Source organism: Xenopus laevis, chromosome 9_10S, assembly GCF_017654675.1.
Source record: "Xenopus laevis strain J_2021 chromosome 9_10S, Xenopus_laevis_v10.1, whole genome shotgun sequence".
Taxonomy (NCBI): domain Eukaryota; kingdom Metazoa; phylum Chordata; class Amphibia; order Anura; family Pipidae; genus Xenopus; species Xenopus laevis.
In genome coordinates this window covers 17,249,865-17,308,311 of record NC_054388.1, presented here as the reverse complement: position 1 = coordinate 17,308,311, position 58,447 = coordinate 17,249,865, and the positions used below count along the sequence as shown (strand labels likewise).

The window sequence follows — 58,447 nt, the reverse complement described above, 5'->3', positions numbered from 1 at the left end:
ACCATGGCACTCAGCACAATGCGACTTCACTCAGCAGCACAGAGGACCCCCCAGCAAAAAAGCCACTCAGCCTCTGCTCTGAGACAAAGGGACAGGACCAACTGGCCCGGGGCTGGTAATGTGGGACACAGCACATTTTATGGGGGGGAGCTATATTTCTGCCACATCTGCTGAACACAAAGACCCATGCAATTAGTGTGACAGTAATATACTGACAGAAACTGCTGTTATTCTATGAGAAACCTCTCATAAGAGAGACTGCTGTTCTATTAAAGATCTCCAGTATGAGAGACTGCTGCCCTGTGAAAAAATCTCAGGTAGGAAATGACTGTTGAACTATTAGAGACCTCCAGTAGGAGAGACTATCATTTTATGAGATATCTCAAGTAGGAGAGACTGCTGCCCCATGAAATACCTGAGGTAGGAGAGACTGTTGTTCTATGAGAGACCTCAGGTAGGAAAGATTGCTGTTCTATGAGAGGCCTCAAGTAGGAAACATTTCAGGTAGATACCTCAGGTAAGAGAGACTACTGTTCTATCAAAGACCTTAGGTAAAGACAGAATTCAGGTAGAAGAGATTGCTGTAAATGAGAGGCCTTTATAGGAAAGACTTCAGGTAGAGACCTCAGGTAAGAGAGACTACTGTTCTATCAAAGACCTTAGGTAAGAGAAACTGCTGTTCTATCAAAGACCTTAGGTAAGAGAGACTTCTGTTGTATGAGAGACCACGGGTAGGAAAGACTGCTGTTCTAAAAACTTCAGGTAGGAAAAACTACTATTCCATGAAATACCTCAGGCAGGAAAGCCTGCTGTGCTGTCCTGTGAGAGACCTCAGGTAAGAGAGACTGCTTTTCTATGAGAAACCTGCCATTCACATTGAATTGGTCAAAAACAGAAAAAGTTACAGAAATAGCTACTGTCAGTTGCATCAGCTTAAGCCCCTCAGCAAGAGGAGCAGAATACTGTATATAGCAGAGATACAGTGGGCACTCAAAAATAGATCAAGTTAGTCACTGATTAATATATTATAAACAAAAATCTGTATTGACACAACATCTCAGTTGCCTTATGTGTCTCATGTTCCAAGAGTACTAAGTGAGCCTATGTAAAAGTTGTAGCATGAAACAAGCAAGGTGACAATACTTTTTTCTGTGACTTACTTGATCTCTTTTGAGTGCCGACTAATTTATGGTATGGTATGTAAGGAGAGACTGCTACACTGTGAGAGACCTCAGGTATGAGACTGCTTTTCTATTGGCAAAAATTTTTTATTACATATATACAGTATAAAAAAAAACCAAGACTTGGACTTGGAGAGTGTATTACTATAATAAGTCTATACAGAAAAGGGGGAGTGGATGGGGGAGAGGTGAGTAAAGAAAGGGTAGGGGAAACCACAAGTCTGAAGCTCTATTTTAAGAGACAATGAGGGGAGGATGGGAGATGAAGAGGGGTGTCAGTCGTTTTCTACATCAAGGCTGTCTCTGATGTTGTCATCCCGAAGCAGACAGTCTTGGGTGGTCATCCTCTCTCTCTCCTTAGAATAAGGTGATTCAGCAGGAAGCCCTGGAACAGACTCCATGACATCCTTTGCTCTGATCAACTTGTCTTTGGTTTCCACATGTTAGGCATGGCTCCCTACAGTTGGTCCTCCCTCAGAAACATTCAGGTAAAACCTATGTTCCAGTTGTAAGATAAGAGCTGTCCCACCCCAGCGTGCACCAGAACAGTAAAAAGAAAAGCAGGACATGGATCTGCAAGAAGAGTCCTTGTCTTTTTCAGTCATTGCCTGGCAGATGCAGTTGAACATGTAGAAACTCCTCCGTTTTAAGGAATCGGGACACCTTTTCCACCATTGCAGGGCACCTTGCATACTACACACTAAAACAACTGATCTGGGGGGCTGTTGTTCTTTGAAAGACCTCAGCTAGGAGACACAGCCATCCCATAAACTGGTGAATCAGTAGCTTGGGGTGACTGTTTATAGACAGAGACCAGTAATTAGAGCCCTGGGGTGTGACAGAGCTGGTGCATACATTGGCAGGTACAGGTGGAATGGTAGTCGCCCGAGTCCCGGAAGCACAGGGATCTACACAATGTCCTGCAAGTCTGACACTCTGTGCTCCACCCCAATAGGAAGCCTAGAAACCTATATTTGTCTGTCCTGTCATTTACCTCCCAGAAACACGCAAACAGGTTCCTGCCACTGGCTACATCACAGTGGTGCACAAAACTTGGAAGTCTATCAAGTCCATTACAAAAACTGTTGTTTTATTGACAGATACAGTAATATGGTCCCTCCCACAGAAATTATTGGCTAGGGTGCGATTGCTTGGTAAGGCTGGGCAGATATTGTGCCGCTGCCATGCCAACATGGGCTCTGGTACACCCTTCATGGCAGCACCTGGCTACATGAAAAAACACAGGCAGGAGGTGTTGCATATCAATTAAATACATATGGCAACTTCAGGGCCACCATGCTGTCCCTGTCAGACACTGACCGTGACTCCTGGAGGGGTTCATCTAAGACTGGCTTACCTCACCTAGCAGGTATCTGGCAGAGAGAAGGTTAATGTTCTCTGAGCCCCACATTAACATTGTATGCACATGGCTCTGTACAGAAATCTATTGATGCAAAACGCAGCAGCCAATCAGAGGAGAGAAATGTTCTGCTGGGTGTCACTCCACCAATGAGTTATTTGTATCCATTACATTATTCCAACTAATCAGCTTGGGTGAATCTGTCCTCAGCCAAAGTGTCATTCAGCCCAAGATCCACAAGGAAGCAATGGGGTAATGGGGCCCTCTCCTCGGCAAATGGTAAATAGGGTCATGCAGTTCTTACACAGTGAGCCAAGGTCAGGGATAACCAACGAGATCCCAATATGGAATTAGTTCTTGGAAGAACCTCCCCCATCCCAGTCTTAGGATTACATTGGGGTAGGAAATACCACTCATTCTAGGGTACCTCTAGCAGAGAGCTATTCGTCATTACAGAACTACAACTCCCAGAATCCCATACTTCCAATGTGGTCGTGGTAATACCCTCCCATACCTCCCAACATCTTTGATATAGAAAGAGGGACAAAAATTGAATGGTTTTGACCACGCCCATTTAGTGAAGGTTAATTGCTCTTTAAGCTGCAAGTCACAGTTTCTCCAAGAGACCTGCTTATCTTAAAGGGGTTGTTCACTTTCCAAACACTTTTTTCAGTTCAGTTTTTTTTTCAGGTTGTTCCCCAGAAATAAAGACTTTTTTCAGTTACTTTCCATAATTAATTTTTTTTACGTTTTTTCCAAAATCTAAGTTTAACGTTGAATGTCCCTGTCTCTGGTGTTTGAGTCTGGCAGCTCAGTAATTCAGGTGCAGACTCTGAACTGTTACAATTTTGCATCATTTAGTTGATACTTTTCTCAGCAGCATTTCTGGAGTATCAGCAACTATTGTATCAATTCTAACAGCTGCCTGTAATGAAACTCAGGGATTCTGCTCAGCAGGGACAAAGATAAGAAATGTACCAACTAAACGTATCAATTTAGAACAGTTTACAGGGTCGGCTACCCCCCGTCTCAGAGCTGCTTTAGAAGGCGAAAAATGACACTTTACACTTCAATATAAGAAAAATGCTGACACATAGAAAATAGAAAGTAATTGGAAAAAGTCTTAATTTCTGGTGATCTATCTGAAAACAACTAGTTGTTAGAAGGCAAACCACCCCTTTAAATTGTTACAATTACTTCTTTGCTTATCTTAAATTGTTACAAAAATATCTAAGTGCACCTGGTGGCTGTTCTGGGCTCTCTGCCAAAAGCCAACTAAGTTAGAATTTATTAGAAGTTGTATTTTTTTTAGGAATGCATCCAGGATTTGGTTCGAGATTCTGCCTTTTTCCGGATTTGGAATCGGCCTAATCCTTCTGCCCGGCCAAACTGAATCCTAATTTGGACGGGGAGGGAAATCGCGTGGAAGGAAGGAAGTCAAAAAAATTTAGATTCGGCCAAATCTTTCGCGAAGGATTCAGGGGTTCGGCCGAATCCAAAATAGTGGATTCGGTGCAGTAGATCAAAGAGAAGGTCGGGGCATTTCAGTAAAAATCCAGGTCTGCGGGTTAAACTGTCAAGATCGTGACTGTACAGGTGAATACCTATGCTGATCTAGTTGTATGGAACCTCACTGTACAAGCAATGATCAAGCTTTAGAGGGCTGTTCCTGCTGAATTGTGCTTACTACAGGAGAATACCTATGCTCCATAGTATTATGGTCTAGGCAATAGCAAGCTTAGGGGACTGTTCAAGTTGAATTTTGCTTAGTACAGGAGGTGGATACCTATGCTGTGATAGTTTAATGGTACTGTACCTATTCCACTGCCCACCAATGCTAACGCTATTCATTTCTGCTTCACTGCCCACCAATATCATGGCCACTAAAAGATTTCCCCATTTCCAGCAGTCGCATACAATAACGCTGACTAGTAATGCGATCATTGTGCGCCGGAAGTTTATAGTTCGCGGTGCATGCTGGAAGACGCTTAGGAACACAGACTTGGAAGATGGCGGCCTCCACATCTGCAGGAAGCGGCGCGGGGCCCTCGGGCTCTGGAAACCCAGCCGGTGCCTCGGGACTGACCGCAGCTATCACCGGCACTATGAATAAGAAGAAGAAACCGTTCCTTGGGATGGCGGCACCGCTCGGATATGTACCGGGCCTGGGTCGAGGGTGAGAACTGAGGGTAGGGAGGGCATAGGGCTGACACTTGTATTTGGGGATAGGATGGGGCTGTGAGCGGAATCTGGGTGAGTCCAGGGTTTAAAGGAGAATTAAAACTTCTAAAGAAGTAGGTAGAGATGTTGTACATTATGTTTTGAGCTTCTGTACCAGCTTAAGGCAACCACAGCCCTTCAGCAGTAAAGATCTGTGTCTCCAAAGATGCCCCAGTAGCTCCCCATCTTCTTTTCTGCTGATTCACTGCACATGCTCTGTGCTGCTGTCACTTACTGAGCTTAGGGACCCACTCACAATAAACAGTACACATAGAATAGAGATGTCACAATATAAGTCTGATTAATGCATAATTTAGCTTACTGGCACATAGCTGCTAAGAAACCAGCACAATTGGCATCAAAATTCATATTTAATTATTAATAATCAATATATATAACCGCTCAAAGCACACTGTGCAGACGCTTCTAACAATAACCAAGATGGGAAATTCCTGTGACAACTTTAAATGGCTGGACCACTACTACTATAGAGATGTTGAACCTTTAGGTTGGTTCAATAAGTTCAGTATATAAAATGTAATTTCCAGCCATTAGGGTTTAGTTCTTCTTTAAAGGTGGGGGAAGGTTTAGAATGGGGTTTAAGTGTTGCTAGGATGGAGTCAGAATTTCTGAGAGGTTGAGGGATAGTGCCGGGTGCCTGAGTCTGATATTGGGGAAGCTGGAAGGCTAAAGATGGGGGTAAGATTTGAGGCATGGGGCAGACCTGGGAATAGATGAGGAGATGAGATTCAGACAGGGCTGGGGGTTTGAGGGGGTAGGAGAACGCTGGAGACTAAGATTAGAGGGATGGGGCAGGCCTGGGAATAAAGAAAGAAATGAGATTTAGGAGAAAGCTGGGGAGTGTGAAGCTGGAAGTAGGGGACTAAGATTTGAGGAATGGGGCAGGTGGGTTAAGGAGTTGAAACAAAGATAGAAACCTCATGGAAAGGGCACAGGTGCTGGTTTGTTTCTGATTTTCCCGGTTAAAAATAATGGCAGTGCTGATAGTGTCTGTTAGGTTTGCAGTTACGATTTGCTATAATTTAATGGAGCCCTGTCCCCTCTCAGTGCCACTGGCTTCACAACCCGTTCAGATATTGGTCCTGCTCGTGATGCCAATGACCCGGTGGATGACCGCCATGCCCCTCCGGGAAAGAGAACTGTGGGGGACCAGATGAAGAAGAACCAAGCAGATGATGATGATGAAGACTTGAATGATACAAATTATGATGAGGTGACTAGGAAGCACTGGGGGCTTTGTACTATGTTGAATACAATGTAACAGATTACCAATTTAGGAGTAACTTTTACTTCTCCTGTTAGTTCAATGGCTACGCTGGGAGCTTGTTTTCTAGCGGCCCCTATGAGAAGGACGATGAGGAAGCAGATGCCATATACGCAGCCCTGGATAAGCGTATGGACGAGAGGCGAAAGGAGAGAAGGTAAGTAGACTAGCTGATTATCAGTAATTACATGTGAGTGGGCAATAATCCATGTACAGATATGGGCCTGTTATCCAGAATGCTCATGACCTGGGATGACTCTTTCTGTAATTTGCATCTTCATATCTTAAGCCAGGGTTCCCCAACTTTTTTTTGCCCGTGAGCCACATTCAATTGTAAAAAGAGTTGGGGAGCAAAATAAGCATGACAAAAAATCCCTGGAGATGCCAAATAAGAGTTGTGATTGGCTATTTGGTAGCCCCTATGTGAACTGGCAGCCTACAGGAGGCTCTGTTTGTCAGAACACCTGTTTTTTAATGCAAAAATTTACATACAAACCAGGAATTCTAAAATAAGCACCAACTTTGAGGCCACTGAGCACAACATGCAAGGGCTTGGTTGGCAACATGTTGCTTACAAGCTACTTGTTGGGCATCACTGTCTTATGCCTACTAGAAAATCATGTAAACATTAAATAAAGCCAATAGGCTGGTTTTGTTTCCAATAAGGATTAATTATATCTAATTATGGCTCAAGTACAAGGTACTGTTTTATTATTACAAAGAAAAGAGAAATCATTTTTAAAAAATCTGGATTATTTGGATAAAATGGAGTCTATGGGAGACAGACTTTCCATTATTTGGAGCTTTCTGGATAACGGATCCCATACCTGTATACTGGTGATGAGTTATAGATGCAGAGACCTTGAGGTGTGTCAGTGGGATGTATAAAGACTGCTGTCTTACTTGATCCAGATGTCACATCTGATACTTTTCTGTTCAGCATCCATTATATTTATTACTGCTTTGGGTGCAGGTATTTGGGTATAATGCCCTCCTGATGTGTTCTTTTAGGGAGCAGAGAGAAAAGGAGGAAATTGAGAAATATCGTATGGAGAGACCCAAGATCCAGCAGCAGTTCTCTGACCTGAAGGTAAGATGGAATCTTCACAGTAGATGACTAGAGCTGCCACACATCTCTCTGCTGCAGATGGAGCACACTTTGTTTGATGTTGTTTGAAGTCACACCACCGTGTTTATTTCATTGCATTATCAGTAACACGAGAGTTCTTAAGTGAGACAATTAGATTGCTCCATCTGTATGACAAGACATTTCTAAAGGTAATTTGGTCTATTCAGAGGAAGCTGGCAGAAGTGACAGAAGAAGAGTGGCTGAGCATCCCTGAGGTGGGAGATGCACGTAATAAGCGCCAGAGAAACCCACGGCATGAAAAGCTAACGCCTGTTCCCGACAGCTTCTTTGCAAAGCATTTACAGACAGGGGAGAACCACACGTCAGTTGATCCACGTCAGGCGGTAAGGACAACAAAGTGCCACCTTACACTAAACCCTATGCCCCCAGTAACGTGGCATTGCAGTCATTAGTGTGAGAGAAAATTAGTGAACAAGCAAAATTATCCTTTGCCCTCACTGCTGGTCTGACCTGCCTTGTTAATAATTCGTCTTGTTTTGCATTTGTTTAGCAATTTGGAGGTTTAAACTCCCCTTTCCCAGGAGGACTGAATTCTCCATACCCTGGCGGGATGACTCCGGGGCTAATGACTCCTGGTACTGGGGATCTGGACATGAGGAAGATTGGACAGGCCAGGAACACACTAATGGACATGAGACTGAGCCAGGTAAATTTGTACTGAACTGATGTCTTTTATAAACTCACATTTGTATTGCAAGTGGGGGGGCAGCATTTCAAAACTAAATATCTTCTGCCTCAGGTGTCCGACTCTGTAAGTGGTCAGACTGTGGTTGACCCCAAAGGTTATCTGACTGACCTGAATTCTATGATCCCAACCCACGGAGGAGATATCAAGTAAGTGCATGGGACCTGTGTTAGTTTGACATGTTTATAAGAGCTGAGAGGTTCTGCACTGCTGTGATTTATATTGTCCATAGTCGTACGTAATGTAGAACCCCTAAGTTATTTCAATTAAAGAGATCCCAGAGTAAGTTCTTGTGCCTGGGAGCAGGAAGTGAACAAGTGATATAAGTTTCAGGTGTTTGTCTTTGTCTTTGTTCTCTTCAGTGATATTAAAAAAGCCCGTCTACTTCTGAAGTCTGTAAGAGAAACAAACCCTCATCACCCTCCAGCCTGGATCGCTTCTGCCCGTCTTGAGGAGGTGACTGGCAAATTACAAGTAGCTCGAAACCTCATCATGAAAGGAACAGAGATGTGTCCCAAGGTAAGTCCTACCCCAGCTTCTTTGCCAAAGTTCTCTGCCTTTCACTCATTACTCTTCGGATTTTGTTAGGATCAAATTGCACATGATCAAAAGCTACCCTGGGAATAGTTTTAACTGAGCATGCACTAGCAAGCTCTGTGTCGATGGACTGATTTAAAGATACAGAAGATGGTGCCTGGCAACTCTACTGCACTACTCTGCATATTTAGGTCAGCTTTACAAACAGGGACACTTTTTCTTTGTAATAGACTTGGGGGAGGGTGACTTTCCTTTAACACTTGTGCAAAGCTTTTGGCACTGTTATCAGTTCACTAATGTTTGAGTATGTGTTTTTGGTGCTTTCACTAAATGTCTTGATGCTTTGCCGTTATAAGTCACTTCTCTACTTGCTCCTCCATCTTTTAGAGTGAAGATGTCTGGCTGGAGGCTGCTCGATTACAGCCCGGGGACACTGCCAAGGCTGTGGTAGCACAAGCTGTGCGTCACCTCCCACAGTCTGTGAGAATCTATATCCGAGCAGCAGAGCTGGAGACCGATCTTCGAGCAAAGAAACGTGTCCTGAGAAAAGGTGAGTATTGTTATCCCAATGGAAAGCATAGAATTTCAAAGGCTTTACATTTATTTACATTTGTTATCTCTCATCTGAGCAGCTCTGGAGCATGTCCCTAACTCTGTCCGTCTGTGGAAAGCTGCCGTGGAGTTGGAGGAGCCAGAGGATGCCCGAATCATGTTGAGCCGTGCCGTTGAGTGTTGCCCAACCAATGTGGAGGTGAGGTGACTTTGTAGGAGGAAGTTATTTCTTTATCTGACTTTTATTTATATAATTATACTGCTGTCTTTTAAATTCTAAAGGTAACTGCTTGAGTTTTTTTTGTCCTGTAGTTATGGCTGGCTTTGGCTAGGTTGGAGACCTATGAAAATGCCCGTAAAGTTCTGAACAAAGCTCGGGAGAACATTCCCACAGACAGACATATTTGGATCACAGCTGCCAAGCTGGAAGAGGCCAATGGGAACACACAGATGGTGGAGAAGATTATAGACAGAGCAATCACATCTCTGAGAGCCAACGGAGTAGAAATCAACCGTGAGCAATGGATACAGGTGAAGCCAGTAATATAATATAATATAATATATATAATGAAAGGCATAAGGCATTGAGATGGAATGTAATGGGGAAGTATCAGATGTATTGGGGAAAAATAGTTTTCTACCTTCATTGCAGTAGGATTTGGAGTGGGAGGTTAAAGCTTCTCTCTCTGCATAAACCTTGACCATTACAAAAGTTTCTGTGTATACAACTTGTGTAGATCCGGACTCAGCCTCCTAATGGCGTCTTTGTGGAATGCCTCAATCCTTTCACACGGATGTGCCAAACATCCAAAATTATCCACTTTTTTTATGAACGAAAGGAGAGCACTCACTTGCAGATTAACTGCTGATAAATATTTATTATTCACACTGTAAAGCAGTGTGAATAATAAATATTTATCAGCAGTAAATCTGCAAGTGAGTGCTCTCCTTTCGTTCATCGAAAAAGTGCATTACAAAAGTTTGTGTCATTGAATAGGTTATAAACCTTGTACAAAGCTTGCAGGTATTTTGGTACACATACAAACTGCATTTTTGTCTAATGGTATCTATTCATGTGTGCAGGATGCTGAGGAGTGTGACAAGGCTGGCAGCGTAGTAACATGTCAGGCAGTCATCAGGGCTGTAATTGGCATCGGAATAGAAGAGGAGGATCGGAAGCACACATGGATGGAGGATGCTGACAGTGTGAGTCTTTTTGCAAGTTTCCTACCCTTTGATATGTAATTTAAAAACGTGCCTTTAGTTTGGTTAAAGGACAAGGAGGTTAAAATGTAGTCTTTTATTTTAACATGATTTTCAAACCGTGTTCTAAGGACTCACTGTTTCCCCTTACTTCACTTCCCTTCTCTCTGAACGCTCCAGTCTTCCAAAGCTCTCCGTAGAAGTACAGTGACGTCACTGCATTGCTAGCATTCCACAACCCCATTGCCTCGGGCAGTATCTCCGTTGTCTCTCATTATGGCGCATGCTCCTTCTGATCCTTCATGCTCCTTCTGTAGAAGAGACTTTAGCGCATGCGCAAAAGGGTCTGTAGTTCAGACAGCTAGAGTCATGATATATGGGTAGCTGAATGCCTTTACAGCAATAATAACCTAGCAATTCACTACATGATCAGGGGGTCTTACATTCCAGCAAACAATGCCGGGTAAGCTTTCGTTCTCCTTTAATGAACAGTACTAACAATTATGCCTTTCTGCCTGTTATCTTGCAGTGTGTCTCTCACAGTGCCTTGGAGTGTGCCAGGGCTATCTATGCCCACTCCCTTCAAGTTTTCCCCAGCAAGAAGAGTGTGTGGCTGAGGGCTGCTTATTTTGAGAAGAACCATGGTACAAGGTAGGTGATAGTCACAAGATGAGGCTGCTTACTCTCAGTTCTGTTTGTGCCACAGTATGCTCTAGCATAGTTCTACAATTACGCCTGATTATTGAAACAGAGAATATGATAATGGGTATGAGAAGTGTAGTGCACCTGGAATTTTGTTGTGGGAATTACATTGCCTACAAATCTGTGCTACTATCTATAAATTATTAGCTAATTGTGTCTCCCCTCTCAGGGAGTCTCTGGAAGCACTCTTGCAGCGTGCAGTTGCCCACTGTCCTAAAGCAGAAGTGTTGTGGTTGATGGGAGCCAAGTCCAAGTGGCTCGCAGGCGATGTACCGGCTGCCAGAAGTATCCTTGCCCTGGCTTTCCAGGTAAGTGATGCACTTGCAAAATTCCTTATTTCTTAATGGCTGTTTGGTTCTGGTCTTAGTATGTCCTCTGGCAGAAACTATATTTATGTTTTATACCATCCGTCTCAGGCCAATCCCAACAGTGAAGAGATCTGGTTAGCCGCCGTGAAATTGGAGTCTGAAAACAATGAGTATGAGCGAGCTCGTCGACTGTTGGCCAAGGCTCGGAGCAGTGCACCTACTGCCAGGGTATGTGGAAATCCTTTTTTGCCCTTTGCAGCACTTGCTCTGTCTCAGAAAGAGTTCACTTCTTTATTTAAATGCTGCAATTCCCTTTGCTATTTCAAATCCTGTTGATTGGCTCAGTGCATGCCCTTCTTATCCTCTTCTTTGCCTTGCAGGTGTTCATGAAATCTGTAAAGCTGGAATGGGTTTTGGGGAACATTGAAGCAGCTCAGGATCTCTGTGAGGAAGCCCTACGTCACTATGAGGAGTTCCCCAAACTGTGGATGATGAAGGGACAGATTGAAGAGCAAATGGAACAGACTGAAAAGGCCAGAGATGCTTATAACCAAGGGGTAAGTCCTTTACCAACCATAGAAACATGTCTCCTACCTGTAGGATATCTATTGGATAGGATTTCTGCTGAGCATGATGTGCTGTAAGTCGCTTCCCCCCACTATAATATTAAAATGGTTGAGAGGTCTGTATCCCCAAAGAAACAATAGTGTTTGAATTGCAGTTTGTATCTGTTCTATTGAGGTTTAGCATTTTCTGCTTGTTTAGTGTAAAGCAGAATTTCATGTATAAACTTAAAACAAAGCGCATGGAGTTGTTCTGGCAGAAAGTTGAAAGCAAAGGAACCCTTCATGTGTAAAACCCTTGGATTTCACTTAGGATCCACCAGCTAACTTTGTTTTTGGCACAGTTGAAGAAGTGTCCCCATTCTACGCCTTTGTGGTTACTCCTGTCTCATCTGGAGGAGAAGGTTGGCCAGCTGACACGAGCCAGGGCTATCCTGGAGAAGTCTCGTCTGAAAAACCCAAAGACTCCAGAGCTGTGGTAAGTGGTGGTCTCCCTTGTCTGTAGATTATACATTGTCCTAAAGGGTTATGTAATCTGTAAATCCCAGCTGTAGAGAAAATGAATTCTAACAAAGATATAATTTGCTCCTGCTAATGATTAGTCATTCGTCTCCAGGCTTGAATCTGTGCGTCTGGAGTTCCGAGCTGGTCTAAAGAACATTGCCAATACCCTGATGGCTAAAGCTCTGCAAGAATGTCCCAACTCAGGTACTGGCCAATCAGCACATTCTTTTATTCTTATTCTGTTTATTTTATTGCTAAACTGAGATAATAGTAGCACATATCCAATACATTTATTTAGTGTAGAACATGTCCTAAATCACCTCAACAGCAATTCAGGGCACATAAATCCTTTATTGGTTCAGTCCAGACAAAATTGTGGAATAAACTTTAAACTTCACTGTTCCGTTTCTTTCCTTTCTTATACCTTATCTTGTATATAACCCTTAATAACCCTTTCCTTTCTTCCACACAGGAATTCTTTGGGCAGAAGCAGTTTTCCTTGAAGCCAGGCCCCAGCGCAAGACAAAGAGTGTTGATGCTCTGAAGAAGTGTGAGCATGATCCACATGTGCTGCTGGCAGTTGCTAAGTAAGTTCAGTAAATAAAAATCACAAATTTACTTACGACACTTCAAGTGGACATTTGTTTTTGCTTTTGTGTTTTTCTTTATCATCACACTGACCTTCTTTTTCCGAATCTCAATCATAGGCTCTTCTGGAGTGAACGCAAAATTACAAAAGCTCGGGAATGGTTTCACCGAACTGTGAAAATTGACTCGGACCTAGGGGACGCCTGGGCAACCTTCTATAAGTTTGAACTGCAGCACGGTACAGAGGTAAGATGTGTTTCATGGTGCGATATTCTGAGCGCACTAATACTTTAGATCCTCAATAATCTTTCTTTCCAGGCTGTAATCTAATGAGAGATTTTTATTTCTTTTAGGAGCAGCAAGAGGAGATCAGAAAGCGTTGTGAAAACGCAGAACCACGCCATGGGGAGCTTTGGTGTGCAGGGTCCAAAGATATAAAGAACTGGCAGCAGAAGATAGGGGAGATCCTTGTCCTGGTGGCAGCTCAAATCAAGAACACGTTCTGATGACCCCATTTTGCAGTGCATGGCCAATCCTATACATACACACATATACATGCATTTGGATTCCCTGTTCACTGGATTTTGTCTCTGTCATGCCATGCAGAAGTGAGGAAAGGAGAATTATTCTGTAAATGTTGTCTTGGAGCAGTTCCTAATTTGGGATTTTCTGTGAAAGTTCCACAGCATTGCTTCCCTTTCCATTTCAATAACAAAAGACTCTCCTAGTACTTGGTGTCAGGAGACCATTTCTAGTTTAGAAAACCACATCGGCTTCAGATGAAACCTTTCTGCTTTGTGAAGAAGGCTTTATTTTTTTTTTTTGAGTGTTTTGTTGTCCATTATTGCTGTGTACTATGGATTGTTGCTGATATACAAGAACTTCATAGGCTTCCTGAGTTCTTAATGACACATTATTCCTGTGAAAATTTGGTGCTGCCTCTAGTATCTGGACATTAATCTGTAATGAAACACAAGTCAATATCTCTTATTGGGATCTTGGCATCTGATTTTGACTTGGGACTCTGGATTTTACATCTTTACTACAGGGACTAAAATCTTAGTGGCTGGTTGTTTTAATCTTCTCACGATACAAGCCTTGTTTGTGTGGAAGGTAAGCTTGTATTAGTTGTTTTATTGTCCGGAAGGTAAAAGACCACTTCACCCACTTTCAGCTACACTTGCTAGTAGATGCTGTTAGTTGGCTTCTGCAGGGAAAACAGAGCTCTGTCTGTGTTGTGGCTCATGAAATGTGATTTTTAACAAAAAAATACAGGCAAGCTTTGTTTGTGTTTGCATCTTAGCACCACATAATAAAGTCTGTGACCTTTACTGACTGTCTATTCTTGCTGCACAAGGTCTGGCATATAAAAGTGGTGGGCATACAACTGCTTCTTAATCCTCTGCTAACTTTACTACAGTGTTCCCAAGTTAAGACCTAAGTCAGTATGTAGTGATCAGCTGGATATTTGTGTAGTCAAGCCTTGCAAGCATGTGCATTGTCTGAATTCTGAATGTAGGGATCTCTCACTGGGAGTGTGAAGCTAAAGGTGGCCATACACGGGCCGATAAAAGCTGCCGACAGACCGAGTCTGCAGCTTATTGGCCCATGTATGGGGCCCCCCGAAGGGCTTCCCCGATCGAGATGGGCAGATCTCGATCGAATGGGACTAAAAATCTGTTCGTGGCCGCATCTGTTTGTTGATGCGGTCCTGCGATCCGACCGTCCGTTACAATTTGTTAGGATCCAATCGTTGGGCCCTAGGGCCCACGATCGGATCAGCCCGATATTGCCCACCTCAAGGTGAGCATATCGGGGAAAAGATCTGCTCGTTTGGCGACTTCGCCAAATGAACGGATCTCTCTGTGTATGGCCACCTTAAGGCTTACATCCAGCTGGTCTGTGCTGCATTGTCTAAGACCTAACACAAGGTGGTGCAATCTCCCCAAACCTCTGCCAATTTTGTGTGTCTAACATGCCAGCATACTGCTATTACCCAGCGAGTGGAGCCTTTTTTATTCTGAAATGCTTGGGGTGGCTGGTTGAGATGCTAATACATTTATATTCATGTCCTAAACTGATTGCTATATAAGGACTGATGTGCCCAACACTGTCATGCAACACTGTACCCTTAATTAGTTTGTGAAACACTGAGCCAACTAGTATGTAGTATGGGAGTGTATTACGTGATGTTGTCTCTCCATCTTTGTCAGCCATATTGGTGAGTCATTCAGACAAAATTGCTATCTGCCCAGAACCCAGACAAGTTCCAAGTTCATATTGTATCCCATTGTGTAACATAATTTATATAAATAACACGGATAACAAATTATTATAGGTGTGTGATTTCACTGCCTTGGGCTGGAATTACTGATCCCAGTAGCTGAAGCATTAATACACATAGGTGCTGGTCCCAGGAAGCTGAGCAATAGGAGTGTGAGAATTGGAGCAGCTATTGGCTTTTGTTTCTCTCATAATTGCCTGTTTATTCAGTGGGAGGATATGAGTTTAGGTGCAGCCACCCCACCTGTGCCGTCCTAATTGCTGTTGTTCCCTGAAGAGAACTGATCTGCCAAAAGCTATAAAGTAGCACCCAATCACCATGTAGCGAGGCCCAATATCTGCACGTACCCTATTGGCTGTTGGTGATCCAATGTGGAAGAAATGAGAAGGGAGGGGAGGCAACATTTAGAGAGGGAAGTAAGGAGGAAATGGAGAAAAAGACAGGATGGGAGAAATGTGAGAAAAACAAGCGGAAAAAAGACACCAGAAACAGTCTGTTGCTTGTGATATTCCCCTGCTGCAACCTGTGTCTGGGGATAAGGAGCCAGGTATTATTTGATGGGGCAGGTTTATACAAGAGCCAGGGAGAGAGCGATCTAGAGAAAATCAGCTGTGACTGTGCACCTTAAAAGTAGAGAGCAGGAAAGGGTTAATTCCAAGGTAGGCGAAGGAACAGCATGGGAGGGATATTAAAGGAAACCTAGTTAATTGTTGCCTGAATGCTGTGCAGTAAAGGGGTATAATGAGGACTATTGGGGCATAGTGTCCACAATGCAAAGGTTGCTTTTAGTGAACTTCCAGCCCAGGTAAAACTAATGGGAGCAGAATGCATTGTGGGGGAATTACAAGAGCACTAGTATGGATAGAGGCATCATAACAGGGGCATGTCTCCTATACTCACCTCCTGGCACCAACTATGTCTTTCCCTAATATTTTGACCTTTTTATCTACTGCATCATAAAGTTGTACAATCGGACCGATCCAGCCACATTAGCAGTTTTGCCCTGGGTTAATATTTGACAGCTGATAATAATAGAAAATAGCAGGGACCCAAATTTGACTTTGTGCAACTTTGCCAACATTGTATCAATAAGCTTTTATGGTATTGCAGAGAAATATTCACTGGCTGGTGTAAATCGGATGCAAGGCGTATGGGTGACAAACCGGGAATAACATGGAAACGCTGTGGGCAGTCTCTGAGAAGTCATTTTTGCACTTGCAGTTGATGCAGATTAATTAGCATGCAGGCATAGAGTGTCAGTAGAACAGTAGACTAAGCAGAGGTGGGAAATGATTGGTTTATATATAACATTGTACCTCATTCTAAATAGATATCACTATTCATCAACTGTGATAAGTGCAGCAGAGATAAGGTTTCATATCTTTCCTATATGACCGCTTTAACCAAACTAAAAATGAGAGCTCTCTGTGTACTGCTACACCTTGTCCTTGTAGATAATAAACTTGGCTGTAGCAAGAAATGTCAGTCAGCAGCATCAAGGGCAAATAAGGTCTTGAGCTGTATTAAAAGGGGCATAGAGTCAAGGGAGGAGGGGGTCATTCTTCCACTGTATAAAGCACTTGTAAGGCCCCATCTAGAATATGCCGTACAGTTTTGGTCTCCATCTCTCAAACAGGACATTATTGTATTAGAGAGGGTACAGAGAAGGGCAACTAAGCTGGTAAAAGGTAGGGAAAATCTTAGCTATGAGGAAAGACTGGCCAAATTGGGGATGTTCACGCTGGAGAAGAGGCACTTCAGGGGTGATATGATAACTATGTATAAATATATAAGGGGATCATATAATAATCTCTCTAATGCTTTATTTACCAGTAGGTCTTTCCAGCTGACACAAGGTCACCCATTCTAAATAGAAGAAAAGAGGTTCCACCTAAATATACGGAAGGGTTTTTTTACAGTGAGAGCTGTGAAGATGTGGATTTCTCTCCCTGAATCAGTGGTACAGGCTGATACATTAGATAGCTTTAAGAAGAGGTTGGATGGTGTTTAGCAAGTGAGGGAATACAGAGTTATGGAAGATAGCTCATAGTACAAGTTGATCCAGGGACTGGTCCAATTGCCATTTTGGAGTCCGGAAGGAATTTATTCCCCCTCTGAGGCAAATTGGAGAGGCTTCAAATTGGGTTTTTTGCCTTCCTCTGGATCAACTGGCAAATAGGCAGGTTAAAATTTAGATAAAAGTTTGAACTTGATGGACATGTGTCTTTTACTTACTATGGTACTATGTAATTAAGTTACTATGTAAACCCCATAGAACATAGGCCTAGGACAGCTATGGTTTGTAGTTAAAATAAATAAATTGCCTTTAAATAAATTGAAGCAACTGTTGAGTTTTTGAAAGTCGGCTAATTGCATTTGTCTACTCAGCAATCAAAATAACAGTTAACAGATTTATAGCAAAACCAATGAGTAGTTTTTAACGCTGTGTAATCCCAATACCCATTCACAGATATTTCCATCTATCACATTAGGATTAAACAGAATATCCCACTGAAAGATATAGTGGAAGCCAGGCATATTAGTATTCTGCTACACTTGTTTCAGTGGCACTAGCAGTTCTCCCTGGGCTTTAAGATTTAAGCTCCATGTTTCTTCTGAGTCTATGGCAATCTGGAAATAGGGCTGATCATCGAAGCACATTTCATCAGATGGATGGACAAGACAAGGGGGCTTCAAAAGTAACCCAGTTATATAACCTCCAAGAAGTGACACACCAAAGGTGACCCCTAGTGCAGCTGCTTGATTCAGTGCTTGATCAGTTGCATTCCAGGCTCCATTACCTTCTGCTGTGTCTGGAATAAGCGACTCTTTCTCTATAGGAATGTCTGAAGTGAACACATGTCCAGCAGTGTCCACTCTTTCAAAAAGAATGGCTAAAATGCTGCCCAGAGTGCCAATGATGGCTGGCAGCCCATGCAAGTTATGGATTCCGCACTGGTCTTGTACTTTGAGTTTTTTTTCTAGAAAGGGAGAGATGTATTGGAAACCAAGAATACAGGACAAAGCTGCAATACATCCCAATCCAGATGCCCCTGCTGGGGTAATCATCATGTCTGCAGAAGCTCCAACAGCCACTCCTCCAGCCAGAATTGAATTCTGTAGGTGCACCAAGCTGATGCGTCCTCTCCTGTCCATCAGGCTAGACAGAGCAAAGGTAGTGAGGGTGCTGAAACTAAGTGCAAGAAATGTGTTCAAAACCGCTCTGTGCTGAGCCTCGGCAGACTTGGCTAAGACAGAGTTGAAGCTTGGCCAAAAGATCCAAAGTATAATTGCCCCCAACAGTGAAAGGAGGTCCGTGGTAGGGGTTGTAATGTTTTTCAAGTGACCTGCTCGTAGCCTGGGGCGGTAGAGCATCCGAGAAACACCCAGGCCAAAATAGCAAGAGAAAACATGGATAGCAACTGTACCTCCAACATCAATTATACGGAAATAGTAATTAATAAGCCAATCGTTCAACACAAATAGTGGAATCTCTAGCATGGATAGCAACAGCAGCTGGACAGGGCTGGATCTTCCCAGAATGGCCCCAGCAGAAATAAGGGCAGTGACAGCAGCAAATTCAGCGTGCATCACATTCTCCAGGCCAAAGTGGATCTTCCCGTCTCTGTAATGGTAGAAAAAGCCTTGAACAAGCACAGCCCACTGTATGGAGAAATTGGCTATCAATAAGTTGAAGGCCATGGCCCCAAAGCCATAAAGCTTGAGAAATGAAAGCAGAAGTCCAAGTCCAACAAACAGCATGAGCTGAACATCTTTAAAGAGCAGAAAATAAGTGTCCAGGTGGTTATTTTTTGCCACTGTGATGTTGGAAAGGGATGCGGCACTTGAAGGTTCATCGTAGCTCAGAAACACGGCAAAGATGGCTATCAGTATCCCTTGGAGCAGTAGCAGAAGAACAGGCAGCTGGCAGCGGACGCTTGGGTTGAAAACTATAGACATGTTAACAGGACACAGAGAAATATGATTCAGGTCTGTTCTTAGGCTTAGCGTTTATTCTTTCAGCATAACACTGAGATGTTGCCTGGTTCTGATTGGCTGATCCTCAGATGCAGTAAAGAGGCTGTTCCTGCTGTGCACTGAACTTTGTGCTCCAACAGTATAGTATCGATTAAATATTACCTTTTATTAGCATGTTACAGGTAACGTTTACATCTTACCTGGACCATTGAATGCTTATCTGAGCGAGAAAGCCCTGGGGGCATTCAGTCATTGTGGCAAATGACCTATACCACAGAACTCTTTCCAGAGCAGTCTTTTTATGTGTGCAAAATGCAATATTTTAATAAACTCTCAGGAGCAGTCTCATTGTGTGCAAGAAGCAATACTAAAACCATTGTATGGAACCGTATGGAAGTCTTTTGCATGCATGTATGCATATCATTGCATTAGCGGTCTGTTCATGAGTATTTGCCTGTGATGCTATGTGTTAGATTGTTTCCAGATGGTCAGTAAATGGATGCTGGCATGATGAGCTTATGGTGCCTATGCCAAAAGGGGAAAAGTTGTGCAAACATGACTTAGTTCTGTTGCACATAGTCACTGCACTCTTCACTGGCCAAAGGAGTCATGGTAGAGTATGTAACAAAGTAATGCTCATTTTGGGACCATCTGTAGACTCGTTCCAACAATTTTCATACTATGGCGATTAGTCATTTAGTCAATCAGACAGGTTAGAAAATTTCTGTCAGCGAACGATAATAATTTGCAAATCCATTGGTGACCGTCGCTAATTTTTCCAGGACATAACCCAGAAATAATGGCCAGAACATTGACTGATTTTGTTATTTTTACTACTTTATTCTTACAATTTAAATCCGAATGGTTTGTTTTAGATCGTTGCATTGGAACAAACAATTGATATCCGTTGTTCGGCGTAGAAGGACTAATAGCTGTGTGTCTATGGCCATCTTAATTCCGAATGGACATCACATCCAAGCTAAAGAAATGTGCTGTACTCCATCATAAGCCATTGTAAATAGGTATGTGCTTACTTCCTGATAAGTCTGGAACCAGTTAACCTATGTAACATACATGTATAGCAGGTTCCCCCTACCTTTTTTTTTTATACGTGAGCTACATTCAAATATTTAAAAAAGTTGGGGAGCAACACAAATAAAGTTCCTGGGGGTGCCCAAATAAAGGCTGTGATTGGCTACTTGGTAGCTCTTATGTGGACTGACCGCAAACAGGAGGCTGTGTTTGGCAGTATAAATGGTTTTTATGCAACCAAAGCCAAGAATCCATAAATAAGTATCTGCTTTGAGGCCACTAGGAGCAACATCCACGGGTTGGTGAGCAACATGTTGCTCGCGAGCCACTTGTTGGTGATCACTGATCTATAGGTATCTTGAAAGGATCCTTACTTCATAGGTAGGGTTAGGGTTGCCACCTTTTTGTAATTTAGTTACCGGCTGGTGGGGGGGGGGGCGGGAAGAAAAAGCGGCGGCCATGATGTCAGAAGGGGCGTAAAAAGAGGCTGGCCGCGGTGCGGAGCTGTGTGACGTCGAAAAGGGGGCGGGCTGCGGCACAGACCTGTGAAGACAGAAAGCTAAGTTTTACAGGGGATTGGGGACTGGCCGAGAGGGTCTTTTTAAGGGTATTACAAATTTACTGGCAGCTACATTGCCGGTAAATTTGTAATACCGGCCCGGCCTTGGCTGGTGTTTTACCGGCTAGGCCGGTAAAATACCGGCCGGGTGGCAACCCTAGGTAGGGTGAATAGAATTACTACTACCAATGACACCCAAGGCAGCTGCCAGCCAGTGTTCAAGCACTCTGGTGTTAATGGCTCTGTGCACTCTGTCTGTTTTCTCACAAAAGATGCTCATTGTCACTCAAATGCACATGAACATGATAAAGGCAGAGCTCATTCTGTTGCTGGGTAGACTCACTCGCTGGTCATTGTCCAGCTGTGCTTTGTTTTTCAAACTGCTTCCTCCTTTTCTGTAACGTACCAGTACCTGGAGTCGTTGCATTGCAGGGGTTACACAGCTCACCCAGTGTTCCAGTCTGTTGCTCATGCTTTGCAAGAGACAAGCTGAGTTTTCAGTTGTAGCAACCATACTGGCAACAGAGATGTATTCACAGGCAAAACAGAGACTTCAGATGTTTCTTTTTTGTCTTCTTCCTCTTCATCAATTAACAGAAAGGTTCACTTGGACAAAGGAGCTGCATTTAACAGTTGTGTTTCTTCTTTGAAACCACATCAGTTCCTTTGTTGGTAACAATACATTTGTAGCCTTACTGAGCATTTTCTATTAGATGGGGTCAGTGACCCCCATTTGAAAGCTGGAAAGAGCCAGACGAAAAAGGCTAATAATAAAATTAAAACAACTATGAAAAAGAAATAATGAAAACCAGTTGAAACGTTGCTTATAATTGGCCACTCTATAACATACTGAAAGTTAACTTAAAGGTGAACCACCCCTTTAATAAGGCATAATGAACATGCACTGCTATATTCCTTAGTGCTTCTGAAGGTCAGCAGTGGACTGCCGGCAGCTTGGAGTCACAAAAACTTAAAAACTCTGGTTGCCCTGCACCTCCCCACTGTGTCATATTGCTGAGGCCACTGTACTATAAAATGCTGCATGCTACAGAAAATTTATAAAATTGTGGTTAAAATAAGTGCTGCATGGCATAACATCGCTCCACTTTTTTGGGACACTTTTGAATTTAGAAGAAGAGCCTGAGCGAAAAAATAAGTTTGGAAACCTCTGCCTTAATAATTGATTATATTTTTGACAGATGCTAGGAATTATAATCCAGCAGCATCCTGGGACCCAAATTAAATAATTGTTGACTGGATCCAGGGCAATGTACCTTCTAATTCCTTTTCGGATGTGTGCACAAAAAAATTAGTTTTATACTTGTGTGTGCAGTTTTTATAAACTGTGTGCTCAGGTTCTTTGTGTGCACCACAATTTGTTGTGTACACTGCCCTCAGAACTTAGGGCAGAGATCCCCAACCAGTAAATTGTGAGCAACATGTTGCTCTCCAACCCCTTGGATGTTGCTCTCAGGGTCCTCAAAGCAGGTGCTTATTTTTGAATTCCAGGCTTGGAAGCAAGTTTTAATTGTATAAAAATGAAGTATACTGCCAAGTAGAGTCTCCTGTAGACTGCTAGTCCACACAGGGGCTACCAAATAGCCAATCACAGCCCTTATTTGGCACCTCAACCCGCTTACTATCTTTTCTTTGCTCCAAAAGGAGAGAAGGGGAAACTGCATTTTCTAATCTCTAAGGCAGTAATTATGCAAGTGTAAGTTCCATGTTGGGGCAAAAATGTATATTAATCCTTCTATATGTAAAAGAATTTAATTTACTGACACATTCTTCTTTTTTTTTTATTACACAATTTATTTCCTTACATTTTCAAATGCCATCTTTTGCTTGAGTTAGATTTACAGACTTTTATGGAGTTGGTGGTGGGGTAAAAATGCACTTGTTTCTACCTGTTTGAGTCTTTATACATGGGAGCAATAAGATGTTGCAAAGCAAACACAAGGCTCACGGGACACATCAGCACAAAGGAATGAGGTCACTTTGGAGAGCCTTGGAGCCAGAGAATGGTGAAAGGGGAGCAAAGGCGGAGATGGTAGTTATTCTTTTCTTCCTTTTTTGTGTGTCCGGAAAAAGCTGCACTTTTTTTACAAGCAGGAAGTTAAATAAGAAAATACCAGCAAAATATTTTACAGACACCTGGAAAGCAATGGGGCTGTATCTGAAGACCTCATCTCTCCTGAGACCACCATTAACACAAAAACACTGAACTGCCCTTACATAGAGCATATAGTATTAACCCACTCCGTGCAGAATGGGAAAACATATGTTGCCCTGTTCTGGATGATCTAACTTGACCTCAAAATCTTCTAATTCTTTTGAAATACTCCTGTTTATTTTAATAGATCATTTTGAGTCACATTATACAAACATTAAGCACATTCTCTAATGGATGAACCAAGACTTACCTTCTTCTCCCTGTATCTCAATAAACAGGCCTTTCACTAGGTCCCTCTTATCAACACCCACACCACCCCTTGATGGAATAACATAGTAAGCATTATCTATGCTGCTCTTCTTTAGGTTTAGCCTGTGTATCTCCTAGCATTCCTCTCTCAGGTTCAGACATGGCTCCTGTATCTCTTGGTCCAGCTTAGGCAGGGGCCATTTTATTTCAATGTATCCCCATGTAAGGCTTTAGCAAAACCCTATATCTCCATGTATCCCTGTTGGGCTCAACCCACTATATTGCATTTCAATGAGATTTGGACACAGCTCCTGTCTCCATCTCTTGGGCTAATATATTTCCTCATCAAGCTCTGACTGAGCTCCTCTATCTACATGTTAGGTTTAGGGTGGGCCCATCTCCCTGTCAGGCCCAGACCAGTACTAGTATATAGAGTCCATGGAAGATGCCAAGCTATTTTTGAAAGCTCTAACAGACTAGTGCATTTATTGGGCCTGTGTGTGTACTTTACATGCAGGGCCTAATATGATTTTCAGCCCAGACATGCTCCATGGATCCATGTCAGACTGGGCTCCATCAGATGCTCTGTATCTTCCTCCTGTCATGCGCAGGTTGAGCCTCTACAAGGCTTAGGGCCAAGATCACCCCTCAACACCCAGTTAGACCCATGCTGAATCCCTGTATTGTATCATTACCCTTGTTCTGGCCCGGACTGTGGGTTCTGGCAAATGCTAGAGGAGCTGCTGTAAGACACCATAGAAAGTCACTATTTAGTGGGCTGTTGTGGAGCTGATTGGGCCTCTCTGTATTTCGAATGGCAGGGCCTATTTTGACTCCCAGTCCAGACCTGCCCTTGTTGTATTGTCCTGTCAGAGTGAGCCCCTGTAAACCCCCCACCCCTCCCCCAAGTCAGGCTTTGGCTGGGCTCCTGTATCCCTGGCCCCATGCCATTGGGAAGGCACCCAGCTGCCTGTTGTTGTGCTGAGGGGAAGAGATTAGTACCGGGAATTTCCTGTCCGTTTCCGGTCCCAGTTTCCTGCCTCTTGTAAAGCTGAGAGTTTCCTGTTTGTGCCGATTCCCGTGTTGTACCTGAGGTGCTGGTCACATGATGTCGCTTAACCCCTGTGCGGGAGCCGAGTCCTCTCAGGGAGATAGGAACACATGTTTCTGCTCTACCACCACTCTTTTACTCATCTTTTATCAATTGCACCTTGTATATCGTTCATCTCCCATTAGTACCTCTCAGATAATATAATATTGATATAGGGATGTGGGGCTTCTTGTTCTATAATATTGGTGTATATATATATATATATATAATATATATATATATATATATATATATATATATATATATATATATATATATATATATATATATATATATATGGAGCAGATGCATGCTGGGTAGGGTTGCCATGTTTGCCGGTGACTAAATCCGAACAAAGGGGGCGGGGCAGATAGCATTGGGGGTGGATCAGTGATGTTCGGGTGGGCATGATGACATCAGAGATGATGTCGTTCAGTTATGATGCCGGGTCAGCATTATGGCATCACTTAAATGCAACTGGCTGAATTTCTGTCCAGTTTTCGCAATGTTTTAAATGGGACAGAAAGTTTTGAACGGACAGCCCTTTTACAAACTGAGATGTCCAGTTGAAACCCACACGGCTGAAAACCCTACCTCTATCTTATTCTGCCCAATGAGTAAGACCAATCTTTTAACTACAGGTATGGGACCTATTAGACAGAAATCCGTTATCCAGAAAGCTTTGAAATACAGCAATGCTCATTTAGAAAAACTATTTCTAATTTTCGATTGATTTGCTTATTTCTGTTTCTGAAATAACAAGAAATGAACTGCACCTGATAATAAATAAGCCACGTCAAGGTGAGTATCTTTGTATTCAATTGGTTTTCATGTATTGGCCAGATTATTGTTCGGGTTTCACAAGGCTGAAAAGCGAACAGAAAGTTGAGACCCGAACAGGCCTTAGAAAAACCGAACGGTTCGGGTCAAAACTGAACAGGTGGCAAACCTAATGCTAGGGGTGGATGCATGTTGGGGGTAGATACATATTGGAGGTAGAGATATGTAGGGGGTAGATGTTTTTATATTGAGGGTATGTACGTATGTAGGGGGTTAGGATAGCCACCAGTTCGGTTTTTCTAAGTCCTGTTCAGGTCTCAACTTTCTGTTCGGTTTTTGGCCTTGCGAAATCTGAACAATAATCTGGCCAATAAATAAAACATTTAAATATTAAGAAACTCAACGTAACATGGCAAAAATTAAAAATAGTTTTTCTGAATTAACATTGCTGTATTTTAGAGCTTTCTGGATTGCTGTTTTGTGTATAACAGATCCCATATCAGTAATTAAAGGAATGGGCTTACTCATCAGGCAAAATATAGATCTTATCTATTTAAAACTTTCTGTCTGGTTCACCCGCCGGCAAAGGTGGCAATCCTATAGGGGTAGATATATAGAGGGGGCATGTGGCTGTAGGGGGCAGATGCATGTAATTGGCAGATATATGTAGGGGGTAGATGCATGCTGGGGGTAGATACACATTTAGGGTAGATATATGTAGGGGGCAGATGAGTGTAGGGGGTATATATATATATATATATAGAGGGGACATATGCCTGAAGGGGCAGATATATCTAAGGGGTAGATATAGCTAGGGGCAGGTGCACCCCCACATATATGTACCCCATATGGGCATTTACCCCTAAACTTATCTACCCCCTACATGCATGTAGAGTATAAATATATAGATGTATGCTGGGGTCGATTCATGTAGGGGGCAGATACACTAAGGCATTAAGAGGGTTAAATGAGCCTGTCGATGAGACAGAAAGTGATATATTGGGAACAGGAAAGCTGCTTGGATTCCACAACTTCTAGAACAATACTGTGAATTTAAATTCAAGCCAAAAGTGAATGCTATTAGCCGATTCCCCCCCCAATGTGTCCTGGGGGATGGGGTGCCCTGTGTACAGAGACAGGCGTGTGTGTCAGTGTCTGTCTGTCTGTGTTGCATGGGGGAGCCAGGGAGGGTTGGTTTAATGTTTTGCTGCTCTAAAACTCAATTTTCATCTCTTTTTTGTATTTCACTGTTTGCTTCCAATTAGCGGATCTGGTTCTACTTACAGGATAGAAATCAGAACCAGAGATTTGGGGAAACAGGCAGCAGTGAAGGGGGAGAAATGTATTGGTATAGTGGGGGAGTTGGTATAGTAAAGGGCTGTTGGTATAGGGTTATGTTTGTGTCCCTACTGTTGTATTTGCGCCCAAACTGTTGTACCTGTGTCCCTACTGTAGAATATGTGCCAAAACTGTTGTACCTGTGTCCACACTATTGTACCTGTGTCCCTACAGTAGTATTTGTGCCTACAAAGTTGTACCTGTGTCCATACTGTTGTACCTGTGCCCCACTGTAGTAATTGTGCCTAAAAGATTGTACCTGTGTCCCTACTATTGTATTTGTGCCCAAACTATTGTACCTGTGTCCCCAGTGTTGTATTTGTGCCTACAAAGTTGTACCTGTGTCCATACTGTTGTACCTGTGCCCCACTGTAGTAATTGTGCCTAAAAGATTGTACCTGTGTCCCTACTATTGTATTTGTGCCCAAACTATTGTACCTGTGTCCCCAGTGTTGTATTTGTGCCTAAAAAGTTGTACCTGTGTCTCTACTGTTGTACTTGTGCCTAAACCGTTGTACCTGTGTCCCTACTGTAGTATATGTGCCTACAAATTTATACCTGTGTCCCCACTGTTGTACAGTACGTGTGCCCAAACTGTTGTACTCTGTTCCTACTTTAGTATCTATGCCTAAAAAGTTGTACCTGTGTCCCTACTGTTGTATTTGTGCCAAAACTGTTGTACCTGTGTCCATACTGTAGTATTTGTGTCCCTACTGTTTGTGCCCAAAATATTTTACCTGTGTGCCTATTGTTGTAGTCATGCCCAAACTGTTGTACCTGTAAGATTGTACCTGTGTCCCCACTGTTGTATGTGTGCCCAAACTGTTGTACCTGTGTCCCTACTATAGTATTTGCGTCTCTACTGTTTGTGCCCAAAATAGTTTACCTGTGCGACTATTGTTGTAGTTATGCCCAAACTGTTGCACCCAGGGCCGCCATCAGAAATCGTAGGGCCCCATATGAAAAGAATTCCTGGGTACCCTGGGCTGCGCCCACCACAAGCCCCACCTACAGGTCCGCCGTCCCCACCCCACAGGTCCACCCCCCACCACACAAAAAAAAAAAAACATTGGAAGCTATGGTTCCCACATGTTAGTAAAAAAATATTGATGGTGAGGGCCCCCCCCATTGAAAAAAACAGGTCAGGGCCCCCCCAGATGTTTAAAAAAAATTTGGTGCACAGGGCCCCACCACACAACAGGGACCACAAAGGGTTACCTTTAGAGGGGCCCTGCCATGTTGCACTTACTTCATTAGTGTGGCCCACCTGCTGTCAGTGAGCTGCCAACTACAGAAGGGAGGAGGGGAGCACAGGTGGCAGCATCTTCTTCCAGTGACAGCATTTTCTTCCCTTATTGGTCATAGAATTTCAAGTCCTGGTAAAGCGGCATGGTGATTGGATGAGCTGGAGGAGAAGTTCAAACCTCAGCTATCCAATCCCTGAGCAGCTCAACTGGGACTTAAACTCAGTGACCAATAAGGAGAAGTAATGGACAGAAGAAACCTTCCCTTGTGCTCCCGCCCTGCCTTCCAGCAGTCAGCAGCTCTCTGAAATTAGGGGCGTCCGGCTTATCAAGAAAGTGTGGCGTGGCCGGGCCCCCCTTACCCTTGGGGCCCCCTACAACTCTCCCCCCTGCCCCCCCCTGATGGTTGCCCTGGTTGCACCTGTAAGATTGTACCTATGTTCCTACTGTTGTATTTGTGCCAAAACGTTTGTACCCATGTCCACACTATTGTACCTGTGTCCCTACAGGAGTATTTGTGCCAAAACTGTTGTACCTGTGTCCATACTGTTGTACCTGTGCCCCCACTGTAGTAATTGTGCCTATAAGATTGTACCTGTGTCCCTTCTGCTGTATCTGTGCCCAAACTGTTGTACCTGTATCCCTACTGTAGTATCTGTGCCAAAAAGTTGTGCATGTGTCCCCACTGTTGTATGTGCGCCCAAACTGCTGTATCTGTGTCCCTACTTTAGTATTTGTGCCTAAAAAGTGTACCTGTGTCCCTACTGTTGTTTTTGGGCCCAAACTGTTGTACCTGTCTCCCTACTGTAGTATTTGTGTCCCTAATGTTTGTGCCTAAAATATTTTACCTGTGAGCCTATTGTTGTAGTCATGCCCAAACTGTTGTAACTGTAAGATTGTACCCGTGTCCCTACTGTTGTATTTGTTCCCACACTTTTGTGCTGGTGTCATGGAATGGGAAAAGACTGATCAGTATGTGTTAGACGATTGTGAGGGAACGGGATTGGTTTAAAGCAGGGGTGTCCAAACTGCGGCCCGAGGGCCACATGCGGCCCAGGATGCATATGAATGCGGCCCAGTTTGAAACGCTTGGTTCCCGAGGAAATAGGAGGAGGGGGGGTTCTGCCCATTGCCCAGTTAGTAATAATAATATAATAATAAGTCTATTTAATATCCAGGTGTCCCATATTCCAGTGTATAGCTCCATCTGGTTATCCAACTGGCATTTTAGTTCTTTTCTGTATATTTCCTTTACTTTTACAAATCAAACGTGTTTTTGTGTATGTCATGTGTGGCCCCAGACAATTTAATCTTTTTCCAATGTGGCCCGGCGAGCCAAAAGTTTGGGCACCCCTGGTTTAAAGAGTAAAGATGACTGCTAAACAGTGAATGAGTAAACACCTTAGTAGAGCAGTGAGTGTTGTTCACGGTGTATGAATAAATATTACATTGCTGAGGAACAAGGTGGGTGCTCAGGGCCTTGTGTGTGTGGTGCAGTCGTCATACAGAGTTTTCTTGGTAACTGCACTGTTGAACTGTTGTACCAAACATTGGTGTTAACATGCACAAGTGCAGCTGCCAGTAGCAACCAGTCAGACGTTGGCTTTCATATTCTCAATCGCTGCTTGGTTTTTGAGGTGCCACCTCTCCAGTATTTCCCTAGTGGGTCAACTTGGGTGAACTTGCTTGAAAATCTGTATCTCACCAGAGGGGACCCCCTGGTGTGTGATCTTTAGGTTTTATTCATCAAAACCCTCCATCCTTATCATAAGATATATATCCCCTACAACAAGAGAGCTGGGGATAGAGTCCTGCAGCGGGACGGGTACCCGCGGGTTACACAAAAAAACCTGTGGTACCCTGCGGGTTGTGGGTAGAAGTTCCGGGTGCGGGTACAGACACGGGTCAGTGGTTCTGCGGGTTTGTGGGTCGCGGGTCGGTACAGAATGCCACTGATCTCCATGATTTGCCCCAGCATGAGATCCATAGTACAATAATGCCCCTGATCTCCCTGATTTGCCCCAGCGTGAAATCTGTGTAATAAAAATGGACACTTTGCAAGAAAGTCAGATTTTTTTATGGAAAAATACAAAAACAAATATAAAACACAATGAACATGTGACTCCAGGTCATTACACTACAAAGTGGGGGCCCTGCCACTCTGCCAGGGGTGAATGGGGGAGGGGCACACATTCAGGATTATAAAGGTTCATATGGGCAGGTGAAGGTAGATTCCATAATCACTTACCTGCCGTACCTGACTACTGGCACGGTTGAGGGAATATTTTAGGTTTAATCTTTGACCAATGCTGTGTGTTATCTGGCAAACCAAGGAGTAGCACGATCAAAGAGATTTGCAGGTAAGAGGTTAAAATGAACCCTTGTGTGCACTGAGCATAATGTAGATTTAAATGTTATGGTGGGAGCTGCCATACTACGGTTATCATTTAAGGTATTGAACCCTGGAGTTCATGTTCTGCAGGAAGCTGAATGCCAAGGGGCAGTGTGGACACCCCACTGCTTATGTTTAAGCAAAAGGAATGTTCTGTACACACAATAAACAATTTAAGGATTTATCAGTGACCACCCTCTGGCTCAGCCTAATATTTCCTGCTGCAAACAACTTGAGTCCTGCTGAGAGAGTAGGAGCTGTTGGTTGTACTAGGGGCTATGTTGGGTTAAATGTACAATGGCCAGTTATTGATTTGGCATTTGCAGCTGATAGACAACATGAATGAGTTGTTTGCAGCAAGATCAGGATCCATGAGGATGTGGGAAAAGGAGAAATAATATGTTTTGGGGCCAGAGATTTATTAAACATTTGAGGTTATAGTCACGCAGCTTCATGTAGAGCAATAATAATGGAGTGAAAGGTCCTATAATGAGTATATGTTCCCATTAATATGTGTTGCTATGTGGAACTGGTGCTGCTGGGATGGGATTTCAAATGCCCCCACAGTTTCTCTTTACAAAGTGAAAATTGGATACATTGCTGTGCCCAGGTCTGCAGCTGCCCCACTATTGCGCCAGGCACTGACCCCTGGTCCCTGAGGAGTCCCATGCTAGCCAGTAATACAGGGGGTATAGTACATGGCAGTGCTGGCATCAGAGAGAGCAGAAATAAGACTGTTCTCTTCACAGGGTATAGTCCTGGGCCCCCCCAGCTTAGACATGGGAAAGGAGTATCCTGGCCCCTGAGTTCTGCTCATATTCAGATACTGGTCAAACTCGTTTAGGTCAAAGTCACCCCACAGCTCAGCATGATTTAGGTGGTCCATGGCATCTAGAGCTGGGGCCTCAGGCGGAGGGGAGAGCTGGCCCAGTGGGGTGCGTGCCGATGACCCTCCATGAGGTTTGTAGTAAAATGCAGAGGGCGTGGGAGTCCTGAGGAAGCTTCCCATGTGTGATGGTGAAGTGGAATAGGGCAAAGAGATCTCCCTCAGGGTCTTCTCCTGGCTAAAATCCATCTCATGCTGGTAAGTTCTAAAGAGTCCAGGGTCTGGGTCTTCCCGCATATGAGGAGGGAAAAAAGCTGGCTCACTGGGTTCCAACACATCTAGAGGCGACATCTCAGGGGTAGGCAACCCATAGCTCTCTAGTTCACCGGAGCCCCCCAGGGGGTGCAGTTCCCGGAAGTGTGAAAGGTTGACCATCGGCTGACCTCCGGTGTAGCCTTCATTTCTCAGGTGATGGGAAGGGTCCATGCGCTTGAGCTTCTTGGCCTGCTTCTTCCTTCGGGGACGGTACTTGTAGTTGGGGTGATCCTGAAGGTGCTGGACCCTTAGCCTCTCAGCCTCCTCCACAAATGGGCGCTTCTCTGCACTGGTCAGGTTCTTCCAGGACTGGCCTAGAGGAGGGACAAAGGAACAGATCACTTAACAGGGAACAAATTTGCTACAAGAGAATGATGGAGACTAGTGAACAGACTGTCTCTACTAGATGGTATGGGTTAGTGATGGGTGAATTTAATCGCCAGGCTTAAATTTGCGGTGAATGTTTTTGCGAAACCTCACCATGGGAAAATTCGCTGCAACAAAAAAATTCACGCTCGTCAAAATTGTCGCACATCAAAATTATTCGGATGACCATTGACTTTAATGCATTTGGACGAAAGAGTCGCGCATGTAAAAATTGACGCTCGTCAAAATTGACGTGCGTCAAAATAATTGACTTCACTGTGTTTTGCAAATTGTGGGGAGATCACTAACAACAAAACTGAGGTTATTTGCCCTCAACATTTATACCAAATTTGTGCTAGCATAGTAAGTGGGGTACAAGCACTAATCCCTGACACATAAGAATAAACCCCTCACAGGTACTTAGATATTATACCCAGGTCAGACAGATTTGCATGTACCCCAATGTGCCCAGTTTATACACACTCCCAATTCAACAGTTTGCATATCACAAGTACCATCATTGCTAGTCTGATTTAACTTATTCCCACACTACCAGTACTCTGTCTATTCTCCTCCTCACTATGCCAGTTATTGGTACCACATGCCAATCTTTATACCCCTGTCCACCACACTTTTCTGTAAAACCCCCACTTCATGCCTTTTTGTGTTCTTCTTTCAGCTGTGCCAGTCTGTGATACGGTCGCTCCATGCCATTTTCTATTCCTCTCCCAACTAAGCCAATCTGACACCCCTACCCCCCAGCTCCTTAATGTCCTTCCCCCATGTCAGTTTAACCCAGATCAAAACCAGTATCTTTTCCCTTCCCACCATGCCAGTCTGTGATCTCAACCATGCCAAACTGGGATTCCCACACATCATACTAGACTATTATCCCTGCCAACTATACCAGTCTGTATTACCTTCAGTTCTGTCGTTCCTACTGAACATACTAGTCTAAAATATATCCACCCATGCCAGCCTCTTGTACCCATGCTCGCCATGCTACAACACTGATCTCTATTCCTTGTCTACTTGGCCCTTCCAACATCCCTGCTTTCCATGCCAGTCTCTATTGCCCTCCCCACCATACCAGTCAATGATACCCCCAAGCAAATGCCAGTCTCAATGGCCTCTACCCACCTACTGCCCTGTTATGGCACCATACCACTCTGTTATTCCCACACCTCATGCCAGTTTCTTTTCTTTCCCCACCATGTCACTTTGTGATACCCACACCCCATTTATTGCTCATGCCACTCACCCAGCATCTTGCTCAGTACAGCATTGTGCAGGTCAGGGTTCTGCTGTGCCAGTCTCTTCCTCTCATCCTTGGCCCAGACCATGAATGCGTTCATAGGCCGCCTGATCCGCGGGTCCCCAGGCTTCTCCTCGCAGGCGCTGTAGCCATATCCAGGCTTGGGGCTGGGCGCAGGACTGTCTGGAGCTGGAGGGCTATGTGGGGTCAGGCTGGCTTCAGGCACAGTATCCGCAGGAGGGACCCATGTACTGTTTACCCCCTGGCACAGAGTAGTCTCCTCTCTGCAGTAGCTAGATCTATGCATTCCAGCTGGGCAGCTCTATTTGACAGAAGTTGGCACTCCAAAATATTCTACAGAACTCTGGGTGGCACACTGGGTCCTGTTGTGCTCTGACAAATCTGGATTACGAACTGACTTGTGTGGTGGTCTGTCCTTGTGTGCCCTATGCCACCCTTTATGCCCCCTGGTCCTATGCTGTCACTCAGCATCCAGCTGTTTGGGGCAAGTTTTAGCAGCTGGGGCCAAATATAGAAAGCTGTCACCAATCAGCTGCAGGGGGGTGGAGACTGTAGGGGATGCTCCATGGGTTTTATCCTTAGTGAATCCTGGATTAACCCTTTGCAACTTTAGCTGAGTGACTGCCTGTGTAACAATAAGTGTGTCTCTTCCCTTGTGCTGCACACTCCCAAACACACACAAATATACATTAGGCATTTGCCCCCTCCCCCATAATGTAGTGAGTTGTATTGAATTTGTATTGTTCCCTGAAGTACTGTGTTATCCTAGAAAAATTCCCTATATGAAATCTGTTTTGTGCCCTACTGTTCAGTGATTTGTAAATAACATCTGTCTTGCTAATGGAGGTGCAGTGATTCCTGAGTGACAGCACACCTTGTGCAGAGCAGTACAAAGACTGCCGGGCAGTGTAAAGGGCACAGAGCATTGTAGAGGGTACTGCGTGGTATAGTGGGTGCAGATTAGTGCAGAGGGTGCTGTGTGGTATAGAGGGTGCAGGGCAGTGCAGAGGGTGCTGGGTGGTATAGAGGGTGCAGAGCAGTGCAGAGGGTGCAGTGCAGAGGGTGCTGTGTGGTATAGAGGGTGCAGTGCAGGGTGCTATGCGGTATAGAGGGTGCAGGGCAGTGCAGAGGGTGCTGTGCAGTATAGAGGGTGCAGGGCAGTGCAGAGGGTGCTGTGTGGTATAGAGGGTGCTGAGCAGTTCAGAGGGTGATGGGTGGTATAGAGGGTGCTGTGTGGTATAGAGGATGCAGTGCAGAGGGTGCTGTGTATTATAGAGGGTGCAGTGCAGGGTGCTATGTGGTATAGAGGGTGCAGGGCAGTGCAGAGGGTGCTGTGCAGTATAGAGGGTGCAGTGCAGTGCAGGGTGCTTTATGATATAGAGGGTGCTGTGTGGTATAGAGGTTCCAGAGCAGTGCAGAGGGTGCTGTGTGTAACACATTTTTAACCTCTTTTAGAGAAGGAAGTAGTTAAAAGTGTAACACACACTTGCCCTCCAGGAGCTCAATCCCCATTTTGCAAGTACAGCAGGAGGGGGGCACATTTCCTTGGATTTGACTCTAGGCTTGGGGGAAGAGGGGTGAGTCACACTGTCGGGGGGGGGGGGGCTGGGCCACGGGATGTGGATCTCCCTGGTCTGGAACAAATTTGTGAATATTAACTTCAACAATAAAACATTTATTAATTAGCAGAATCCTCATTCTAGACACAAAGACCCCTACACACATTTGTACACATGGGGGCACACTTACCTGCCCACACATACAGACTCGCACATAGGGACACATTCTCATACACACACATTCACACTCACACACATTTGATAAGACACAACGGGACTTGTTACAATTACAATTAACTAGTGGAAAGGGAGATCTTTCTTAATGATCTTATTCTCCCCAGTGATATTGCACATCTGTGTATTTGTACCTAGGTATGATTGGTGAACACTCCTTTAAATATCTCACATTGTAAGTTCACATTTAGCCAATTACTAAGTGTTGTAGACTAGAAACGCGTAAAGGTTGTTTCTGCAGAGGGTACTAAATAAATCTGTTGATTTTATTCTTCTGCCTTAGATGGACTGCACATGGTTAATCAGAGAAGCTTGTTTTACTGCAATATAGCCACTATAAGTGTTTGGGGTCATTAGGATATAGGATTAAAGAGCACAGCATGGAAATGTATTGCTGGGACCAGCTCCAAATACTGATGAATTAACATTAACTGGGCCACTACAATGTATATAAAACACAGGTCTGCCATCTGGGGGCTACAGACAGGAGTCATGTTGGGTCAGATGAATAAGGAGGTTTGAATAGCCATGAAAGGAGAGGGGCTTTTCACAAATGGGTGGGATTTGTGCGTGGGGGGTCAGGTTTGTGTAAGGGTTCTCATGGCTCCTTATGGCAACTCTGATATAGCAAATCAAATGTGTGAGTGCAAATATTTTGGGGTTTTCTAGCAAATGTTGTAGGGTGCCTTCTTCAAGATCTGCAACTATAGGTTAGGTCTAGTGGCTCAATGTCTCCATTCTCTGATTGGTTGCGGCTAGAGACTGCCCTATCATATACAGTATTGATTGACTATAGATTGAGGGTCACCTCTTGTGATGAGACCAATAAAATGACTCTTCTCAGGGGGGATTTTACTCATTAGCTTTATGTGAATATAAAGTGGAGCAAAGAGGCAGATGAGGGGACGTATGTCCAAACAGCTGGGGGGAGAATAGAAAAGGAAAGGAGAAGGGATGAGAGACAGAAGTGGAAAGGAGACAGGAAGGGGGGTTAGGGGTTCAGAGACAAATGAAGAGGAGATGAGAAATATACAGTGTCGGACTGGCCCACCGGAATACCAGGAAAACTCCCGGTGGGCCCAGGAGTCAGGGGCCCTCATGCTGCTAAACTTTTGGTCTAATTCATGGCCATTCCCTATTTCTATGAGAACAAAGAGGCTAAATAGATGGCATAATTGATTATAGTATGTAAAGAAAACAGACTAGGAGAATAGAGGTTGATTGAGGAGATGAAGAATATTAGTACTGAGAGTGGCCCCTGGTCTAAGTTTTTATGGTGGACCCCTGGTCTAAGGTTATTGGGTGGGCCCCTGCCCTGGTGTCCCAGTCCGACACTGGAAATATAGGAAGCAAGATGGGGAAGAGTAAGGCCAAAGAGTTGAGGGAGATTAAGAAAGGAGATTAAGAAAGAATAGGGGGTGAGAGGCCGAATGAGTGTGGAGATGGGAATGGGTGGGGTTATGGAATAGATATGCAGATGGAGAGTAGATGAGAAATATAGAAGGAACGAGGATAAAGAGGATGAGGGAGAGTAAAGCCAAACAGTTGGGGGAGAATATAAAGGAGAACGGAGGAGAGATAGAAGGAGAGAAGAGAAGGAAGGGGGCTAGGGAGTAGAGAGACAAAAAGGGAGGAGAGGAGAAATTTATAAGGAGGGATAATGGGGGGACAGTAAATCTGCTGATTTGGTGTGAAGATTATTGGCCTATATATGGGGCCCTCAGGATTTTGCACAATCAGTATGTGCAGGCCTGGATTTGTGGCGAGGCCAAAAAGGCCTTGGCCTAGGGTCGGCAAAATATTAGGGGTGGCATGCTGCCCAGCTGCTTTCTGGAGAGCATTAGGGAGTGCAGCGCACATGAGCGCTCACGGGGGGTATGCGGGTGGGCGCTAGGACCGAGCAGCCTAGGGGCACCACCCACAAAATCCGGCACAGAATATGTGGCCAAAAATCACCCAGATGGGTTGATGTAGTCCTCTCCCGATGGGTCTCCATAGGCCCCAATTATGATGTGATCATCAGGCCTTAAATGAGTGGATCATCTTGATTTGACCCACGATGTTGGTTTGGCCAAATGACAGGATCTTACCATATATTAGGGTTACCATGTATGACCAGGTTAAGGCTGAATGGAAATGAAAGGGAAGGGGTGAAAGAGTGACAAGAAGGGGTATATAATGAAAAAGGAACCTTAAGTCTAAGGTTTTCTGTTACACCGCCAGTTACACCCGGTCCAGCACCGCTGGGAAGGGAAGAACTTGATAGAACAGAGAAGGTGCCGTTGCTCTTTCTTCTCCAGCAATTCCTTGTGAGGGTGCGGGGAATCCTTTGTTTCATGGCAAGTGACATGTTAATGACTCCCTGACTATAAATACACTTAAGTGGACTTCCCATTAAATCAAGTGAGAGTTCTGGGAATGTCAGGGACGTGTGCTGGAGATGGGTGGGGGGCACAATAAAGAACCCCCCCCCAATGGTGGCGTCTCCTGACCCAGCCCCTAGGGTGCATTTGGTGTCCCTGCTGACTGCCAGGGAGACTCCTGTAGCGTCTCTGCATGGGATGGAGACAGGACAGGAAATGTAGGGGCCTCATGTGAGATCTAAGGGGGGCCCAATATCCCACAGACCCCTCCAGACAGAACACAGCATGACCCAGATAGAGGAAACAGACACACTGAGCCTATAAGAGCCCAGCAGAGAGGGAGAAGGGAGAGTGTGTGGGGGGTGTTTAGGGCTACACAGAGGAAAGAGGCAGAAGGAGGGGGGGCAATGATGAAGAGAGAGAAGTTACAAGTAGGATTAGCAGTTAGCCCCCCACAATCGGCAGATAGCACCCCAATCTCAAAGGGAAAGGGGAGAAGGGACTGCAGTTGGGGATACCTACCTACCCATCATAGACGGGCCTTACTTCAAGGTGTCCTTGATGCCCCCTCAAAAGTCTGACAGGGGAGGGTAACTATTAATAACGATTATTAATATGGATTTATTAAGCTCCGACACTTCTGCACTGCAGTCCAATAGAAAGGTGTGTCCATCCCAGATACCAATCACATACAAACACTGGGAATTCCTGTGACAATTTAAACATGCAAAGGAGAGTGCTGACCCCACAGATGTATTCTCACTGGGTAGGGGGAGAAAGTGCAGGTAAGAGGTCCTTGCAGCCCCCTTGCTAGCCCCCCCCAACACACTAACAGGGGAAGGAGAAAATGTTGCAGTAAAGGTCCCTTCTAGCCCCCCTCAAAGTCTGACAGGGGAGGGGAGACAGACTGTAACAGGGTCTCTGTGGGATTCAGTCTAGGCGCCGCCTGACTCCGCTGGAGGTGCGGTTTCCTCATTAGGGACCCCACCCAAAGCAGCACAGAGTGGGGGGAATTTGACAGCCCCCCCCCCCGCAAGCCCTCTGTTCACTTAACTCTTTCCCGTTCTATTAGCCAGACACAGATGCCCCTCCCACAGCCCAGAGCATTCTGCTTTATAGATGTATTTGCTCCTGATTCATTATATCACTCTCTTCTCTCTCATCCTCCTCATTCTCTCAATCCCTTTGTCTCCTTTCCTTGTAAACAAAAGTATGTTGTGAGGTAGTATAGTGTCTGGATTGTAAATGTCTTTGCTGGGCAGGGACTGATGGGAATGCGATAGGGACCTTAGATTGTAAGCTCCACTGGGGCAGGGACTAATAGGAGTGTGAAATGGACCTTAGATTGTAAATTCACTGGGGCAGGGACTGATAAGAGTGTGATAGGGACCTTAGATTGTAAGCTCACTGAGGCAGGGACTGATGGGAATCCGATACACATACTGTACAATAACAACTGTCACTGGTGCTGAAAGAAACCTTACTCACCTTCATCCTTGTGGATATATTCTAATGAATTTGGTGTGACTGGTTCTTTAAGGCCTTTACCCGAGGGCAGGGGATATAATAGTAAGAAAAAAAATAAAGTTTATAAAACTGGCACAGAAACAGTTACAGCAAAATCCTCAGTTGGATAATTAAAAATATTCGCTTTGCTTCTGAAAACTCTTTGCTCCCCCATAGTGGAACTTGGGAAGTACAACATACATATTCTAATCAGTTTCTCTGACTGCTGCAGACTGTACCGCTCCATCTGTATAACTATATGTGTATGTCTTTATGTAGGTGCCAGTCCATGGGTATTTAGGTGTATTGAAACAGTGGATTGATTGAGCCAGTGTGTATGGGTATGTAGGTAGGTGCCAGTTTGTGGGTATGTAGAAAAGTGTCTGTGGGTATGTAGGTAGGTGCCAGTGTGTGGTTACAGGTGCGTGGGTATGTAGGTAGGTGCCAGCCTGTGGTTATTTAGGTATATTGGTACGTGTGTGAGTCAGTGTGGGGTATGTATGTAACTGCCAGTGTGTGGGTATGTAGGTAGGTGCCAGTGTCTGGGTATGTAGATAAGTGCCAGTTTGTGGGTATGTAGGTAGATGTCAGTCTGTTGGTATGTAGATAAGTACCAGATTGTGGGTATGTAGGTAGGTGCCAGTGTGGTTTCATAGCTGTGTGGGTATGTAGGTGCCAATCTATGGGTATTTAGGGAGGTGCCAGGGTATGTATGTATGTATGTAGGTAGGTGCCAGTCTGTTGGTATGTAGATAAGTGCCAGTTTGTGGGTATGTAGGTAGGTGCCAGTGTGTGGTTACATAGGTGTGTGGGTATGTAGGTACCCTATATGATGCTGCACTTATATATCTATTATTATGTAAATGTTATAAAATGGCTTAGTTTAAGCAACTTTTCAATTGCCCTTCATTTTTTATTTTTCATAGTTTTAGAATTATTTACCTTTTTCTTCTGACTCTTTCCAGCTTTCAAATGGGGATCACTGGCCTCATATAAAAACAAATTCTCTGCAAAGCTACAAACTTATTGTTACTTATCTCTCTATTCAGGCCTCTCCTTTTCATAGTCCAGTCTCTTATTCAAATCAATTCATGGTTGCTAAGGTCATTTGGACCCTAGCAATCAGATTGCTGAAATTAGATTGCTGACTGTAGAGTTTTCTGAATAAAAAGCTAAATAACTCAAAAAACCACAAATAATAAAAAATGAAAACTGATTGCAAGTTGCCTCAGAATTTCACTCTTTACACCCTACTAAAAATTAATTTAAAGTTGAACCATCCCTTTAACGAGACATACCAGAATCAGTATTTGACCTTCCCTAGTGCAAAAGATTGTGGTAGATGTAGTTTAAATGTCCTGTTTCCTTATGGGAAATTTACCTGACAAAGACTTCATCTGCCATGAAGATGAAAATGATCAAACAGGCGAAGAGCATGAAAGTGGCACAGAAACAGTTACAGCAATGCTTCTGAAACCCTTTGCTTCCCCCTTGTGAAACTCAGAAGGTATTACATGCGTATTCTATTCTCTTTCTGTGACTGCTGCAGACTGTACCGCCCCATCTGAATAACTACAGCAACTTTGTAGGTGTCAGTCTATGTGCGTGTTTATGTGGGATACAGTGTGTGGATAGGTATGCAGGCCCAGGCTGGATTCAAGAAAGCATTTCAAGTACACGGAATGCATTTTAGGACATCCTGCAGCGAAATACATCTTTTTCCTGAGATGTCCTATGCCTTCAGAATGGCGGATTGGTTGCTTTTACCATCACTCATCATCCAAATCTGCAATCACACCTCCATCCTCTACCCTCCCGTCTCAGGCATCAGTCATACGAACTCCGCCCTCAGCCTTCCACCCTCAGTCCTCCATCCTCCGCCCTCAGTCCTCTTCCTTCTGCCCTCATTCCTCCTTCCGCCCTCAGTCTTTCACCTTCAGCCCTCCATCCTCCTCCCTCATTCCTCTGCCTTCCGCCCTCAGCCCTCTTCCTTCAGTCCTGTTCCTTCCGCCCTCGCTCACCACTTTAGAAACTGATGGATAAGACTGTCGGCTGAATAGAGAGATCTGAGGGGGGAGTGCTGAGCAGCGAGGGCGGAGGGAAGAGGGTGGAAGGAAGATGACTAAAAGAAAGAGGACTGAGGGCAGAAGGCAGAGAACTGAGGGTGGAGGATGGAGGACTGAGGGCAGAAGGCTGAGGGCGGAGTTCGTATGACTGACGGCTCAGAAGGGAGGGTAGGGGACGGAGGGGACTGCAGATTTGGACGATGAGTGACGGTAAAAGCAACTGGTGCGCCATTCCAAAGGCATAGGACATCGCAGGAGGGACATGTATTTTGCAGCAGGATGTCCTAAAATGCGTTCCGTACTAGTACACAGAATCCCCAAAAGCCCCAGACAAGCCCACTAAATAGTGACTTTCTATGGAATCTTACAACAGCCACTCTGGCATTTGCCAGAATCCACAGATTGCCAGTCCAGGCCTAAATGTATGTAAGTGCCAAAGAGTTGGTATGTAGCTAGATGACAGTCTGTGGGTATTGTAGATAGGTGAAAATGTGTGGGTATGTAAGTAGGTGACAATCTATGGGTAAGTAGGCAGGTAGGTGCCAGTTTGTGGTTACAAAGGTGTGTGGGTATGTAAGTAGGTACCAGTCTGAGGGTATCTAGGTAGGTGCCAGGCTGTGGGTAAGTAGGCAGGTAGGTGCCAGTTTGTGGTTACAAAGGTGTATGGGTATGTAAGTAGGTAACAGTCTGAGGGTATCTAGGTAGGTGCCAGGCTGTGGGTAAGTAGGCAGGTAAGTGCCAGTTTCTGGTTACATGGGTGTGTTGGTATGTAGGTAGGTACCAGTCTGTGGGTATGTAAGTAGGTAAGTGCCAATTGGTGGTTAGAAAGGTTAGTGGGTATGTAGGTAGGTGCCAGTTTGTGGTTACAAAGGTGTGTGGGTATAAAGGTAGGTGTGAGTCTGTGGGTAAGTAGGCAGGTAGGTGCCAGGTTACATACTGTAGGTGTGTGGGTAGGCAGGTACCAATCTCTAGGTACAGATGTATAGGCACAAGTCTCTGGTGTGTAGGTAGACATCAGTCTGTTGGTAGGTAGGTGCCAGTCTGTGGGTATGTAGGTGCCAGTTTGTGGTTACAATTAGGTGTGTGTGGTGTGTAGGTCGGTGCCAGTCTGTGGGTATTTAGGCAGGTGCTTATCTGACTGGGAGGAGGATACGTAACTATATGATGCTGCACTTGACTATATGTATCGCGTCTTTAACGAGACCTGCCAGCATCAGCATCTGACCTTCCATGGACCTGGCACAAACGATTCTGGTAGATGTAGTTCAGATGTCCTCTTTTCCTATTGGACTTTACGTTCGAAAGACTTCATCTCCCATAAGCGCAACGCGCAGAAGGCAAGCAGGCGCTGGCGCGGGGGCTGCTGGGGAGTGTAGTTCTTTCTGCGCACACGCGCTTAAGAGCGAGAGGGAAGGCCGCATTAATGGACTACGAGTCCCAGAGAGCAGCGGCAGCGCGGACCTCCCGGACTGTTTGAAGTGCGGTATCGTCTTGGGCTCACTGCAGACTGGACCCAGTCGTAGCGGAGAGAGTCCCGGGGCGCGATGGCGGCCAAGGGGGTCGAGGTGGCGCGGATCGCAAAAAAGCTGGATAAGATGGTGGCCAAGAAAAATACGGCGAGTCCTTCAAACTGCAGGGGCCTCAACCTCTTTCCAGAAGCTTTTATTAACCGCCCACTTGCCCCCATAGCCACTGAGCTTCCTATGCCTGCTGTAGCCTGTACTGGATTCCATGCCGTCAACTGCTAAATCATAATTCGTGCTGCAGCCTGTACTTAGTTCTATGCAGCCATGCAGCCTCCTCTAATCACCTGCTAATTGCCACCTAGTGTGTGAATTCACTCAGTGGGGTCGTTTGTTACTGGTCCTCAGCGAAAAAAAAATAAATGCTGGGGAGCTAGAGGACCCCAAAGCTTAGAGACCCCCTTTCTATAATCACCACTACAGACACTATTATAATACCAGGACTCCATGTCTGCTCTGAATATGGATAATCCCTCAGCATTATAATGTGGCCACCCACACCTACCCCTTTATAATACAAATACATAAGGATTTAGGGCTAAGACTGATAGGGAACTCTGATAAAGTCCTGCAGCACATGCAGAGCCATTGTCCTGGCATTGGCAGTGCTTTAATGACCCCAGAGACTGATCTATAGGACCAGCTATAAAGCCAAGGGTTGTCGTGTTGGTTCTGGGGCAGGGACCTTTCTCTAAATATATCATTCCCTAGTTCAGAAATATCTCCCTATAATGAATTTTCACCTTGTGTACCTATGTATGTGCTGCTATTGCCATTGTGTTCCCTTTATTGGCCAACTGCATAGATGTAAATCTACTATATGTTATATATAAACACACACACACACACATCAAAAACAAAAAAAGTCTCAAAAACATCCCAAAATGCAGGTGTGGCACGTTGGTAGGTACCTGGGAATGATATTGGGGGTAATGGTAGATCAGCTTGGTGTGGAACATCATTACTTTTATATTAATAACCAAGTAAAATAGTGATACTCTATTCTACTCTACGTGGCACATTGGGTTGTGGCTCTGGGCATCTTACTTCAGCCTGTTCCTTCATTTCAGGGTGGGGCTCTGGATCTGCTCCGGGAGCTGAAGAACATGCCAATAACCCTGGAGCTCCTGCAGGTAATGAATTGTCTTTCCCAATTCTATTGGGCTGCACAGAGTAAGTCATACCCCAAGCAATTCCATATTAGAATCTGGCATGGAGGCTCCGTTCTTTCCCTCTCACAGATCGTCTGACCCAGGGGCATTCTGCTTTGGGTCTGCATCTTTTACTTATGTTCCTGCTTCCTCCCAGTCCCCAACTGGCAATTACTGGATTCTGGCAGAGAGGCTGCTGTAAGATGCCATAGACAGTCACTATTTATTAGGCCTGTGGAGGGTAATTTGGGTCTGCGTGTACTTTAAAATCCAGGGCCTATTTGAATCCTAGCCCGAACCTGCGTCCTCCCATAGCCCACAAATACGACGATCGGCCTACGTTGGTGATACGTCAATGGAAGTAACCATTCCAAGAATTATGTGTATTTGTGCAATGGGCATTAAACCAGTTTGGATTCTGTAGGAGGGATAATGATCCTCTTATGTGTAAGTGTCATATGCTTTCATTCAGGGTGGCAGGAGGTAGATGCAAATCTGGGGGCACTTTTCAGCTTAACTGTTTCTTCCTCTGATTCTGAGATCCGTTCTGTCTGGTGAGGTTCAGCCTTGAATGCAGTAAGTTGGCACATGCAGTTAGTTGGCACATTTATCTCTTGGTTTGTGTGACAGATACATGGGCAGTGCCAGTGCCGGCCACACGCCCCAATTCCAGAAGGTACAAAAATTGTCAGTCCTAAATAGTGGTCCTTTTCTCTTAACCCCTGCCATTCTATGCCTGCCACCTGTAGCTTCCCATTGACCCTTTGTTGCCTCTCTTTCAGTCCACCCATGTGGGAATGTCCGTGAATGCGCTGAGGAAGCAAAGTAACGACAATGAGATCATCACGCTATCCAAGTCTCTTATCAAGTCATGGAAAAAGTTGCTGGGTAAGTGCGCACCCTTCCAAATTACACATTTCTAGGGTTTGGTAATATTGTTGCTTTCTGGACTGGCATCCATGGGTGGGGTTACTATAAGTAGATGCCCCACCACATTGGTTCCATTTCTTATTGTCCCTTGGCAGACGGCTCGGAACAGCCTGGAAAAGAGAAGCTTCAGGTGAAACCCACCTGTTCGAAGGAGCTGGGGTAAGTACATCTGGGAGCTTCCTGTTGGGTGAGAAGGTGAGGCAAGATGGATGGGTATAGGCAGCCTGAGGGTGCTGTTTTGTCTTTCTGGGTATTACAATGGTTCTCCCATGTGTTAACAAATAATATTTTTCAGCTCTTCCAAGAAAATTGAGGTGCCAAAGACCACAGCCCCCTCAAAGATGACACGTTTCCCCCCTCTGCCAGTCACTTCCGATTCTGTGCGCACCAAGTGCAGAGAGATGCTGATCGCAGTGTTACAGACAGATGGTGTGTTGTGTGTGTGTGTATATATATATATATATATATATATATATATATATATATATATATTTGAATAAAGTACCCCTATTGTAAAATATAAGGATATTATAAGTCACTGAGGAGTTCCATGACCATATAAAAGCACAGATCTCCAAGGGTACTTCTAATATCGTCCTATTTTCCAACAAGAGGTACTTTTTTGGTTATAATACTCAAAAGCCATGAATATCTTGTAAAATATCCTTATAAACGGTGATTAGTGATATGATTAGTTATAAACAGTAAGTAGTGATGTCATTTTTGTCACATGACTCACTAAAACTTGTGTAATATAAACAAAGTACCGCTTTTTTGGAAAATATGAGGATATTCGAAGTAACCTCTGAGTTCCATGACCTGTATAAAATGGTCATGGAACTCCTCGGTGACTTATAATATCCTTATATTTTACAATAGGGGTTACTTTATTCACTATATAATCAGCATTAGATTTAATGATGGGGGAATGATAGAGGGGCTCACTTTGACCTCAAGATCCTTCCCCAAATCACTTAGTCCAGCTTAATATTGCAATGTGTGTCCTGTTCAGCTAATGATACTTGGTTGTTTTTCAGGAGATCACGTGGCTATTGGGGCAGATTGTGAGCTCTTGGCAGCACAGATAGAGGAGGATATCCTTCTGATGGGGGCAGGGGCTTGGGTGGGCATCTGTTATCATTAGCTCTTGTGTCGAGCCTGTGAAACCCCCTGACTCGCTTGGGAGTGTTACAACCTTGACTCTTCTCACTGGTGTTTCGGGAGCTGCAGAACACTGATATGAAGTATAAGAACAGGATCCGGAGTCGCATTTCAAACCTAAAGGATTCCAAGAACCCGGATCTTCGGAAGAATGTGCTCTGTGGTATCATTACCCCTGAGCAAATTGCTATCATGTCCTGTGAGGTGAGAGGGGAGTAGGGTCAGTGGTCTTGTGCCACTAAAAGAAGGGAGGTGCCTTCAGTCCCATAATTGTGATGGTAGTATAGAGGAGGCATTGGCACCTAGTGGGAGTTGAGAGAAGGTATTGGAGCCTCGTGGGAGTGGAAAGGTAACTGCTTCTGTTTCAAGAAGGAATGAGATCTCAACCCTTAATGGGAGTGGTGAGAGGGCATTGGTGCCTCCTGGGAGGGGAAAGGAGACATTGGCATGTAGTGGGAGTAGAGAGAAGGTATGGGAGCCTAGTGGGACTGGGAAGGTAACATTGACCCCATTTCTCTTATGGAATAGGCATTAGGCAACATTGTTCCCTTAAAGGAAGAAACATTACCCCCATGTGGAAGTGGGAAGGAAGTGTCAGCCAGAAGATAGCATAAAATGATAGGCTTATCAGTAATTAGAGTAACTCTCTCTTTTTAGGAAATGGCCAGTAATGAGCTGAAGGAGATGAGGAAAGAGATAACCAAGGCCTCCATTCAGGAGCATCAAATGGGAAAGACTGGAGGAACCCAAAGTGACCTGTTCACCTGTGGGAAATGCAAGAAAAAGAATTGTACATACACACAGGTACTCTGCACTAATGTACCTTGTACCCAATTGTAACATCCACAGTGCCCTAAGTACAGAGCCTTACCCTATGTGCAGTTTATATAGTGAATGAAGTACCCCTCTTGTAAAATATAAGGATATTCTAAGTCAACGAGGAGTTCCATGACCATATAAAAGCACCAGGCCGAAGCCTCATATTTTGCAACAGGGGCTACTTTATTTATTATAATGCACAAGTTTCAGTGAGTCATGTGACAAAGGACATCACTAAGCTCCGATTATAACGGATGACATCACTAAGTACTGTTTATAAGGATGTAATTTACAGGATATTCATGGCTCTTAAATATTATATACCGTAACATACACAGTGTTCCACCTAACTAGACCCTGTTATAGGCGCTGCTGCAGCCAATCAGTAGTTTCCTTTGGTCAGTCCAATGCAAGCGATTGGTTACTCACAGTTCAGGAGCACAGCGCACCCTACAGGCAGAATTGTATACTGGGCATGCACCTGATTTGTCCTGTTACTTGTGGCTCTCCCCCAGGTACAGACCCGCAGTGCTGATGAACCAATGACCACATTTGTCGTGTGCAACGAGTGTGGGAACCGCTGGAAGGTGAGATTCCCTCTGTGGATTTATCAGTAAAAACGCTGTTCAGCAGTAAAAAGCGACTCTTACACTTTATACAGAATTTACTTTTGTATTTGGGTTTAGATTGTTTAATTTGTGGGATTTACTCATGTTATTGGGTTTTTACCTTGCACTATGTGACTAGACTGCAGAGTTTAAAAGTCTGACTGATGTTGTGGTTTCAGGCTGCATTTATTGGTCCTGTTTCTTGCTGCCTGCCCCATGTGAGGTCCCTTAAAGGAACCCACTCCCAAACTGCATGTTATACTTTGGCCCCATCACATCTAGTCTGTGTGTCCCTGATGTTAATTGCTGACCAGGAGCATGCTCACAATGTGACTAGACATGGCAGCTGCCTAACTCCTGTAGTGCTGCTCTGTCTTTTCAGCCCAGGCATGGGGCACGTTGACAACTGCCCCATACATGTTTTGTTCTATTACTGGTTTATTTTGGAGGGTTGCTAACTGGTCTCATTCATTTTAATGGGGTTGTTGAGAGTCAGTCAGGGCCTTGGGGTTTTGAGATTTTTAACTTTTTAAAGATACCAGCAAGGGTTTCAGTAACCAATCACACAACCACTATCATGAAATCATGAATGGAACATCCATGTGCTGAATTAACTGTAAGGAGCCTTGCGCAGGGGGTATTTTGGTTACAGAAAAAAAAGGGTAATGTAAAGGAATTTATAGTGATTAGCTCTATATGATGTGCTTAGTGGAGGGAACACTTTTATGTGTCTGATTTGATAGTTGCTAAAATCTGCTCTTTTCCAAGCCTGTGCCATTCTCCTCTCTCCCCTTGCAGTTCTGCTAATCATTTCCAGGCCGGCCAGTGGGAATCCTCCTTCCTAAATGCGCAGAATATTTGGGTTTATAACTTCCCCCCCCTGAAACCGCCATCATGCAGCAAAGACTTTGCTTCGGAATTTGTTCAAAAATATGTAAAATAGTTATGTTAAATAAACATTTTTTTTGCCATGGTTGTTTTTGTTGGTGATGCTTTCGTCTGGCTATACAATTTCTGATAATGTATGGATTTTCATCCACTGATGCACCATGTCCGGCAATGAGAAAATGAAGATGGGCTGCAGAGCAAGATTGGTTACGGTTAACCAAAACCACGGGTACCGTGAGGTTACTGTGTAGGCTATGTGAGCTACAGAACTTTCCAGCAATGAGAGCCTCAGTGTGGGTATAACAGTCCATGTGCTTTAAAAGCCAATGTATGAATTATACAATCCTATTTCCAAAACAGTTGGGATGCAATTTAATGGCAAACAGTACAAACACATCAAATGCTGAAACTGAGATGCTCATTTTTGATTTGATGCCGGCAGCATGTATCTAAAAAGTTTTGGGGGGAGGGGCATATTTCCCACTGTGTTGCTCAAAAAAGATACCCACACACTTCACATAACACTGCACTGATGGTGCAAATGTCCTTACATGACTGGTCCAGTCCATACAGCAATAGCAGATACCTTTAGGAGCCGAAAACACCATATTTTCATGCACTCGGGGAGCTTACCCCATATAACATAAAACATACAAGCCTCTCTTTCTCCCACGTTATCCAAAAATTCCACCATAAAGCTTGCCATCCAAACACCCAAGTCTATACATATATGTCCAAAGCCCAATGTGTTGGTTTTCATTTTTAATTCTTGTGGTTTTTAAGTTAATTACCTTTATATTCAGCAGCTCTCCAGTTTGCAGTCTTACCTAGGGTCCAAATTACCCTAGAAACCAGGCACTGATTTGAAGAGAGACTGGAATATGAATAGGAGAGGGTCTGAATATAAAGATGAGTAATAAAAAGTAGCAATAACAATAAATGTATAGCCTTCGAGAGCATTTGTTTTTCGATGGGTCAGTAACCCCCCTTCTGAAAGCTGGAAAAAGTCAGAAGAAGAAGGCAAACAATTAAAAAAAAAATTAAGGCCAACTAAAAAGTTGCTTTGCATTAGCCATTCTATAAAATACTAAAAGTTAACCCCTTTAATAGCATTACTCCCTAGTACCGCTTTGAGTATTTGCCTTATAATTTAAATTTCTAACATTCAATGGAATGTTTGATGAAATAAACATGGCCTTCCTCGAAACTGTCTGGGTCATCTGGATGACAACCATTTGTTGCTGGGAAACCTGTATATATGGTTCTGGATTAAAAGTGCCTTCTCAGATGTGCAAGCTCTCCATGCCATGTGCACTACTAATGCACCCCCATATCCTCACAGATCATATTTATACAGGTATGGGATTTGTTATCCAGAAAGCTCCAAATTGCAGAAATGCCATCTCCCATAGACTCCTTTTTTATCCAAATAATCAAAATTTTTACAAATGATTCCCTTTTTCTCTGTAATATTAAAACAGTACCTTGTACTTGATCCCAGCTAAAATAAATTAAATCCTTATTGAAGCAGAACCAGCCTATTGGGTTTTTTTTAATGTTACATGATTTTCTAGTAGGCTAGTTCCAAATTATGGAAAGATCTGTTATCTGGAAATCCCAAAAGTCCCAAGCATTCTGGAAAAACCCGGCCCATACCTTTATAAAGGTTTGTTCTTTGCATGATAGAGGTATTACATTGCATGTGTGCCTCTGGGAAAATACCCTTTTTTTTTAATTTCACAAATTTTTAGTCTTTATATTGTTTATAAACATTTGTCAACCCTCCTTAATTATATTCTTTTTTATGACCATATACTTCGATTTTATCCGTGTTTGGGAATTGCAGATGGGCTATCCTGCATCGGGTTAAGCATGACATTGAAGACAAAAGAAAAAATGGTGGATTGGAATATCCATCAGATGGACAGGTGAAATGGGAAGACTTTTCATAGGGAATGCACCATAAAGATCTACATTTATATAGGATAAATTGCTATAATGTTTTTGGCAGGTAAATGGATTCCGCAAACTACCTGGGTATTTGTGAGAGTTCTACTCATCCACAAAGTTTATATTTGGAAAGGATTCTCTGATAAAACAAAGGTTTGATCAATCTGTATTCTATGTACTTTTCCAAAGCTGCTGTCCAGACTCAACTGCACATACCACTCAGCCCCAGCTCTAGGGCCAACTGTCACAACTGTCATTTAGCCAGTTTGGAGAGATAGCAGGAGCTTGTGAGATGGAGGAAATTTTGGGGGATAGATGTGCTAGGAGAGGAGATTTTTTTTTGCAGGAAAAGTGAGTTTTCAAATGAAGAAAAGAAGAAATGGAAGAAAAGAAGAAGGAGGAAGAAGATCCTTCTTGGAAAATGAAGAAGAAGAGGAGATGTGAGAGTCCAGTGGAAGAACCAGCTGGTAAGTAGAAGATACTTAAACAAATATCACTATAAGAATAGAATTTTATATATCCTGTAACTCATCTGTGGAATTGCAAAGATTAGCCTTTTACATGGGGAGATGTTTCCCCACCTCTCATTTAATATAAAAAAAAAACATGGGGTGTGTATGTCCTATAAATTAATAAATGACTATATGTAGGTTACTAGGAGAGCCAGATTATAAAGTTATAAATGCATACAAAATTTTAGGTACCAGTAAGCACTTCTTCCAATGTGTATAATGCTCTTTGTGCCAGTGACCGTTGGCACCATAAATTTGCTTGGACAACCATTTATGAATATATTATAGGGAAACTATGAGTTACCTGTATATAATGTTTATGGTATACACATATTTTGGGTAAGTATGCAATCCCTTCCTATGTGTCTATTCTTATTTTGGTGGCCAGTTGCCCGTTGCACCATAGAGTGCTTGAGCAAAAACCCTTGTCTTTTCATGTTTAATATAGTTGAGGCACCACTATATGAAATATAGTAGGATAATTGTGTGCCTGTATATTTAAAGTATACTGTATACAACCCTATTTTATATATAATGTTTCTACTGCTTCTGATGGGGTCCTGTAAACCACTGTCCCTTGTGTTATTACATGTATGGGATCCATTATCTGGAAACCGATTATCCAAAAAGCTCTGGATTATGAAAAGGCCATCTCCCATAGAGTCCATTTTAATTAAAAAACGAACTAATACGTGTTTTAAATGATTTTTAATAGTAGATAGTTGGGTATAATGTGCTTGGGGTGGCAGTACCCTTAGACTCAAGCTGGTGCTTGTCATTTTGGTGCAACCTGTCATATGCAACTCAGGGTTAAATTGTCACTGACCAGTTTTTCAACCAGGCTTTACCAGTAAAAGCAACATTTTCACACTTGGAGATTTAAGGGATCATATTTAAAAGCCCTGGGATCAGATTCAAGAGAATAAACTTGTGCCCCTTAGTGTTCAGTTCTAGAGCAATTGTGCCCAGGGTGCAGAGTGTGGCACTGGCAGGTGCAAAGTTTAAATAACAAGTGCGCTTTGTACTTGTATTTTGCACATTGCACCCATAAATGATAAATGAGTCCCTTAACAAATTAGTGATTAGAGTCACAAATTGACAATTTGTTTTTTTTTTTTTAAGTGGGAGGATTCGGAGATGGAGGTAGAAAGCAGTATCCTCTGAGAAGGAAAAGATCTCGAAGTCCGGAGGAGAACTCAGCTGGTAAGGAGAACAAAACTTGAAAGATATTGATGTAGGACTTACAGGGGTGCTCGCCCTCAAAAACAGTTCCCCACAGATCCAATATTTCAATGGTCATTTATGGTAAATTAAACCCAGACTTGCCTGTGATATCACTGCAGAAATGGCCACTTACTTCTCCGTTAACTCCAGACATGCCACTAAGATCACTGCATCAATGGATAGATGGAGGAGAGCTCACAGGGGCTGTAATTTACAATCAAATGGTCAAGGCCCGGGGGTCTACTGTAGACAGATTGTTTTTTCCATCTTGACTCCATAGACTACCTAGTCACTGATTTGGGAATATACCACCAAAATAGGGACACTTGCAATAAATGAAACATGGGACATAAAGAAGACTGCAACTTAAATATCAGGACATTGTTAAACAGTTTATGCGTATTTATTGAATGAATGTCACATTGTCTTTTTTTTTTTTCTAATCTCCTAGGAGGAAAAGAGAAGAAGATTAGAGAGGACGCATCGGCGTACCTAGACATCAACAATTACAGCCTATATAAGGAGTTAGGCAAAGGCAGCTTTGGAAAGGTAAGTTGATGAGCTTCTATGGGAAAATCTATTGTTCTGATCTGGAAGGAAACCAAAAGGAGGCAGAAATCATGAGAGAATTAAAGATTTAGGGGCCGATTCATCAAGCTCGAGTGAAGGATTCGAATTAAAAAACTTCGAATTTCGAGTGGTTTTTTGTGCTCCTCGACTATCGTATTGGCGTAAATTCGCCTGAGTGGAATGATTCGAATAGATCGAGCGCAAAAACGCTGCGACTATTCGCCATTCGATAGTCTAAGCACTGGATCGAGCGCAAAAACGCTGCGAATATTCGCCCATTCGATAATCGAAGTACTGTCTCTTTTAAAAATACTTCGACTGCCTACTTCGGCACCTAAAACCTACTGAATTGCTTTAAAAGCCTATGGGAAAGTCCCATAGACTTGTTTTCCAAGTTTTTGATCGAATAAAAAGGCATTCGATCGAACGAAAATCCTTCGAGCGAATATTCGATCGGGCGCCTTTTCGCCTGGCGAATATTCGCCAATTCGACTATTCGCCAGCGCGTAAATTTGCCCGAATTGCCTATTCGATTCTATTCCCCAGTCGAATTTCGAGGGATTTAACCCCTCGAATTTGACCATTGATACATCTGCCCCAAAATGTGAACTCTCCTCTGAAAAGTAGAAGTACATGGGCTATATCTGCTGTAGAGAATACTTTTCTTTATCTAAAGATACCCCCAACCTTAATTGCTATTGAAGAAAAATGGTCAGTCCCAGGCAGGAAACACACATGACTTTTCAATGTACCTTTTAAAGAGGTAGTTAAATTGACAGACTGGAGAGAGGCTGAACAAAAAAAAAAAATATTAAAAAAGCAGACCAATTTCAAATTGTCTTTGAATATCACTTTCTATATCATGTTTAGTTAATTTATCCTATACTATCGCCTTTGACTGTTACATTAATGCCAGCAAAAAAATGAGAGGCTATGAGGATAAATGGGAATACAGAATATTTCATGGTTCATCTTTTGTTCAAATACTTGTATTTAATTCTAAATCATGGGAGCTAGAGTCACTCATTTCCATATAAGAGACCCAATAATATAGACTTCTTTCTCATTCTTCTTTTCTAGGTGGTGTTGGCATCATATACCATCAAGAACCAACTGACTGCTATTAAGATCATCGAGAAGCAGCGGGAGGATGACTTGAAATATGTCAGGAGAGAGGCATCGGTTCTCCAGATTGCTAGCAGGTGCCCATTCCTATGCCGGGCAATGGCGACTTTCCAAACTCAGGTACTGGAACCCATACTACTATTGATACAAGTGTATCATGCACTTTCTAACCTGGAATGTTATTAGTTTGATTTAGTTTCTCTCTTCTGTCCTATCCATTTCTATGCCTCATCTTCTCCTTTCTGTTTTCAGTCGCTGATCCTGCTAGCCCTGGAGTACGTCAGTGGCGGCACTCTCCAGAACATCATCAAGACCCGGGGCCATCTGAACAGTGAGCAAATCCTGTAAGTAGCATGCTGCTTGAGACAGAAGTACCTAAAATACAGTGTATAACTCCCAGTCACATAATATTATAAGTAACATGCTACTGGAGACTGGAGTACCCCGGCAGGAATAGGCGTCTTCAAAAATTTTTCCAGAGGGGGCAAGGAGGAAAACATATTATACAAATTAGTAACTGTTGCACATGTATAGCATTGCCATTCTATTAGTGACACAAACTCATTGTTTGCCAGGACAGCACTTGGTCTTTTCTATTTTCTTAGCACAATTACTAGCCAGCGGTTTGTAGAATGTTATTCCCTCTATAGTTCTAGTTCCAGCTGGAGACATACAGTGACGCCTCCATTTTACATACCCTCATTTTAGGTTTTTCCATATCTTATACCATTTTTTTGTGGTCCCACCAAATATAATGTATAATACATTTCCCTGACTTTACACCAGTTCTACGGTACGGCAGGAAGAGGTTGTGCACAACAAAATGTCACTAGTATAGAATCTATGTTTATACATTCTATTTCAGTCAAGGGTAAAGCTGCTTTGTTCCCAAGGGTTAAACAGTAAGAGTCATCCAAAAACAAACAATGAGGTGGATACAGGGCAGGAGAGGGGGTGAGGTGCAAAAATATATATTATAATATTATAGATATTTCTAGCTATACAGACATATAGGGGTATATTTATCAAAGAGTGAAGTTAATAGTGAAGTTCCATCACTAGAGTGAAATTCCGCCACTTCCCATTCATTTCTATGGGGTTTTTAAAGGCGTATTTATCAAAGGGTGAAATTTCACTTTCACCCATTGATAAATAGTCTCTATAACTCACACACACAGTTTGTCAGACCTTCTTAAACACAGTTGCCCTTACACACATTTACACTAACAGCTAATTTTACACAGACACACATACACACACTGGCATTCACACTCTAAGCTTAACACAACAGATTCACACTCCTCTGCCCTGGGAAAGAAGCTGCTTCATAAGAAGAAGATTCTCTACCCTGATTCTCTCATTCCTCACACAGTTGAGAAGCAGAAAGCATCTCACAGAGGGAAGGGGTGGAGCAAGAGAATATCCTTTATTATAAAGTACAATTCCCCCTATCTATGGACGCCCATGACAGCAGGGACACACTGCTCAAGCACATATGAAATGGTATAGGGGACTGTTGCACAGTATTGTAAGTAACATGCGACTTGAGTCAGGACTACAGAGTGATTTGTGTTTTCTTTTCATTAAGGTTCTATGCTTCAGAAATAGTGGTAGGCATAAAGTTCCTGCACAAGAATGGGATCGTTCATAGGTAAGAAACAGTTCTCTCCCAAATCCTTCTCTATTTATACACAGCTGTGTTTCTGGACATCATTCTATTATTAAATGTGTACTGGATGTATCTTACAGAGACCTCAAGCCGGAGAACATATTGGTGGATGACCAGGGCCACATAAAGATCTGTGATTTTGGCCTTGTCTGCACCCGTATGTATGGAGAGAAGACGCGGTGTGGCTATTATGGAACACCAGGCTACACAGCACCACAGGTGAGAATCTCAGCTCCTATACAGTTAGAAATCACAAAGTGACGATGTGTTATGTCACTTACCCAAATAAAACCCTGAGCCTACGGGACTGCCTGAGTCACCTAATCCTTGAGCCGTCCTGGATAATGACATTTTTATATCTACCTTGTTAGCCTTCATTCAAGCATTGGTTGACCCATTCTCCATAACTATATGGTAATCAGGGTTCTTTGTATGAGAACTTTTCATAACTAATCTGTTATTTTTTGTCAAGGTTTTATCAGAGGAGAATTACGACGCTGGAGCTGACTGGTGGTCATTCGGCGTCATCTTGTATGAAATGGCCACCGGTAAATTACCGTTCTCGCCGAAGGGAACCCTGGAACAACAGGCAGAAACCATTATCAACGGAGTGCCTGAGTATCCAGATTCCCTTTCTGCCACCCTGCGGGACCTCATAGAGCAGGTTAGTAAAATCAGAATGAACATTAATTAAATGCTACTATAAAGATAAACTTACAAAGATTCTCTTTGTTTTCGATATAGCAGAATGATTTTTTGGTATTTAGTTGATGGAGGGATGTTGGCAAACTGTGGCCGTTTGTAGGAGATATATTGTGCCATAAATTAGATGACCCTCACTGGTATAGCTTCTAGGCAAGAGCTTCTCTATCAAGTGTTGTAGGAATGAAGTGCATTGGAGCCTGGGGTGAAGTCTGCAGAAAAAGGTCACGCTAGGAAGAGATTCATAAGTAAGGGGATAGTGTAAGAGCAAAGTTTAGTAGTAGGTGATGTAGTAGGGCTAGAATATGGACAGTTTATGACATTAGGGGGCCGATTCACTAAGCTCGAGTGAAGGATTCGAATGAAAAATGCTTCGAATTTCGAAGTATTTTTTGGGTACTTCGACCATCGAATGGGCTACTTCGACCTTCGACTACGACCTTCGACTTCAATTCGAACGATTCGAACGAAAAATCGTTCGACTATTCGACCATTCGATAGTCGAAGTACTTTCCCTTTAAAAAAAACTTCGACCCCCTACTTCGGCAGATAAAAGCTACCGAAGTCAATGTTAGCCTATGGGGAAGGTCCCCATAGGCTTGCTAAACTTTTTTTGATCGAAGGATTTTCCTTCGATCGTTGGATTAAAATCCTTCGAATCGTTCGATTCAAAGGATTTAATCGTTCGATCGAACGAAAAATCCTTCGATCGATCGAACGAACGTTTAGCGCTAAATCCTTCGACTTCGATATTCGAAGTCGAAGGATTTCAATTCGAGGGTCGAATTTCGAAGTATTTTTTACTTCGAAATTCGACCCTTAGTGAATCTGCCCCTAGATCTCTGTTGGTTTTTGCCAAATTTTATCTGCTGGGTCCTTACCCGCAGAGCTTTTCTGGTACTTGATGATATTCCGGATACCAACCAAGGTCACAAGCCATAACCTGGGAACAATAACATAATTGTATACATATAATTTTTTTACTGAATGGAAGGTAGAAACATAGATGGGGTAAATTTATCAAAGAGTGAAGTTCCGCCACTAGAGTGAAATTCCGCAGCTCTCCATTCATTTCTATGGGATTTTGAAAGGCGTATTTATCAATGGGTGAAAGTGAAATTTCACCCTTTGATAAATACGCCTTTAAAAACCCCATAGAAATGAATGGGAAGTGGTGGAATTTCACTCTAGTGGCGGAACTTCACTATTAACTTCACTCTTTGATAAATATACCCCATAGATGCAAAATTTTAAATAACTCTCCATTATTTACTTTAGCTCTTGAAGAAGGAGGCCGACCAACGCCTTGGGGTGAATGGCAACATCCGGCATCACCCTTTTTTTTCTACTCTCAAATGGAAGAGAGTAAAGAAGAGAAAACTGGAGTCTCCCATAAAACCTGTAAGTAATAACTGTAATATCATCTCATTTACCCAGAAGGGAAATAGTTCCACCCATGCCCACACTCAGAGTGAATCAGCAGTCACCTTTCTGTCTATTCTTGTACTGGTTCCAGAGTCCTTTTATGTTCTGCACCATTTGATTTTCTAATCCTATTTGCAGTAGTTTTACATTGTATGTGTTCTGACAAAACACAAAACTTTTTTGGGGAGAGCTCAGGGGATCAGTCTGTTAAAATGAAACAGGAGCTTCTCTCTTGCTTTTATACACTAATAGCAATTTACAATGTCAAATATCACCATGGCCAAAGGGAATAATTATTGTATGACCATGTATTTTTATTATTTCTCATAGAAACCAGCTAAGGGTCTCGTCAAAAAAGACATCTCGTTCCCGAAAGAGAACCCGAGCGAGACCCGCATGCTCAAGAAGTTCAATTACGTGGACCCGAGCTGGCTGGAATAATGCGTCAAAAAGCCGTGAAACATACCACCATGACACCACTAGCACCTCCACCGCTTCATCCTGCAACATCGGGTAATGTATAATGGCAACAAGCAAGGTGAGCAAATACTGTAATTACCATCTTACTGTCCAGCTCTACCTTATAATTCCAACACCCAAAGAGGATCTTTTCCCCGAAATACACCATCTTGCAGGTTGTTAGCACTGTGGCCGACATCACCATAGAAAGCACTTACAGCTGCATTTATTTTCTCAAGTGCTTTCAGTGCCATTACCAACTTATGCAGCTTTGTTTTTCATGTTCATAGTTTTGTACTTTTTAAGTTAAAAAACAAAAAAAACAAAAAAAATTCCCCCCATCTTCGCTTGTTATACTACCCTATCTTCCCATGGTAACCATTCCCATAAGCACAGTCTGTGACCTCCAGGCTTTATCATTATCTGTAATGTTATCAGAGGGGGGGATAGGGGTGGGCATAGCTAGTGGATTGTGACTGGCTAATTTGTAATCTGTGGCCAGTCACAATCCACCAGCGGTTCCCCTCTAATGACATCACAGACTACATGCTCAACTACCCATCCATTTATATCCCTTACCAAGCATAGCCTATTCCTCCCAGGTCTTATAAAGCACAACCTGTTCCCCCCAGGTCTCATAAAGCACAGCCTGTTCCCCCCAGGTCTTATAAAGCACAACCTGTTCCCCCCAGGTCTTATAAAGCACAACCTGTTCCCCCAGGTCTTATAAAGCACAGCCTGTTCCCCCAGGTCTTATAAAGCACAACCTGTTCCCCCAGGTCTTATAAAGCACAACCTGTTCCCCCAGGTCTTATAAAGCACAGCCTGTTCCCCCCAGGTCTTATAAAGCACAACCTGTTCCCCCAGGTCTTATAAAGCACAGCCTGTTCCCCCCAGGTCTTATAAAGCACAACCTGTTCCCCCCAGGTCTTATAAAGCACAGCCTGTTCCCCCCAGGCCTTATAAAGCACAGCTTGTATCCCAAAGCCTTCTAAAGCACAACCTGTTCCCCCCAGGTCTTATAAAGCACAACCTGTTCCCCCCAGGTCTTATAAAGCACAACCTGTTCCCCCAGGTCTTATAAAGCACAGCCTGTTCCCCCAGGTCTTATAAAGCACAGCCTGTTCCCCCCAGGTCTTATAAAGCACAGCCTGTTCCCCCCAGGTCTTATAAAGCACTACCTGTTCCCCCCCAGGTCTTATAAAGCACAGCCTGTTCCCCCCAGGCCTTATTATCATTTGTGATGTCACTAGAGGGGGGGAT

The 58,447-nt window shown here is 43.6% G+C and overlaps 5 protein-coding genes across 5 annotated transcripts; 3 read left to right on the top strand and 2 right to left on the bottom strand.

The window, feature by feature from the left end:
* Window positions 1-4,480: 4,480 nt before the first annotated feature.
* On the top strand, window positions 4,481-14,169 carry prpf6.S (pre-mRNA processing factor 6 S homeolog). Its single transcript, XM_018238266.2, has 21 exons — window positions 4,481-4,717; window positions 5,830-5,995; window positions 6,085-6,203; window positions 7,058-7,136; window positions 7,343-7,519; window positions 7,687-7,842; window positions 7,936-8,030; window positions 8,244-8,400; window positions 8,806-8,968; window positions 9,051-9,169; window positions 9,283-9,501; window positions 10,054-10,176; window positions 10,703-10,824; window positions 11,045-11,183; window positions 11,292-11,411; window positions 11,564-11,740; window positions 12,091-12,224; window positions 12,363-12,454; window positions 12,723-12,837; window positions 12,958-13,084; window positions 13,192-14,169. Exons 1-21 carry the CDS (start codon window positions 4,551-4,553, stop codon window positions 13,342-13,344), a joined length of 2,919 nt encoding a protein of 972 aa, XP_018093755.1. The 5' UTR covers window positions 4,481-4,550; the 3' UTR covers window positions 13,345-14,169.
* A 3,364-nt stretch (window positions 14,170-17,533) lies between these two features.
* On the bottom strand, window positions 17,534-19,082 carry LOC108702665 (ammonium transporter Rh type A-like). The gene has a single exon (XM_041577915.1). It carries the CDS (start codon window positions 19,080-19,082, stop codon window positions 17,673-17,675), a length of 1,410 nt encoding a protein of 469 aa, XP_041433849.1. The 3' UTR covers window positions 17,534-17,672.
* A 10,542-nt stretch (window positions 19,083-29,624) lies between these two features.
* sox18.S (SRY-box 18 S homeolog) lies at window positions 29,625-33,210 on the bottom strand. Its single transcript, NM_001088635.1, is given in 2 exon segments — window positions 29,625-31,412; window positions 32,726-33,210. Coding segments are annotated over 2 exon segments (1,086 nt in total). The 5' UTR covers window positions 33,027-33,210; the 3' UTR covers window positions 29,625-30,627.
* An 8,712-nt stretch (window positions 33,211-41,922) lies between these two features.
* tcea2.S (transcription elongation factor A2 S homeolog) lies at window positions 41,923-47,631 on the top strand. Its single transcript, NM_001088343.1, has 10 exons — window positions 41,923-42,084; window positions 43,062-43,124; window positions 43,925-44,030; window positions 44,168-44,231; window positions 44,368-44,501; window positions 45,110-45,166; window positions 45,283-45,437; window positions 45,891-46,037; window positions 46,568-46,639; window positions 47,459-47,631. Exons 1-10 carry the CDS (start codon window positions 42,013-42,015, stop codon window positions 47,465-47,467), a joined length of 879 nt encoding a protein of 292 aa, NP_001081812.1. The 5' UTR covers window positions 41,923-42,012; the 3' UTR covers window positions 47,468-47,631.
* A 2,261-nt stretch (window positions 47,632-49,892) lies between these two features.
* On the top strand, window positions 49,893-57,857 carry LOC108705600 (protein kinase C delta type). Its single transcript, XM_041577928.1, has 10 exons — window positions 49,893-49,965; window positions 51,133-51,213; window positions 51,686-51,783; window positions 52,885-53,049; window positions 53,182-53,273; window positions 54,518-54,580; window positions 54,679-54,817; window positions 55,071-55,262; window positions 56,579-56,701; window positions 57,056-57,857. The coding sequence occupies exons 1-10, from the start codon at window positions 49,920-49,922 to the stop codon at window positions 57,164-57,166; spliced, it is 1,110 nt and encodes a 369-aa protein (XP_041433862.1). The 5' UTR covers window positions 49,893-49,919; the 3' UTR covers window positions 57,167-57,857.
* Window positions 57,858-58,447: the final 590 nt, after the last annotated feature.

Coding starts and splice junctions, on each gene's coding strand:
- prpf6.S (XM_018238266.2), top strand. CDS start 4,551: ATGGCGGCCTCCACATCTGCAGGAAGCGGCGCGGGGCCCTCGGGCTCT. Junction 7,843..7,935: donor TGGACATGAGACTGAGCCAG/GTAAATTTGTAC, acceptor CTTCTGCCTCAG/GTGTCCGACTCTGTAAGTGG. Junction 8,969..9,050: donor GAAACGTGTCCTGAGAAAAG/GTGAGTATTGTT, acceptor TCATCTGAGCAG/CTCTGGAGCATGTCCCTAAC.
- LOC108705600 (XM_041577928.1), top strand. CDS start 49,920: ATGAAGAAGAAGAGGAGATGTGAGAGTCCAGTGGAAGAACCAGCTG. Junction 51,214..51,685: donor TCCGGAGGAGAACTCAGCTG/GTAAGGAGAACA, acceptor CTAATCTCCTAG/GAGGAAAAGAGAAGAAGATT. Junction 55,263..56,578: donor TGCGGGACCTCATAGAGCAG/GTTAGTAAAATC, acceptor TATTTACTTTAG/CTCTTGAAGAAGGAGGCCGA.
- LOC108702665 (XM_041577915.1), bottom strand. CDS start 19,082: ATGTCTATAGTTTTCAACCCAAGCGTCCGCTGCCAGCTGCCTGTTCTT.
- tcea2.S (NM_001088343.1), top strand. CDS start 42,013: ATGGCGGCCAAGGGGGTCGAGGTGGCGCGGATCGCAAAAAAGCTGGAT. Junction 43,125..43,924: donor TAACCCTGGAGCTCCTGCAG/GTAATGAATTGT, acceptor CCTCTCTTTCAG/TCCACCCATGTGGGAATGTC. Junction 44,502..45,109: donor CGCAGTGTTACAGACAGATG/GTGTGTTGTGTG, acceptor GTTGTTTTTCAG/GAGATCACGTGGCTATTGGG.